At 48.5% G+C, this 70,360-nt stretch overlaps 1 protein-coding gene across 3 annotated transcripts; it reads left to right on the forward strand.

The window, feature by feature from the left end:
* The first annotated feature begins 1,022 nt into the window (after positions 1–1,022).
* On the forward strand, positions 1,023–29,195 carry CHMP4B (charged multivesicular body protein 4B). Of its 3 annotated transcripts, none has more exons than XM_074157194.1 (6): positions 1,067–1,455; positions 23,128–23,305; positions 24,031–24,145; positions 24,715–24,845; positions 24,936–24,946; positions 28,373–29,182. In XM_074157194.1, exons 1-6 carry the CDS (start codon positions 1,260–1,262, stop codon positions 28,426–28,428), a joined length of 687 nt encoding a protein of 228 aa, XP_074013295.1. In that variant the 5' UTR covers positions 1,067–1,259; the 3' UTR covers positions 28,429–29,182. The 3 variants fall into 3 exon arrangements, with proteins under 3 accessions (XP_074013297.1, XP_074013295.1, XP_074013296.1); XM_074157195.1 differs by lacking the exon at positions 24,936–24,946 and adding an exon at positions 27,179–27,181 and having other exon boundaries at positions 24,715–24,841; positions 28,361–29,182; XM_074157196.1 differs by lacking the exon at positions 24,936–24,946 and having other exon boundaries at positions 1,023–1,455; positions 24,715–24,841; positions 28,361–29,195.
* Positions 29,196–70,360: the final 41,165 nt, after the last annotated feature.

Genomic DNA, 70,360 nt, shown 5'->3' on the forward strand with positions numbered 1-70,360 from the left:
TGAAAGGCTCTTCTTGCCCAATAAGCAGCTGTTTGGTTCATTTTTCTTCTTTGCCATTTGGTGTTTTACAGAGCCCTGACTAGCCCAACCCTGCTCAAAAACAATGATTTATTTTCTTGGGTGATTTCCAGCAGTAAACACTATCATTGTCTAAGGCTGTTATTAATTAACGTGTTTTCACACCACCACTGTGAGAGGAGAGGGAGGCATTTATGACTTTTACAGGTGACAGAGGCCAAGCACAACGAAACGAAAGTAAAAAGTATCCAGTAAAGGTGGGTACCGGGCTGAGGCACTTTAAGCCTTGATTTCTTGGCCAGACTTTGGACTCTGTAGTCCAAAGTCGTACCGCATGGATCATGGCCAGACTGCTTCCACCAACCAGAATGTGTGACTCAGCTGTCCAGGAAGTAAGGAGGTCACAATTAGTCACTGCCAATTAAGCAACCACGACTCTGGATTTAAGCACTTGACCAGCACCGGGGCAGGAGGTGACTTTCCAGGACTCTCCCCCCAGGCCTGCTCCCAGCTCTGGCTGGCTCCCACGGGAATCTCCCCGTGGTCCCGTTTCTGCCAGGCCGCCTGCCTGGCCCTTGCTCCAGCCGCTGTTCCAGCTCCTCCTCCCTCACCGACTCACGCTCCTCTCGCCCCCGTGGGCCGCCATCCCGCCCCAGCAAGGCCCGTCCGTGGGGTCGGCAGAAGCAGCGGCCTCCTCCCGCCGGACCGCGGCCCAGGGAGGCGCCTCCCCCCGCCCCAAGGAAGCCGCCGAGGCGGTGGCCCTCCCCAGCTCCCGCCATCGCCCCGGCAGGGCCCAGCCGCAGCGCTGAGGGCCAGGCCTGCCATGGCGCCGGCTCCCCCTTCCCCCCGGAGCCCCTGACGCCGCTTCCGGGTTCCGCTCGGCTGACCGCACCTTCCCGTCGTGCCCCGCGCCTCCCTCCTGCTCAGACTACATCTCCCAGTAGCCCTCGCGGGCGGCCCCCACCCGCCGGCGCGGCGCGGCGCCGCGGGGCACGCCGGGAGCCGTAGGCGGTGTGGGGGCGACGGGGCGGCGGCGGGGCGCTGAAGCGGGCGGGGTGCGGGGAGTCCTGCGAGCGGACCGGGCGGTGCTGGCGGACAGGCGGCCGGTCGGGTGTGTGAGGGGAGAGCGGAGCGAGGGCGACACGGAGTGAGGGGAAGCGGGTACCGGCGCTCCACGGCCGTCCTCACCACCTTCCGCCTCACAGCGCGGCCTCGGCGGCCCGGCCCGGCCCAGCGCAACCATGTCGGGGCTCTTGGGGAAGCTGTTCGGGACGGGCGCCGGCGGGAAGGGCGCCGGCAAGGGCCCGTCCCCGCAGGAGGCGATCCAACGGCTCCGGGAGACGGAGGAGATGCTCAGCAAGAAGCAGGAGTTCCTGGAGAAGAAGATCGAGCAGGAGCTGGCAGCCGCCCGCAAACACGGCACCAAGAACAAGCGCGGTGAGCGGCCGGGCCGGGCCTCCCCTTCCCCCGGCAACAGGTCGGCCGGGCCCGGCTGCCCGGAGTGGGGGCGGGGGGGTGCCTTTGGGGGGGGCTGGCTGTGCTGTGCGTACAGCACAGACGTGTATGTGTAGCTGTATTTTATAGCTTGTCGCTCTTATGTTACAGGGCGCTGCCTGGGAGCAGCGGCAGCCCCCTCCTCAGGGCCTGGGGCCTTCCCCCCGCCGGGCAGGGCAGCCTTTCCCTGCTGGGGCTGTGTAACGTGGGTGCCGCGTCACTTCCGCGTGATAACTGTCACACCGTCGCTCGGCTCTTCTCTTGGCTTTCTGTTCCCTATGCCCATCAGTTCATGGGGGGAGTTTAGGAAAACCTCGCAAAGCAGTAGCCAGGGGTGTTGCTGGTTCCGCACAGGAGCAGCTGGGAAAGCGGTGCATCCACCTGGGATAAGGCCTGGCTTTACTGCGTTGTTGTTTTTTTTTTTTTTCCTTCTAACAAACAAAACTCTGTGCCCAAACCCCTGCTTACTTTGAGAATTTGGTTAAGTGTGTTTTTAATGTTGTCAGGGTGTCCTCAAGCTATAGGTGGCTCGTAAATGGATATTATAAACTGGTGTTCACCGGGTGGAACTCCCAGGGAAGTCTTGCTGTGTGTTTGCAAGCAGTGATTGATACACGTTAATGGTCTGTCAGCCTGAAGATAAGAAGGGGGTTGTCAGCTTATGTATTTCGGTGCTCTGGTCAGCTTCTTGCTTGTTTTACAACGGTCACGAAAAGTGGCGTTTTCAGGACAGCACGTTTAGATTTTGGTGTTGGCATTGCCCTCTCTGTGCTGGGTTACAGCCAGATGGCAGAGTTTGAAGCAGGAGGTGCGGCGCTCTCTGTGGCCAAGTAGCAAGGGTTCATTTACAGTAATTACCAAGAACAACTTCTGCTTCATATCACTCTTTTAGTCAGCATTTTAAGTCTCCTTTTGCGCTTCAGAACAGTGTTCCGCATCAGGGTTTCTCTCTTGTGCTGTGTTTGGGTGACAGAGGGACTTGCGAAGGCTGGGAAGTGGTTGCTGGGTGTGTGGGCAGTGGCCTCGCTTGCTGCCCTGGGTGTCTCCTGAAGGCTCTCAACAGAGCGTCACTTCAGGCTGAACTAAGTTTCTAAAGCAAATTTATTGCAGCAGTTTTAATAAGTCTGAGTTTGTTGTGCGGTTTTTTGGCCAAGTTTGGTAATGAGCTTAAAAGGAGAACTAAACCAATTTTTTTTCTAGCCTTCCCCGTCTTCTGCAGTTCCTGCATCCTCTGTCTTACTCTGCTCGTGTTTAACTTCTCCTAAACTTTCTTTTTCTGCCGCTGGTTGTTTAGGTCTTTGTCTTCCCCTACTGCAGTATCATCTCTCTCCGTGCCTTCCCTGTGCGTGTCAGTGTGCTCTGGAGCACTTTGGGGAGTGGAAGGATTAAATTTCTTCGGAGGTGGAGGAAGGAGAAAAACCTGCCCATGCACTAGCGGGATTCTGGGTCAGACTAATTGACGTCTCTCAGAAGGACAGGATCCTGATGAGTAATTAAGGAGCTGCGAAAAGGAGAAGGGCTAGGGATGGTTTTCTAGTGGAAAACAAAACCTCTTTTTATTTTTTTTCCAGAGGACTTCTGAAACTAAGAGGCCAACTTTTATTGCTGGGCCGCTAGGAAAGACAGCGGGTTATCTGCTAGATCACTGGGAAGGGAGTTCCCCTTGGGACAGGCTAAGGGACTGCTCATTTATTCTGGGTTCAAGATGTTACTTATCAGCCAGCTCCATCAAATTGCATTTTTTTTACTTATATGCAGTTGTTTGGATTTTTCCCTCTGTGGCTTCAGGCTGTTTTATAATCCAGGAATTATGTAATTGTGATGCAGGGTCACTTAAATCCATCATTTACGTGGAAATGAAAATTTGTTGGTTTTGTCTGTGAAAGTCTGTCTTTTTAATGGAAATACTTTGATATAGTTGAATATTTTAAGTAAAACTGAACAAAGGTAATTAACTAGGGATTTTTTTTTGTTGTTGTTGCATCGACTTTGAAAAAATACAACTTTAAGAATCCTTAAGCTTTCTTAGCTCTCCAAAAGTTAAGCATTTTTCTCTGAGGATTTCTGTTTATGCTTGCTATTTAGAGAGGAGCGTACCGTGGATGGTGCCTGTGCTCAGTGGGACAGTGACGCTGACATTGATGGATTTGTCACTGCTGTGATAAATAAAGGCGGAGGAGAGTATGTGTGTCTGCAGGAGTGGGGCAGGGAGCTTACCTGAAAGCTTAAAGCCACCGCGGATGATATTTTTGCCTTCCTAGAGGAAAGCCGGGCGTCGGGCGCGCTGGGGGTAACAAAAGGAAAGGTTCTGTGCTCTCAGCACACTGTGGGGATTGTTTGGGTGCCAAGGGAGCGGGGTTTCTAAAGGCTTATTGACTAATTCCTGCCGCGCTTCTGGAGTCTTAACGAAAGCACAGAAACTTAGAGACCTTCTGGTTCTTGTGCCCACCCCAAGCACATGCAGGTTTTTATTAATTTATAAACTTTACATGTATATTTTTCACAACCTGCATTTATGATATCCAGGCTATATAACTCCTGATGAAATTCTGCAGCTAAATTGAGTAACTAACTAGTATAAATTTCCTTAGTCTGTGTTATTTCTTAGCATGGGAGGCTTTCAACTTTTAATATAAAGCTTCTTTTTTCAGGGTCTTTCTGTTTTCCGACTGCACAGATGTGACTATTTTATGATCATTGTGCCTCCTGAAGGAACTCAAGCCATTTTAATAAGTAGTAATTTATTATTTTTTTTTCTGCCTTCACTCTACCAATTCCTTCTCATTAGTCCACAATATCAAAATAGCTCCTGGGGGAGGGAGAGGGCAACAGTCTTCAAGCGTCAGGTTGGTGCAAAGGCACGTACGCCGCTTCTGGAGCGTGTCGGGGAGACCAGCAGTTCTGGCGTTAATGTGCATGTCATTTTTTGTCTATGGGATGAAAACCTGCCGAGGAGAAGCTTGATCATCTTCCGAAGGGTGTTTTGAAAAGATGCTAGTTAATATTCCCTCTTCTGGCAAGAAAGAAGTTGGGTTATACTCATATTTTGTTTTGTGTTCTCTCATGGAAATGTTCAACCTATTCTTTTCAAAACAGCATGTGTTCTGCTGTTTATCTTTTTTATCTTTTTTTTTCCTTTTTTTTTTTTTTCTCAAGAAGCTCTTCACCACTTTTGCTCTCGCTCACAAGTAGTGGGTTTACTCCTCTCAGTGAAGTTAGCAGAAGCAGCAGTAGTACAGCATGGTTTGAACACCAGTCAGCCAGTCTGTTACTGGATTTTAAATCTGTCCTTAAAATAACTGTTGCTTTAACAAAAGAAGTGCGCAGCTGGGAGCTTGACAGTTTGGAAGTGCTGATGCTGCATCCTTTTATTCCACTCCAGTTTGTCGATACAGCGTGGTTGCATCCAATCCAGGATATTTTATCAGGCACTCAAAATTCTCAAAATTCATGAAACCAATCAAACTGCTAGATCCTGCCAGGGGTTACGAAGTTGTGGTGCTCGATATTCAGTTTCAGGAGAGCTCAAGCCGATCTTAATCGCTGCTGCTCCGGTTTTACTCCTTCCCTTGTGGCCTGATCCTACAGGAGCTGGCTCACAAAGCCAAGCTGCCAGAGAAATAACACGCACACCAAGAAAGCAATGGGTTAATTCCTTCATCTCTGACTCCTTCGGGTGTAAGGATCCCAGAATCTGTTCCTGTGTCGTCTTTTTCTGATGGAAACCCAAAGCTCAAGTTCTTTCTCAATGTGAAGATTACAGTAGGGAGAGAACCTGATGCTCTGCTGGGTGCCACTTTTGTAAGTAACTCCAGAGTTTAGATCCGGGGTGAATCTATGCAGTTATGTTCCTGCCTGCCACTAGACTTCACATTTTTGTTTATAAGCACTAGATTCACAAACACTGGAATGGGTGAAGGGCTAACATCCTGGAGGGACTCTTGGTCAGGGAGGGGAGCCATAGGACAAGGGGGAACAGTTTTAAACTGAAAGAGGGGAGATTGAGATGAGATCTCAGGAAGAAATTCTTTGCTGTGAGGGTGGTGAGACTCTGGCCCAGGTTGCCCGGAGAAGCTGTGGCTGCCCCATCCCTGGAGGGGTTCAAGGCCAGGTTGGAGGGGGCTTGGAGCAACCTGGTCTGGTGGGAGCTGTCCCTGCCCAGGGCAGGGGGTAGAACTAGATGGTCTTTAAGGTCCCTTCCAACCCAAACCGTCCTATGATTCTATAATATGCAGTGAAAATACTCAGGCTTTAGCAGGAGACTGACATTTCATGGATTTTCCTTCAACTCTGACTTCTGTTAGTTAGCATTTTTCTTCCCTGACGTCAAAGTTTCTCTTTCACTGTAAAATAAATATAATGCTGTTTTTTTCAGCACGGGTAACTGAGTACAAAATGGATGCAAAACCACTGCTGGGTTCCTGCTGTATAATTCAGGCTTTTCCTGGAAAGAGAACACCCCTAAGCTCCACCCCACCCATAAAAAAAACCCAACAAACAAGAAAGCTGGGTGTAGGCTGAAGCCAAAAGCTATAATTTTATGCCCACCTCCGGCTCACAATAGATCACAGCATGCCACAGGTAAGTCAGCTCAGCGGCTGATCTGAGGGAAAATTAACTATTTACCTGCCATTTCCCTCTGTGGTGTCACCCTGCTGATGTGATTTGCCTGTTGCTGGAGGGGAACCAGAGAGACAGCGCTGGAGTTGGAGCTTTTCAGCAGGATTTCAGCAGGAGCTCAGTGAACCGGGCTGAAAGATCCAACTGGTGCGTGCTGGTGTGGCTGGGGAGCTGGCACTGGTCTCCAGTGGTGTGGCTGCCAGAAGTGGTCATGCCTTGTCCAGCCTTCTTTCTCTCTGTGCTGGCGTTAGCATTTGTGTGGGCAGTGTGAGAGATGAATTAGTTTGCTGATCCAGCCAAAAACTAACTCTTAATAAAAAAATAGAAAATAAGTAAATTGTTTTCCTCACTTAACCGGTGAGATGCTAGAGCTGGCTGGAGAGGGATCAGGAATGTGACTGGAAGGAGGAGGGCAATTCTGCCTCTCCTGGCACCAGTCCCCTGCTTGGGCAGCTTTACATGTGATTGGTTGTGATAAAATCAGAGTGACGTGCGATCTCCCAGCAAGGGGGGCAGCTGATCCTTCCTGAGAAAACAGAAGCGAGCCTGCGTGTGGGCAGAGACTCCAATGAACTGTGACCGTGTGTGTCAGGTCTTAGACATTAATGCATTGTTTGCGATGGTGTTTTTAAGGTTCTGCTTGACATTTGGCAAGAGAAGTGATCTCTGCTCCTAGAATCAAATAACACGAGCCTGGTTTTGTTTCCATGAATGCAAGGAAAACAGGAGTCCTGCAGCAAACACTCTCCAGTCCTTCTTGTAGTACTTCAGTCTGCCTTTTCTGGGTTTTAAGTCATATTCTGATGTAAAATGCATCTTTGAGTTCCAGGTGCTTAACCCTAAACCATGGCTTCAGCGTAAGAGTGCTGATAGCAGTGCTGGCCTGGGTCCTTCATCTCCCCTGAGGCTGAGTTCAGCATTAACTACCTGGCTTGGTAAAAGTGTGATAATTACTCTCTTTAGATAGGTGTTTATAAACAAGGAAACGACTAGTTTCTAATTCTCTCCTACCTATGTTCAACAGAGGCTTTTGGGGACAGATTGCTGTAGTATAGAACAGTTTGGGAGGAATGGGGGGGTTTACAAACACCTTTTAAAACAGCTTTAGAAAGTGGCATAAAACCAAAAAACAAAAACTCTGTGGTTCTGCCAGAGGTGATTTGGTAACTGTATCTGCTGCAATACTTCCTTCCTGGGTTTCTCTTCTCTGTCAAGCCCTGTCGGAAGGGGAACCTGGCACGTTTGCAGCCATTGACGTTGTTTCTGTTAGTTTTTCTCTGCAATGTATTAGAAGTTGGATTCCAGTATCTCATTAAGCTGCAGCCCTGGTTACTAAATCCTGCTTAAGGGCTCCTAGTGCTACTTGAGAACTGTAATTTGCAGGTGATGCGAATTGTTAATTTGGTTTAACCCTCTTTTACTCAGACTTGTGCAGAAAACTGCCAGCTTGTTTCTCGCTGGCACAATTTGTGCTGAGTTGTGCCATGGTCTGTACTGGGATGTTGTTAGGGCTCCGCTCTTGTATCCTTCAGACTCTCTCAGTCCCCTCTTGCTTCTTCTGATTCGATTCTGATGAGAACCACGTGCTTGTGCTTGAACATCATCTGGGCCATGCAGCAGGACCTCCTGGGACGTTGGGGGTGGCCAGGTGCTGTGTGCTCAGCTACACTCCATGGTACAATCTTGGCACACACGTCAGCGTGGGAATGGTGCTGGACTGGGGCTTGGAAGTAAAAGTGGTCACTGCTCCTTGCCTGGCAATCTTCGTGCTTCCAGGTCTGAAGTGATGGTGAAGAACATGGCCATGCTTCATTACCAAGCAGGGGATTAATTTAAAATGGTGGAGGGATGGTGTCACATCGAGGAGTCTGCAGCCAGTGCTGTCCAAGAGGATCTTTTTGTTGCCCAAACTGTTTTGCAGTTACTCCTTGGCATTCATGAATGACGTAAGTTAGGAGGGTACCACCACCTCTAAGCTCTTCTAGGGCTCAGGCAGACCCATGTTGACTGTGCTACTGGACTGAGTGGACACCCTTGCCGTGGCTGTGTGCCCATGTGCCTCTGTGTCTTCTCTGGTAGCCCAGCCTCTCCTACCTGTGCACTATGGATCTCCTGCCTGCACTCCATGGGCCTCCTGCCTGCACACCGTGCTCTGTGCTGCTCCTGGGCACCTCTACTTGCTGGGAGCAGCAGCAGACTGGGGGATGTCACTCTCCAATTCTGGCTGGAAAAAGATGATTTTGGCAGTTTTTTGCTCTCCCCTGTGAAATCCCCATCTTTTTTGGAGAAAACCCAAAGCTTTTAACACTGTTCGTTCTGGTTTTTCAGGGTATTATGTGCTGCTTCTGCCAGAGGCCTTGCATGGGATGTGGTTTGAGTGGGAAAGGTGTGGCCTGACCTCCTGCAACCAGCAAGGCTCTGAAAGAGCGTGTGTGTTTGGGGAGTGGGGTGTCAAGTAGAATCTTACCGTTTATTCACGCCACTTAAAAATGGATGATTTTTGCAAAAGTAAAAGTTGGAGCAGCATACATGCTTTAAACGTGCTTCCTGTGAAGTTTGTAACTCGAACTCCTGGCACGAAGTGCCTGAAACAAAAAAGGATGCAGTTGGAGAATCCTAAACAGGCCATGCATGAGATGTTGATAGACCTTTGCCTGTCCCTCAGATGACCCAAGGCCGCAGCACGAAGCTGATGATAAGGAGGTTAGTTCTGCTCGTAATCATCCTGGTTGAGTCTTTGAGCAGGAAGCGGTGTTGCAGTTGCTGAAGATGTTGGCAGATGCTGGCAAATCTGCGAACGAGGATGTGGTCAGGTTGCAGGTGAGGAGCCTGGGGGCTCTGTTGACCTTTCCCGTGGCCAATGTCAAGGGCAGTGAAATGTCCCCACCGGTGGGAGATTGCTATGGCCATTGTAGGACAGAAGTTGATTAGGGGAGTAGAACATCTCTCTGATGAGGAAAGGCTGAGGGACTTGGATCGTTTTAGTCTGGAGAGGAGAAGACTGAGGGGGGATCTGACCAATGCTTATAAATGTTAAAGGGTGGGTGTCAGGACGATGAGGCCAGTTTTTTTTTCAGTGGTGCCCAGTGACAGGAGAAGAGGGAACAGGCACAAACTTGTACATAGGAAGTTCCATCTAAACATGAGGAGGAACTTCTTTCCTGTGAGGGTGGCAGAGCCCTTGAAGAGGCTGCCCAGAGAGGTGGTGGAGTCTCGGTCTCTGCATTCAAAACCCGCTTGGACACGTTCCTGTGCATCCTGCTCTGGGTGGGCCTGCTCTGGCAGGGGGTTGGATTAGATGATCTCCAGAGGTTCCTTCCAACCCCATAGCATTCTGTGAAGCTTCCCCTTGGTGAAGCTCTGCGACAAAGAAGTGTAATGTTCTTGCAGGTAGAATCCCAGTTGGGAAAGGTCTGCTTATGGCTTCCTCTGGGTTAATCATTTAAATGAAGCCTTGCCAATAATCGTTTTTATAGGGGCTAATGCAAATATAGGGTAATTATTAAGTAACTGTCACCTGACTGGCAGTGCACGATGGAAGTTTGGAGTTGTTCTGTTCCCGCTTGCAGGAAGATATCTGGAGTGATAACCAGGTAGTACCACCTTCCACCACAGCTGCTTTCCACGCAGAAATTGCTTCAAAACAGATTAAGAGATGAGCAGGTCTCTGTCCCCATGTCCCTCATCCAGTAGGTCTGATGTGTTGAAGGATTGGTTTAGGCACAAGGTAAACCATGAAACTTGGTAATGTGGTCACCATCCTGCTGACGTGGACCACTTGAGGTTATCCTGATGGTAAACGTTAGTGAATTTGGCCACGTAGCTGCATCTTGAGCTCGTTTGGTACCTGCTGCCGGGTTACTCCATGCATGCAAAGACTTGCAATGTCCTTCACTGTAAAACCTGTCTTTTTGGGGTCCCTCATTCTGATAAGGCTGTTTGTTACTGGTTGTTTCACTAATGTGGTGGCATGTTGTTACCAAACAACCATGCTGTGTGTGCTCTTCATGGCTTGGCAGGAGCTTTTTCAGGTTTATGGACGTCAGGTTTACTTCCAGGTGACTGCGTAGAGGTTGCTCGAATGGAGTGGAACTGGAAAGAAACATTAACGCCAGGGTGGCAGGAAGATCAACCAATGACACTCAGAAATTTGCAGGGGATTTTTGTTAGTTGTGAAATAAAACAGGTTGATATCAAGCAAACTTCACGATGGGTTAAACTAGGAACGTGCACAGTCGTTACGTCTCCCCGGAAGGTGGTACCTGACTAAAATGTCTTGACAGCATCCCCGTGGTGGGCTCAGCACGTGCAGAGTCCTGGGAGAAAAACCTCTTTTGGTAAGTGCTTCCCTGGCAGCACCATCGGCTTGTGCTGCGAGGGCTGCGGTAACGATGCTCATTGCTGAACCTGGCTCCTGGAGCTGGGAATCACTGCCAGAGTGTGGGAATGCCATTAAAGAAATGAAATTCAGCTCTGGCCTCAAGAGACGTACTGATGTGTTGCCAGTTAAATGTTTAGGGGCTGATTCAAGAAGTACAATCTTTTCCTTTGAAAATAAACGTGGTTTGTTTTATTTGCTTTATAACTTCTGGGTTGCTAAAGGTTTGTGTTTTCAACTTTTTTCCCGTTAGTTGTTAGTGTCGGAGTCTGAGCTTTCACAAAAAAAAGTTTAATTTTTCACATCTAAAAATAGCGTAACTGTACCAGATGAGATGTTAAGAGAAATGCTAAATATTATGACAGTCTCAACAAAATTCTCAGAGTTGGCAACATTCTAATAATAATTGTCCAAAGCTGGAAAATACACGACAGATTACCCAGGCAGCCACTCGATTCTTTCCCCAGGAAGAGGTGGTCTCAAAATGGGTCACTTAAGGGTAGGATTTTCTGAGTTTTGTGACTTAATCACAAAAATCTTGTTAAGCGTAGGGAATTTGGTTGTTTGGGTTTTGGTTTTTTTTTTCCCCCTATGAGAAAAGAACATTTTGAGATACTGAAGAAGAGCTAGTTCTGTTCTTGTAAAGCTGAACCTCAAACTGATGCGTTTCTGGCAGGGACTCAGAGGAAGGTTATAGTTTTTCACTGGAATTCTCCTTAACAAGGCATCTTCAACAATCACAAACTAAAGAAGAAACCCCATAAAGAGTATTTGCAGGCTGTGAGAATCCCAAGGACTCCTTAAGGAACATACTTTTCTCATGCTAAAATTTTGAATATTTGTTGAATTCTGAATAATTATCTCCTTTTATATACATATAAATCTTTCATGTGAATTAAGGGGCAGATTTTTAACAGCAAAGTTGTTGGCTGGTTTAAAAGGGTAAAGGAGGATCATTTACCTGAGCAGCTTTAGAAAATGGGTAGTTTTATTTGGAAAGAAGAAATGTGATTTGGGTAAATCAGTTTTAGAGATGCCTTGCAATCCCCTGCCACCATCCAGTGACATGCAGGACCTCAGGAAGTGAAACACTGGAAATTGGGAAATACAGTATATGTTTTCCTCCCAGAGGGTGGATCAGATTTAATGTGATGGTTGGAAGCATTAGCTGGGATGATCTTGGCCGGGCTGGTGTTTCTTAGGCTCATTCTAGCTCCTGGGTGGAACAAACCCATTGGCTACTTCTCTGTAGTTGGGATCTGTCTTTCCCGATTCTCTCATTTGGGCTGCAAACCTCGCTGTAGTTGACATTGTCTGTCCTTTTTTTTTTTTTTTTTTGGACAAAACTGTCCCACACTCACCTAGAGATTATTTTCCAGAGGATTATTGCCCAGAGCGTCATTGCCTTGATGTTCAAAGGGCAGCGGGATCATCTCCAAGGCTGAAGGCCGGTTTGCTTTCTGGGCTAGGAGGAGGTTACTCACCTTGCCGATTCTGCACCCACAACTGCAGTACGTTCCCATCTCTAACTTCCAGCCTGAGCGAATTATTTGCTGTTTCAGGGAAAAATAGCACTGTAATTGTGGATTCGGACCTTTGCAAACACTTCCTGCTCTCTCTATGAAAATGACAGCTTGTGACGAATTTCTAATAAGGAAGTGTGAGGGGGAAGTGTGTTACGCTTCAGGTGTCGCTGCCTTGCGCCTCGGCCATGGGCTGTGGAATGACGTGGATGTTCCATGATGTGGGACAACATCAACAGTTGCTGGTGTGGAGGTTGGATGGATGCTGGATGCTGATGGGAGCACTGGGCAGCACCGCAGGCTGTAGGGTGGTGGTTCCTCTATTGTTTGGGTAATGCATGTATCAAAGCTTTGATTGCTGTTGTGCAGGATGCTTTTTTCTTTATCTTTCTTTTTTTTTGGCCTTTGTGTATTTATACATTTTTAGACCAGGAATGCTTATTTTTTAGTTTGATCTCTTGCACCATAGACTAAATATTCTGGCACTATGTTGCTCGAGAGGAAGTTGTAATCTTGTTGTTTTAAAAACAGATAGGACAGAAACCTTGTATTCTCTGCCTGGGTTTGGATGCTTTATTGGAGTAGTTTTAATCGGTCACTTCAGCTCTGAGCTGGGAATAGTTGCCTGTCTTTGAGGAGAGGGTTCGGGAACTTTTTAGATGTTTAGTGGACAGACACAGAAGGATAAGTGGAGGATGAAGACTGAACTCCGCACATGGTTCCCTACTGAAAGCGCAGCATCTCCTGGCAGAAAGATGCAGGAGGAGGCTGCCGCCTGCTCTTGCAGCTCACTGGGACCCTGTGGGTGACATTAGACCCTGGCAGTGGGGGGAAAACATGTGATAATGGCTTCAGATGTTCAGCATAAAGTGACTTTTAGGCCTGTGTATATCCTGTAGACATGATAGATCTCAGCAGGTGATTCTCATGGGAAAGAAAATGCTGCTTTGCACTCTATTAGCCTTGGAGTTGATGGGAATGTATTTTTAACCGTGCTTTGGTACCTCTGTCTCCCGCACGCTTTCATACCACAATGTTTGAAATCAAACCTGAGTTCTTGAAGCTCAGACATATCATGCTGTGCCATCAGTGTAATCAGGTACTTAATGGGACACCAGTTAGGAATATGCTTATGTGTCAGCTTGGTGGCTGGGTTTGCTTTCTTCCTCTTCAGTCCTTTTGAGGCCTGTATCTTACTGTCTCTGAAAAGCTTTGTGTTTATTTCCACATAGAGAAATCTCACTGACCTACAGGACGTGGGCGATGCTCCGCTGGAACACAGGAGGGGCAGGAGGTGTTCCCTGACGCAGCACCAAAGCGAAAATGCTGAGGTGGGGAGCGTGCAAGGCAATGGTGCTCTCTGGCTGTTACATCTCGAGTAGTTACACGGTTTTGGAAATACCCCGAAAGGTTTTGGAAATACCCCGAAAGGTTTTGGAAATACCCCGAAAAGGTCTGACCTCGAGGACCCTGAATAGAGAATTAAGAATCAGCAGCTTCTGCGTCTTGTAAGAATCACCTGGTCTGGGACGAGTGTTCCTTGGTGTGTGCTGTGGGTCTGTTGTGGCAAGATACTGCCTGGATCTGTTTGTTCTGGGTTAAGTTTGAGCCAACATGACTATTTTTCAGCTGGGTAACGGTTTCTTGAGCCAGCACATCCCTGCAGAAGGCATGAACTCAAAAGGGGTGAGACTGTAGTGGGATTTATCACTATTGGATTTATATCTACCTTTTTATCTGTTTGTAGTGTTGGAGGATATTTTGTGAATTGCTCTAAATTAGCTTTTTTCAGGAATTTCTTTTAGGATATTGTAGGCAGTTTGCTAATTCTCAATAGAATGAGATAAGCAATTGCAACCTGAGATTAAGCTACTCTGCTGTAGCCAAGGCAGCCAATTGCTTCTTAAACCTACTGGTGCCTCTTGTTTGTCCCATTTCAAGGACAGCGAGGATGTTGTTGGTGATTAAATTTACTGCTGAGCCAAGTGCCAGGAAAATGGAATGGCATTTCCAGAAGCAGCAAAAATAATGACACTTCTTTCTGAGCAAATTAGAGATGGATACTCAATACAACGTTCAGGACCGTCACCCGGTATGAAGTTGATAATCTCAATTATCTCTAGGGTCTGGGCTTTCTGCTGGAAGGGCCAAGAGCCCCCGGTTTGAGCAGCTCCTCTGCAGCTATTTTGCACTATTTATTTTCGGCATAACTGTCATTTGGGGTACATTATTTTTGAGGCTGCTGTGGAACTGTTTCATCCCATATTAATACATCTGGTGACCTTTTGCAGTGGTATCTCTGCTGCTGCCGTTTCTGATCTCGTTTGCCAGAGAGAATGTAAGAATTAGATGTGAGATTACTCCAGTTGAGGGGAAAAATAATTTAATCAGAGGTATTAACCCATGTGTCAGCCTCTGGATGAGAAGCCTCTCTGTTTTAGGTGTAAGTAATTTTTTTTAGCAGATTTTTGTAGAGGCAGGAGTTGGATGGGCAGGAAACACACACGTTGGTGGGACCAATTCCTCGGGTTCACAAATGTGTGGGTTTGAATTCAGGGAGACTCTTGAATTACAGTCATGAAATCACGGAATTGTCAGAGTTGGAAGGGACCTCTAGAGATCATCTAGTCCAACTCCCCTGCTAAAGCAGGGTTGCCCAGAGCACATCACTCAGGACTGCATCCAGGTGGGTCTTGAAAATCTCCAGAGAAGGGGACTCCACACCCTCCCTGGGCAGCCTGTTCCAGGGCTCTGTCGCCCTCACCAGAAAGAAGTTTCTCCTCATATTTAAATGGAACTTTCCATGTTCCAGCTTGTGCCCATTGCCCCTTGTCCTATCACTGGGAACCACTGAAAAGAGTCCGGCTCCATCCTCCTTCAACCCACCCTTTAGGTACTTGTGTTTGAAGTAGCCGTTGCTCCTGCTTTTCTCAAGTTGAGATGTAGTTTTGCCAGTAAAATTTGGAGTTGCAAGTATGTAGAAAAAGAAGTCTTAGGTTCTTCGTTATTTTTTATCTACTAATCTATACTTTTCTACTAATGATATTTAAAAGCATTAATTTGATAGACTTGCTGTATGTATAAATATCCCATTAGCACTACTTGTCCTACAAGTATTTATTTGCAGGAGGGCTCTCGATTTTTAACTAAATCACTGACACATCATCCATAGGCAATTCTTCCTCTCTAAATGCTGTTCTGTGTAGCAAAACTGTATTTTTATTATCCTGCTGACGTTTTTCTTGTTTCACTAACAAACTGCTGGAAAGATTGCAAGGCAAATCGTAAGACTTACACCGGCTCTGTTAATAAATTGCTTATATACAGGTTGAAGTACTTTAAAATATGTAAAATGAAATTCTTACAGAGAGCATTTCTCAAGAACAAAGGGAAATTATTTGGGTGAGCAGTGATGCTTCTCCGGCTGTGAGTGCTGCCAGGGGAGGATAGTCTGGGTAAATAACTCCGCTCTTTTCACTTCTTAGTGTTCATTAGTCAGAAGAATTAGCGACTGAAACCCGAACAGGAGTTCCCGTTTATCAGCGGTGTCAGAGGGCTGGGTGCTGCCCTGGCAGGCGTAATAATGAAACCTGGGGCTGCTCAAATCGTAAGTGTAAAGATTTCAACTGGAATTTCTAGGGGGAAAGTGTCACAGAAATTCAAATAAATAAGAAATTAAAAATAGCATTTTGCAGCTCATCAATTGAAGACTGGAACTCAAACAAACCAACCCCCCAAAACCAAAGGAAGGAGTGGCTTTTTATGTATTAAAAGTTTGATTTTTTTTTTTTTTTTAAAAGCTGTAAAATTTTCTACTTCTATACAAGTTTTTACATTCAAGTGATTGCTTCAGTCAGTCCAGATGTAATTATTTTTGACTCAGCCGCTGTTTTACCAGACTCACCTTCCTCTCTGGGATCTAACTCTTTGTGAGTACTTCTGTGCAAAAATAAACTTCAGAGACTAGAGGCCAATGCTCATTAACACTGAGACATTTTATTTTGCTTATGCCAGGAGGTCATAAACTATTTATATTGGTTTTAACTGGTCAGGACTCTGTGGTGAAACCTTTATGAATAAAAATTCGCTCCCTCGCCCCATAATGATAATAAAGGCAATGAATATATCAAAATGTCATATGGAGAAGATAATTTAGAGTCTGCTCACCATTCCTAGTGGATGGCAGGAGTCACCCAGTTAATTTTAAGTGTATTACCTTTAATTTAATTATAATAATATATATAACTGCTTTTTCCCCAGTGCATACTACTTTATGTAATCTGCTGAAAACTTTACTAAAATTCAAATAAAGTACAACTAAGTTTTTTCAATATGCTGTAACTTTTTAGAGGGTGTTTTAAGTGCCTGCAATTCATCGTGCACATTGGACTTTACAAAGTAAAACACACCCTGCGCTTGTTAAGGATAAGGTACGGGTTGTAAAGGTTGTCTAAAATACTCTTTATTGGCAGGTTCTTGCTGTTGTCTCGTGAAAGCTTAACTTCCCGTGTAAAGATCAAATAGTTTTGCTGTCACTGGGTCTGCATTGATTCATTAAGTGAAGGTTATCTTAAATGTTAAGTTTTGGTGGTTTTTTTTTTTATAATGATAAGTTCTAAGTCTCTCAATAGCTTTCTCACATCGGTTTATTTAATCCATGGCTCTTCAGGAGGATAATCTATCATCTGCCCCTTTGTTCTTGGAAAATGGCTCAGCCTCTACTGTCTTCTCCTAACGTGTAACCGATGGGATATTGGAGCCAAAAAAAAAAGGGGGAAAGAAAAAAAAAAGAAGGGGGGGGGAGGCAAGAAAAAAAATCCCCTCCTAAACCAACCAGTGATTTGAACAGGTCCTGCTGGTTTTCTAGGGAATAGGGGTATTTCAGGAGTGAGTTAAGGCAAGATGCTCCAGGAGGAGAAACTTAGGGTGTTATTGAGCGACTTCAGTGGAAAATCACAGCTCACGGAGGGAGGGCTGCTCATGGGGACTCACTCAGTGAGTGCTGATCAAGGACACTGCGTGGCATTTTTCCATCCCTATTCTGTCATCCTTCGTTGTGAGTCCCGTCCCGAGGAGCTTTTTTTGTACGGAGCTGTTTCCTTTAGCTCCGTGCAAGACGAGCACCAGGCTGAGGGATCTTGCTAGAGCTGCACCTTGCTCCCTACCCACCGCCTGCAACACACTGGCCTTTCCAGGCTTTTTTTACCGGGCTCAAGTAATCAGTAACAAGTAAAAATCATAGGCAGGATCTTTCTGTGCTTTATTCTGTATAAAGGCAAGTATTTCCATAAGAAATACACAGCCACAACATGGTGAGAGTGGAAAAATATACTGGTGATCTCTCTAGCAATAGGTTCTGGGTTGTCAGCGAAGTCTGGCTTTGTAAGAGAAGAAATGCCTTAAAATGAATATATGGTTACAGGTCCTGCTGAAGCAGTTCCACAGCAATTAAAGCAGGGTATTAATTTACATTGCCTGCCTATGTAATTACTATCTTGGAAGCAGTAAAGGCATAATTAGGGGTGTGGGTCCCGAGGACTGCCTCCTCCATGGCTGCCTAACGTGATAGCAGTCTTCATGCAGAGCAGAGATGGGCTGTGATACACTTTGACTTCAAAGGCACATCCGTTCTTTGCATGTGTATAAAATAATGTGATGCTAGAGGACATATTTCTAGCCTGCTGTCTCTTTTTCATACTTATTTCAAATTATGGAAACTGATATTTTTATTTTTTTTTCCTTTTTGGAGGAAAAAGAGCCAATGTCCTTCCCTACAGATTAGTATTCATAGCTTCGACTTCAATGAAAACTTAATAAAAATGTATTACTCTGGCAGTACATAAGATTTCAGTAGGTATTTATGCAGATGGGAAAGACTGTTGGGGGAGTGGGGGGGGGAAATACCAGAACTGCTCATCACTTTTCAGAAATCGGTGCCTAAATAGGAGAGTAGAGGTAAAGCAGCTGAGGATGGGAACAGAATCACCCCCTTGGATCTATACCTCTTTTGGGTACCACCGCTCTGCCAAGTATGTAAAGTGTGGTACGACAACTGGAGAATTTGCAGACCCTTTATTTGCGTTAACAGAGACTGTCGCTGGTCCTGCATTGGAAGGAAGAATTTGTGGCTCCCCCCACCGCCTGTGCCCGGCTGCGTAATCCGGGATCTTGGCCTTTTTTTCTCCAAAGGGACCTTTACTCTAGAAATTCCCTGTGACCTCTGAGCTGTGGGGATTGATGCTCCTCCTGAAATAACTGAACATTGAGAAATGGCTCCTGAGAGATGGAAAACCAACTTGGCTGTAACGGTCTTAAACAAGCAAATGTGATTTTAAGTATTTCTCTTGAAGAAAAGGATCAGCTGGTGATCTGGTTTTGTAGCTGCGACTGATGGAGCGTGGAAAGGTCTGCCCCGGACCCTGGCACAGTCTCTGCCAAGCTGTGTGGAGGGCAGATGTGCGGGAAGGTGGCACCCAGCCCTCTCCCAGTGGTGTTTGTGTCCAGAAGTGGGCATCTCTGTGGAAGGGGCACTGATAATTACAACAAAGGGCTGCGCCACTAATTGCCACAAGGAGAATCCTGATTATAAAGTGCAAATCCTCTTCTTGGGAGGGGAGGAATGTGGGAAATGAATTGCCAAAGTTTGCAGGATGAAATGAATAAAAGTGACTTACATTCACGTGTTATTTTCTTATTTTTTCAGCTTAATAAAATCTTCTAGCTATAAATGAGGACTTTACATGAAAAGATAGTTAGCAAGGAAACACAGATGAAAATAAATTGCAGGAAATTGTGATCATCTAATTTGAGGTACCGAATACCTCATTCTACATTTCTTACTGCTGCTAGCTGCAAAAAAATTGCAATCTATTGTGCAAGGTTTTCTTCATTGCAGGAACTCATTTATCACATTGATGTTAATCAACTTGTGCTGAATATTTATGCTGAACTGCCCTGGCACAGGAGCTTTGTGCCTGGGTCCTGTGTTTGTGAGGACTGATACACGGTCCCAGCCGTTCCTTTCAGGCTCCTGAAACAGGAATTTCTACCCGTCAGTCTTCAAGTGGTAGAGACGGGCACTGGGGCCTGGGAAACTCTGTCCTTGCCTTGGCCTTACTGGAGAGAGGGGAAAACATGAATATCTTCCTTGGCCGCTCTTGGTCCGAAGGAGTTGGAAACGTTTCTAGAAAATACCACAAATCCATTTTGAGTTTTCACTTGACACAAGACAAGTTTTAAATGAACATATTAAGGTGCTGGAGCGTGTCCGGAGAAGGGCAATGGAGCTGGTGAGGGATCTGGAGCACAAGTCTTGTGAGGAGCAGCTGAGGGAGCTGGGGGTGTTCAGCCTGGAGAAAAGGAGGCTGAGGGGAGACCTTCTTGCTCTCTACAACTCCCTGAAAGGAGGGTGTAGCTGGGGCGGGTCGGTCTCTTCTCCCGAGTCACAGGCGATAGGACAAGAGGAAATGGCCTCAAATTGCGCCAGGGGAGGTTCAGGTTGGGTATTAGGAAAAATTTTTACTCTGAAAGGGTTATTAAGCATTGGACCAGGCTGCCCAGGGAAGTGGTGGAGTCACCGTCCCTGAAGGTGTTTAAAAGCCAGGCAGCTGTGGTGCTGAGGGATGTGGGTTAGTGATGGTTTGTGTCAGTGTTGGGTTGATAGTTGGACTTGATGATCTGAAATGTCCCTTCCAACCCAGGCGATTCTATGATTCTATATTTCTATTCCCATCCCAGGCAGGGATGTGTGTGCCAGGCGGATCCGAGTGCGTCGGAGCGTGGCTGAGAGCCCGTTGGGAATTTGAGGAGGTTCAGGAGGAGCTCAGCAAGTAGCAGTGCTGGGAGATGTGTGTGCCATCTTCCAGGGCTTGTGGGGGATCCCTGCTCAGTTTGGCAGGCTAGAAGATTATGTACTTTGCTTTTGTAAATGCGGGAGCCTTGATTTGTGTATACAAGTGAGGGATTAATCAAGGAAAGGATTAATAAACCAGAGGTAAGGGAGTGCAGCTCTGGTACAGTGAGCTGGCGGGCGTGGGAGCGGGAGGGGTAGGGTTGCCCAACAGCCCTGATAAAAACCCTGATCATGAGATCTTTTACAGTGATGCTTGTGATGGTTGGTGTCTGAGCAGCTTGTTTAAAAAGTACATAAGCAGAAAAATAGATAAACTGTGGCTGTTCTCGGAGAAAGTGTAGTGGGGAACCATACGGAAATTGTAGCACTTGGGTTTGTGTAACGGTTATAAAATCTCTTGTTTTGCCATTAATTCTCCATGATGCACAAAATCCTTAATAAAGGATGTCCTGTCACTGTCTGACACTTTCGCGGCATCTGTCACTATATAAACACAGCCTATTAACGGTTTTATCTTTCTGAGTGAGAAAACTTTATATATTCTTAATTAAACCACTAGCACAAAATTAACCAGACTAAATATACCAGTAACGTGTTGCTCGTCACTTTATGATCTGGCATAAAGCTGGAATGTTTCAGGTGATATTTATGATGTGCTTGATGCTGCAGAGGAAATATTGTCAGCAAAACCCCAGCCCTGTTCCTGCTCCTCTCAAACGAGAATGGATGTTGGACTGGCCCCAAAGGAGATTTACTGGTCCTTGGACTGAAAAAGGGGCTCATTGTGGGTCTTTGGCTTGTGTTGGAACAGTCGAGGTGACCTGTGCTTTTTTTGGTCACTGCTGCTAAATCAAGCCATGCTACTTTGGGTGCTTGGCAACCTTAGCTGTCCTTTCCCAAAGGAACTTTTTTTTTATTTATTCTATACTACATTAGTGTCATTTGAAAATAATCAAATACAGCCTATTCGTAACGAGGTGTGGAACTGAAGGTATGTGTAGGGCTTCCGGATACCAGGACGTTATCTTGCAGAACTGTCAGACTTCTCAAGATGGCATCTGACAAAATACGCAGGGTGACTGCAGGCTTAATCCGCTTTTAGGAGAGGAGCTGTTTCGCTTGTGTTGCAGGAAGATGCTCATCATGTCACAGAGTTATCGCCCCTCTAGTAGGGAGATAAGGGAAGCTGTCTGCTGGCAGCATTTCCTACTCCTTGTCCCCCACATCCCCCCACCCCCCAGTCTCCTGTGGAATATGTGAATTCGTCTGCACAGGATTGAAATAACATCTTAAAGATTTAAAGCCTTTCTTTGCCTCTGTTCCTGGTGCATGGACTGATGTGCTGGGAGGCGCAGGGCATTGGTTTTTAGCAGAGTGCACTTGTACTGGAAGAGCTCATCATGGATCATGTTAACAGCTTTCTGCTGTGAGTTTCATGGAGGTTAGAGGATTGAAGAACAGAAGTGTGCACGTGGCTGAGTTCAGAAACGGAGAGTAGAGCTGTTAGGACAGCAGCGTGTGGCCAAGCTGAGGTTTTAGAGTAGGTGGGTGTATTATATATGGCCAAATCTGTCCATCTCAGGAGGGGAAGAGGAATGCCATGAAGGGAGGCTCTAGTCATATGTCTTACTCTGTGTGATACCTGGCGTTTATTCGTCAGCCAACGGTGCTCAGGGCTTGGTAGGTTATTACAGAATGGTTTGGGTTGGAAGGGACCTTAAAGACCATCCAGTTCTAACCCCCTGCCCTGGGCAGGGACACCTCCCACCAGACCAGGTTGCTCAAAGCCCCCTCCAACCTGGCCTTGAACCCCTCCAGGGATGGGGCAGCCACAGCTTCTCTGGGCAACCTGGGCCAGGGTCTTGCCATCCTGAGTGAAAAATTTCTTCCTGAAGAGTTTTGCCCGCACCGCAGCCAAAACTTTTAGCCACATACAGGCAAGATTTATGTACAATCTGGTCTGTATTCACAGTCAGTGTTTTGGGAACAAACGCCCACGTGGCTGTTGTCCGTCCAGGTGTCTTGGGAAGAGCTGGCTGTTGATGGTTGTCACCAGTTGGGTGCATTCCTGTCTGGGTGGGGTGGAGCTGAGCAATGCAGAAGGAGCTGGAGAAGCTCAGCTGTGCAGCAAGTTGGACCAGTCCTCCCGCACGGGGTGTGGAGCTCCCTGTGGGTGCTGTCATGGGCTCCTCTTGCAATGAGCAGGCATTGGACAAGTGCTTACGAGCAGCTGATTGCTCAAACCAATTTAGACTCATAGAATGGTTTGGGTTGGAAGGAACCTTAAAGACCATCTCATTCCCACCCCCCCCGCCCTGGGCAGGGACACCTCCCACCAGACCAGGTGGCTCAAAGCCCCATCCAACCTGGCCTTGAACCCCTCCAGGGATGGGGCAGCCACAGCTTCTCTGGGCAACCTGGGCCAGGGTCTCACCACCCTCACAGCAAAGAATTTCTTCCCCAGATCTCATCTCAATCTCCCCTCTTTCAGTGTAAAAACATTCCCCTTTGTCCTGTGACTCCCCTCCCTGATCAAGAGTCCCCTCCCCAGCTTTCCTGGAGCCCCTTGAGAGACTGGAAGGGGCTTCAAGGTCTCCCCGGAGCCTTCTCTTCTCCAGGCTGACCCCCCCCAACTCTTTCAGCTTGTCCTCACAGCAGGGGGGCTCCAGCCCTCGGAACAGCTAATTTAGGTGATGGCATCTCTCTTCTCATGTCTATCAGAGACTGTTGTGCTGACAGTACCCTGTCGTAGGAGTAATTGTATTTGAAGGAGCTGCTTCTCCCAGCAGAGGAGTTGAGCTGGTTGGTAGGGACCCTGCAGCAGCATTGTCACCTCATCTGCCAGGAGCTACACAAACAACTGTGCCTTGATGTGTTAGGGGTGACGGTGATCAAAGGTGGTTTCAAGAGGATCAGCTTGAATATTGAAGCCTGCTGTTCATTGTAGCATAGTCTCTGGTTTGTGGTGTGTTAACGAGCAACTGGACTTCTGATCCTCAAGTCGCCTCTTGGCTTGCATCCCTCATGTGGCAGGGGTTGGACAGCAGGCATCTGAGCACCTTTAAAAAATTTGGTTGAAGGCGGACAACAAAAGAATTGGGCAACTTAGTTTATCTAGGAAGAAAAGTGGACGACAACGAAAGGTGCTAAATATTTCTCTGCACTGAGTGGCACTTGGTACAAAATGAATGGCTGTTTCAGGCACAAATCTCACAAATCCTGCTTTTTTCTTTGTTGTTCAGCTGCTCTTCAGGCCCTGAAGCGTAAGAAGAGGTACGAGAAGCAGCTTGCACAGATAGATGGCACGTTATCAACGATTGAATTTCAGAGGGAAGCCCTGGAGAATGCCAACACTAACACTGAAGTGCTTAAGAACATGGGGTTTGCTGCTAAAGCGATGAAGGCTGCTCATGACAACATGTAAGTTATTCCTTTCTGCATCTTTCCGTAGGACCTTTAGTTTGTCATTAGTTTGATCTGCTAAACACTAGGTGTTTCATATAACCAAAGGTAGAGCTAGGGTAGCAAAATCTTCTTTTAAAAGGCTGTAACTTAAATTAAAACACTGGATACACTTTCATATTGAGAAAAATGTGCAAGTATTGATGCTTTCTCACTTTGCCACCACCGCTGACTTTGTCCCAAAGAAGGCTGACACCAGTGTGGTCTAAGGCAAATGGGAGGGTGCACCAGTTCCAGTAAGAATTTTAAGCCTCGAGGGGAGACTTAAACTTCTTTCTGTGCAGTGGGGTTTGTGTATGCAGCGATAATTAAAGGTAAACTGCATTATGGGAATGTTGTACTTGCTCTGAAAGCAAATATTGTAGATGTAATGTAATAATGCTGGATCGGGGAACAGAGCAAATTGTTATTAACGCTAGTAATGTAGAACAAAACCTCTTCATATGAAGACTCTGTACAGAACTGGCGTGAGCTAAGCTTTTAGGGAAGAAGAAAAAATACATGTATAATTTTGTTGAGACAAAGGGGATAAAATTCAGACTTGAATGCAAAGGATGTTTTGGAAAAGGACCTTGTAAAATGTCACTGTGGTGTGGCATTTCTGCAGAGACCAAGAAATAACAGTCTTAATCACTGATTGGGAAAGTGCCTGATTATACTGAACTCTTTCCTTTCTTTTACAGGGATATTGATAAAGTAGATGAATTAATGCAGGACATTGCAGAACAGCAAGAGCTGGCAGATGAGATTTCAACAGCCATCTCAAAGCCAGTAGGATTTGGGGAAGAATTTGATGAGGTAGGCTTTAAATTTGCCACTCTTTATGTCATAAAATCATTTAATCATTTCGGTTGGACTCAATGATCTTAAGGGTCTTTTCCAACCGTTAACCTGACACTACAAAGTCCACACCTAAGCCGTGTCCCTAAATGCCATGTCTACGTGTCTTTTAAATCCCTCCAGGGGTGCTGACTCATATGAGATCTCTTTTACGATCTGCATATTGCACGTGTCTGGTGCAGTACCAGGATATAAAACCTGTCCTAGAAGTTGTTAGTAGCTGTTCCTGCCAGTGCAGGCAGCAGCTGAGACCCTGACTTTATGCTGAGAATGGTCTGGGCGGCCTGATCCGAGAATGCTTGGACTTAGATTTTTCTCTTCACTGCTTTCCCCGCCTTCCTCACCCTCCAAGAGATCACAGACAGGAATTCAGATGAAGATTTAGACTCGTCATCTCCCCAGTTTGCTCTGACCCTATGCCTTTAAGCTATTTTCTTTAATAATATGACTAGCTCAATCTACTTGCTAATAAGTATGACTTAAAGTATCTTTTTTTCTTTTTTTTTTTTCTCCTTTAAAAAAAACAGGATGAACTCATGGCAGAACTAGAGGAACTAGAACAAGAAGAACTAGACAAAAACTTGCTGGAAATAAGTGGTCCCGAGACAGTACCACTACCAAACGTGCCCTCAATATCAATACCGTCAAAGCCAGGTATGTACAGACCTTTACCAGAAACATCTTGGATTGTTAAAAAAGTATATTTATTTAACTGTGAGCTCCTTGGATTTGAGAGATCTCGCTGCAGGCAGCGCAGACGTCTCCTTGAAATTGCTTCATGAATCACGAATTACATCTAGTGCTGTTTCTCTGTAGGGGTAACCTGCCTTTCATAAGAACCCCCAAAATTAATAGCTATCGCAGGACCAGTTATTATCTGTTCTAGCGCTACCAGTTTATCTCCAGGATGGATAACACTCCGGGGAGAGTGGAGATGTGGAGAAATGTAGAAGCCTTTCACCAGTTGCTACTGGCCCAACGAGGGAGTGATCTTGACAAACGTACCAAAAAGGGAGAATAAATTACCTCTTGGAATCAGTCCCAGGCTGGTTCAGATGCCCCTGTTGAACCATGTTTCCTTGTTGCCACTTTGGCTTTTAATTTGATCCCTGCTTTTCTGGCTTTTGGGAGGAACTAACCTCAGTGTCCCCTCTTTGGGGGACAGCTGTTGCCTCCTTTGAGGTTTGCATGTACTCAGGGCAGACGGTACCAAATTCTGGGGCATCCCAGTCTTGGAGCACATATATCTCAGAAATTTCAGTGAGTGGGATGATTTTATGTGGAAAATGGGCAAGAAATGTTCCTATTTACACAGTTCAAAGCTGCTGTTAAATCTGAACCGATCACTCTTCAATGAACTAGAAGCGATACCTCTTGAAATACAGTTGAGTTGGAATACTTCTGGTGTGCATTAATGAAGCTTTCCTAGCCTAATTTGCTGAATCTGCCTTAATGCAGTATGAACAAATTGTAGACTTTGCGGCTCTGTTTCATGTGCTTACTTAGGCAGGAAAGGACCAAAAAAAGAGGGTGAAAATAGTCCCAGTTGGTCATTGTATCTGTAATTATCTTGCTGCCCTTTCCAGGCTTGAAAGGACCTGGGAAGCAGCAGATGCTGCCAAACAAGAAGGTTCTGCTTTGGGTGGCACAAAATGAAGTTTGATCCTTGTGCATTATAGTTCTTTTATTTTAACATAATTGATTTGGGGGTTTTCTAGTCCTGTTTTGCTGGGCAGAATTGCTGAGTGTTGATGAGAGGAGAGCGAGTTATATAAAAATATTTTCAATCTGAGACTTTATCTAGATTCAGATCCAACAGCAGGAGAAATAATTGAAGTAATGGTGTGCATTACCTTTTTATTTCCTAGCTGGCTTAATGGGGTTTGTTCTTTAAATATTCTTTAGGTATGGACTTTAAAACATACTGACCTGAACCCAAATATACTTTCTGCATTATATTAGGTAGTAGTGACTGCAGACTAGTAAGAGGCATCGTAATTATGCACATATTTAAGTTAACTATACAGCATGAGACCTATGTAGACATAGCACTTCATAAAATAATAAAAATGAAAATTACGAACGCTTTTTGTAGTAAAAACTATGAGTCTAAAACTCAGGGGTTTATAGGATTTATGTTAAGCTGCTTCTGGATGGAAAATAGAATTCCATTAATGTATTTAAATGGCACACTACTTAAATAGAACTGCCTCCAAGAGCGGCATTTGGGAAACCTGGGGATTCTGGGGTGGTGGTGGGTGGGCATTTTGTGTGGTTTTCTTAACCTAAATTGTTTTTCACTTAAAATTGACTTAATATACACTGGGATTAAAAAAGTTTACTTCTGGTCATCCTGGGTGGGAATTTCAAAGGGACTGCTTTACCTTACACCGCAAGTACACGCTCAGTGTGTCTTTTGGAAATAATTAATGTCTCTCCTGCGGTAGAGCTGACTCTTATTACCTCCTTTTTATTCAATGAATGGAAAATGAGCATGAATTTTCCGGCTTTGCCAGTTCTCAGGAGCTGTCTGGATTTTGACTTAAGATTTGAGTCCGAATGAGAAATTTGGAGTTGTTGCCTGTCAGCTGAATTGATGTCAGAAGAAATTCAGGCAAAAGCTGGTTTTAATGGAGACTGGAAGAGCTTCAGTTAGGAAAACAAATTCCAAACTTTTACCAATGCATGGGTCTTAAGTTTGACTTAAAGCTGACTCAATTCTCTCTTACGTAAATGGTTCTTTTGGAATGACACAAACCATTTGACTATGAATTATTTGACTCTTTTTTTGTTTTCCCCTTTTAGAGCGAAAACGCTGTCTGAGGAAATGACATCTTGGCTTTTGCTATTTTCCAAAATTATTGCAGCTATTTCTGGGCTAAAGCCTTTTTGCTGAGTTAATGGTTTTCCTCTCCAGAAATGGCACTTGCCACGTTATGACAAATAGCAGCATTTGCTCCCCTGGAAGGACCAAAAATGATGTTGGGGCAGCGTGTAGGTCTCCAAATACACACACAGTAGCTTCATTTGTTGCACTTTGAGGACTTAATGATGGAATAAGGAATTGATATTTTATAGGGGAGAGACTGTAATACTGGAGATGTCAGACAAAAAGCTGAAAACTCAGGGTCTTCTGCTTGGAGGCTTGGGAAACGATACGAACCCCTGATGTACACATCTTAGCCTTCGTGCACATTTGCATTCTTCCTGTGAGAGCTATTGTCTCTTTCCACTGAAAAGTGGCAAAATCAGGAAGTTTAGCCCATTCTGGCTTTTTCAGAAGGCACCTTTTACTTCAGTTCAAAAAGGTCTTCATAGAGTCAGAGAATGGTTTGGGTTGGAAGGGACCTTAAAGAGCATCCAGTCCCACCCCCTGCCCTGGGCAGGGACACCTCCCACCAGACCAGGTTGCTCAAAGCCCCATCCAGCCTGGCCTTGAACCCCTCCAGGGATGGGGCAGCCACAGCTTCTCTGGGCAACCTGGGCCAGGGTCTCACCACCCTCACAGCAAAGAATTTCTTCCTTGTTTCTAGTCTAAATCTCCCCTCTTTCAGTGTAAAACCGTTCCCCTTGGGAGCCCCTGTGGCTCCCCTCCCTGATCAAGAGTCCCTCCCCATCTCTCCTGGAGCCCCTTGAGGGACTGGAAGGGGCTCTAAGGTCTCCCTAGAGCCTTCTCTTCTCCAGGCTGAACCCTCCCAACTCTCTCAGACTGTCCTCACAGCAGAGGGGCTCCAGCCCTCGGAGCATCTTCCATGGCCTCCTCTGGCCCTACTCCAACAGGTCCATGTCCTTCCTGTGCTGAGGACTCCAGAGCTGGAGGCAGGACTCCAGGTGGGGTCTCCCCAGAGCGGGGCAGAGGGGCAGAATCTCCCCCCTCGCCCTGCTGGCCACATTCTTCTCATGCAGCCCAGGATGTGGGGTAATCTGTGGGCTGCAAGTGCATGTTGCCAGCTCACGTTGAGCTTCTTGTCCACCAACACCCCCAAGTCCTTCTCCTCAGGGCTCCTCTCCAGCCATTCTCCAATGTAATCTTCTGTATTTGTTTTGCTCTACTGGTGTTTGGTGCTTCATTTATTGGTTAGGTCAGCAGCAAAGAGGCTTCTGTCCTGCAAAGAATGGAGACAAGATTCTGTTAAGATTCCCACTCATTTGTTTTCTTTTGATATTTTGCAGCCAAGAAGAAAGAGGAAGAAGAGGATGATGACATGAAAGAGCTGGAAGCTTGGGCAGGAACCATGTAACCACAGCAGTAACCGGCTGGAAAAAGACTTTGATTACCTATTCTGGGTGCAAATGTGTTGTGTTGAGAAGAAAGCATAAACAAAATGTCTTTATCTTTAATTTTAACCCAAAGCAGTGGGAACTGCATTGCTGTTTTCTGCATAGCATGGTCTGCCCAAAGGAAGGAAGGGGGAGCAGGGGGAATTGCCTGCAGTTTGTATGGTTGAATTTCTGTAAAAAAAGTATTTGCAAAATCAAACATTCAGCTTTTGGACTGTGCTGCTGCCACTGCTGGATCTTCATCTTCAAAAGTTTGGGCCATATTGAATTGAAATAAGCTGAAAAAAACACTCTGTAATTTTAAGTCAAGTTTTAGTGTGTCTAGAAGTCTTGTAAGGCATTTAAAACCAGGACAAGTCGTTAAAGCCACCATCGGCTTCTTATTGTGTTTAGGTGCAAGAATGCTTTAGGTTTTTAGTTCTTTGCAAGTTTCTATTTATATCCCTGGACTGATGTGTGGCCAGCCTTGTGTTTGTCACCGCAGCCGTGTAGTCACCATTCCCATTTTAATTGGTGATAATGATTTGCAATTGACAAATGCTGTTTCTTGGAAATAGGGAAGATTTAAATTTTCAGTTGTACATTTTTCTACATAGCACTACAATGTTTATTGCTTTTTTTTTGGTGATAATTGATAACCCATTCAGATACATGCACACAATTATTTTAATTAAGAAACTACTATGGATTGCACTGTATTAAATATCTTGATTAATTTTCATCTGTGGCTGCTGGTGTGGATTCTTTGTGATGTTTAAGTAACCTGACTATAACTTAGGGGCAGTTTGGCCTCTTTCTACACGAGTCACATACGCTCTTTAAATCTAGTGGAACTTTGGTTGAATGGCTGTAGCCGAGTTGTATAAAACTACGATTTCAGCTGAGCAAAGTTACCGGAGGGATGTTATAGCTGTTTTCTCCTTGTAATAATATTCTGGTTCACCCTGTCAAAATCCTGAGTTAATAGTAGAAGCAACAGGTTCAGGGACAGAGCTGAGAGACCTGGCTTTATATTTTTTGTCATAGGAACGATACCTGTCGTGCACTGTGCTGACAAATGTTGTCTTTTAAAGCAGTGATACTAAAGGAGTTCTGGGTGAGCATCCCAAGCGTGGCGAAGTCTCTTAACAGAAGTGTTCAGGTGTAGCTGGGAGAGGAAGAAGAAATCCCTTAAGCACCGTTAATGCTTTTAAGGTTAGTGATGGAGAGGCTCAGAATGGAAGTGGCAGAGGCAGCACCTGCCAGCCCAGCTATGTCCTGGGTTGTGTTTCCTTTCCTGTTCATTTACCCAATTGCTTTAACTAAAAGAAGAAATTAGTCTGCGCAGCAAGAGGAAAATGCCACAGTGAGTGTGTGTCATGATTCCTGTTTACTTTTAGCCAGACAGCTAGTACAGCCTTATTTCTTATAACCTAATTTGTCTTGATTGTTTTCATAAATGATGGGGTGATTTCTTAATTCTACAATTTATCAGTATGTCTGAGGACTGGTCACCTTTCTGCTTTGGATGTCTTTGAATTCCTTGATATTTTGCATAATTCCTCGATATTTTAGCTAAAATCCTTTTAAAAACATTTTTCAGGCTCATTCTGTGGGCAGAACTGACGTGAGGGAGCACTGAGATGCAGTGGGAAAGGGAACAGCTCTCAACTGCTGGGCTTTTTGTAGCTGAGCACTCGCTGCCCAGGATTTCCCCTGGGAAGGGCAGTCTAGTTCCTGGTGGGAAACTGTTCTCAATTAACTTGCCCTCACTGGGCAACTGAATTTGCAGCTGCATTGTTTTCCTGCAGAGCTGCTGTTGGGGGTTAGAGGAGGCCAGCGGAAACCGGGGATGCAGGTATTACTGCTTTGTGGCTAATCTTCATTTTTCCCTTTAGGGAAGGTGAAAAGCGCTGCCGATGTTCCATGCATGTCTGAGACCGACACATTTAAAGCAGGGCAAAAATACAGTCCGGGCTGATGCACCTCGTTAGTGCTTGTCCCTGGTGGTCCTCCCAGCCTTTGGCAGTGGGGATGGCTGTCATCTTTGCTCACAGGTGGAGAAACCAGGACGTCATCACATTTGTGCTTTGGCCTCCTCCCCCGGGGCTGGAGACCACTGGCAGGCGGGGGCTCTGCCCCCCAGCAGTAATGGAAATCCCTAGCTCTGGCCCGTACTGCTTTGTATGAAATCCATCTCCAGTGTCGTTGGATCTTTTCCTTTCCATATGTGTAAATGGCTTTTCTGTGTGACTTCCCTGGTCTCCTCTCCCAACAGGTGCTCTTTCTGGGACTGTTTTAAGATACAGAAGTTTAACTGCAGAAACCTTTGTTGTAAAGTTAAATAGGCAGGAAATAAGAGGAGCTCTGTTAGCAACTGGTGGCAAATCACTCTCCAGTTCCTGAACTGATGAGTTGTACGCAAGTGTGCTTGTTAATTAATGGATGTCAGTGACAGGCTCTGGGGGGCAGGTGGGTACGGAGCACCCCAGGAGCCATCTTCGGATGCTGTGGGGAACAATATGCTCACTAGAATGTACAGTCTGCTTGCTGGTGCTGGAAGTGTTTGAGAGGAAGTGTGACTTCTCCAGAAAATGTTGTCAGACCCTGGTCTTTGCTTGGCCTGCAGGGAGCCATAGGACGAGGGGGAGCGTTTTTACACTGAAAGAGGGGAGATTTAGACTAGAAACAAGGAAGAAATTCTTTGCTGTGAGGGTGGTGAGACCCTGGCCCAGGTTGCCCAGAGAAGCTGTGGCTGCCCCATCCCTGGAGGGGTTCAAGGCCAGGCTGGATGGGGCTTTGAGCAACCTGGTCTGGTGGGAGGTGTCCCTGCCCAGGGCAGGGGGTGGGACTGGATGCTCTTTAAGGTCCCTTCCAACCCAAACCATTCTGTGGTCCAAAGGCTTTGCTGCTGGACGTGTCATGCCTGTTCTTGCCTTCATGAGCCTGCTCTTACTGCTCATGGCCAATAGCTGACTTGGTGTCAGCGAGGAGAATGGCTCCTGGGCTGAGAGAAGGATGAGCTGTTTGTCTCCTCCACAATCCCAGCATTTCGCATCCAGCAGGGATGAAGCACTGCGTGTGGGCTGGCAGAGCTGTCCCCGGAGATGTCCCCTGCTGTGCATGGCCACCGTCCCTTCCGGTGGGGTCAGATGTGACTTCAGCGCCAGCTGCAGGAGCAGGAAAGGGGATTGTAGCTCTGGGGAGAGAGAGTTTTGGGAGCTTGTTGCTGGGGCTGTGCCAGCTCTGGCTCTGCCTGTGGGCAGCAAGTGGAGGTTGGTGGCCAAGTGGCCAGACGTGACTGTCACAGTTCTCTGTCACAGCGTGCGGCAGGCTGGACCTGCTCTGGGCTGGCAGTCCCTTAGCATGGTTGCCTCAGGGATGGATGGAGATGTGACTGCTCCCTACAGGCATGGACAACCTGTGCCCTCAGCCCAGGAAGGTTAGTATGGATGTGGTGAGAGGCAGGAGGCCTTTTTTTAAGGGACTGAGGTGCTGTCACAGCCATGGCTCTGGGTGCTGTGGTGGGAAGGGAGCGGGAATGCTCTTTCCTGGCTCTCCTCGAGAGCTGCCACACTCTGCACATGCGCAGGGCATGGCATCTCATTTAGGAGTGAGAGCTTGTGCCTGTCACTTGGTGGCACAAATCAGCTGCCGTGCTTGCCCTGGGGACATCCTTCCCCTGTCTGGTTGCCGCCCCACCTCTGTCACTCGCCCCCATCCCCTGGCATCTTACCTGTGCTTCGGGACCTCATCCTGATCTGGGGGACAGCTGACCTTATTCCCCTGCCGAATAAGCCCTAATTCCTCTCTCATAGTCATGTTACAGCTCCCTGGCCCTATTTTACTCCCCCACCCCGTTGTCTGAAGCCAGTTACTCACCCAGTTGCTTCTCCCCTAGTTTTCCCAGCCCTAACCTGACCCTCAAGCCCTGGACTTGGACTGTGTCCCACTGCTGGGCTTTCTTTCAGGACAGGGGGGGTGCCACCAGGTTGGGAACCCTCAGGAGCCCTGGAGGTCACAGCCTGGGCTAAGCTGCTTGTGCTTCTCCTTTCTTCTTCCTCTTCTCTAGCTTGGACCTGCCTGTGTCCTCTGTTAAACCCCACCAGAGAAACCCATCAGATGCTCCTGAGATGCTGCAGCTCCCCTGTTCCCTGGCACAACCCCTACAGCACATCACCTCCCAGGGTCCCCAGGCCACCTCCGTCCTCCTGGGCATCGCTGGTGCCAGGTGAGTGTTTAAGGGGACATCCAAAAAGCGGAGGGGGCTGGAGAAGCCCCCCAAAGGCACCAGGTCTGCAAAGCTGCCCGGCCACGGGGTCTCCCCCCAGGCAGCCTGTCCCTCCGCTGCTCCCCTGGTATGGTGGCACCTTGGGGACCCCCGTGGGCTTCTCCACGCCTCCCCGGGTACCCCAGCCTGTGACAGCCTCTGGGTTACTATGGCGATGTGGCTTCCTCCCTGGAGATGCCATCACCAGTTGCAACTCTCTCTAATCCCTTCACAGACATATATTTAAATCTCAACCCTTTCATTAAAACTGATCAGCTTGTTGAAGCCTCTGAATGCGGGCTATTTATGAAATTAGCCCGCCTGGAAGAATGAGTTTCTTCTCACTCGAGAGGTGTAATACTGCTAATCGATACAATAGGTTAAGCCCTTTTATTATGGCTCTGCTGAGAGGATCTGGAGGTTGACATTTGTATGCTGCGCTCCCTTTCTCCCCTGCTAGTTATTTTTATCATTATTTTGGTTCTTATGACAAAATTGCACTCTGCTCATCTGGAAAGCTCTTCCCCCTCTAAATCCTGCTCGCGTTCGGCTTGCGCTCAGCCCTGTGGCAAATAAAAGAGCTCTCTCGACTTAATTTTCAAACATCAAGGTCCATTAAATCAAAGTGATGCTTTTCAGATCTTGTGGCTCTCGGCAGCGCGTCCCTGTCCCCGTCCCTCCCTCCCCTGGCTCCAGGTGTTTCAGCTCTGCTGGACATCTCTGAAGCTGGTCAGCTGGCAGGATTTTGAGGCCATGTTTTTGGGTGTTATTGGAGGTTTCCCCTTGTCTTGCCTGCGCTCTGGGAACCCGGTGACATCCTCCTACGTGTCATCTCGGAGCTGTGGTGAAGAGCATCCTGTGTTGACTGTCCCATGGGGGCAAAGGAGGGGTGGTTGGCTGGATGCAGCTGGGTCTGGGGCCAGCTTGTGGTACCCTTCTGGCCTGCTTGTGTCACCCTGCTACTGTCCTTGGGTTTCTCCTGTCCCTTGCTATTTGCTTAGCTGTTACCCAGCACTCGGGCTACTGTGCTCGTTACCTGCTTTGCTAACGGGGCAAAGATCCCCATCCTCCTCCATGACCAGCTCCGTTTGGGTGGTGTGAGGAAGTTTTGGGGTGTGAGGAGGTTTTGCGGAGGATGGTCATCAGGGAGGGGGGACACAACACGTGGGGCCAGACGGCTCGGACAGATCTTCCCCATCTGTGGTGGAAGCCACCTCTTCAGCTCCCGTCCCCGTCACGGGTCAGCCAGTCCCAGGGACTCTCCTGTGAGCACGAGGGAGAAGGTGGCTTTGGGGTTAGGTGGAACTGAGACTTCTAGGGCTTTTTGGGGTCCCTGGTAGGCAGCATCCCAGCTTGAGGATCCCAAATATTCCAGGCACCAGTGGGGCTTAGACTGGGCTATCAAGCAGAGAGGCACAACCCAAAAGCTTGACCTGGGTTGTCCCATCCTTCCTGCTGTGCTGGCACATGCACACACACACACTCACACACACATATGCGTGTGCACACACGTGTCCCCCTTCTCCATGCCCATTCAGCCTGCAGCAGGGACCCGGCAAACCTGAGTTAGGAGCTGTTCTGTGCCGTGCAGGATGAGATGGCCGTGCAATCTCCTGCTTGAACGCTTGGAGGCAAAACTGCATTTCTGGACAGACAGATGTTCTGCAGCACAAATCCACGTCTCTGGACAGAGGTGGTGACACCACCACGCACTCTGCGGCCATTGCTCGGGGCCGGGGCTGCCCACCCTTCTCCCCAGGCACCCCCCCTGCCCTGGGAAGTGTCTCCCGATGAGGTTTGCAACCCTAAAATAATTTCTCTGTCTCTCTCCTGAACCGTGTTAAACTTCTGTAAATTAGAGGCCAATATTTTAGTGCTGTGACATTACTGGCTGCCAACTGTTAATGAAAACCATTTTTTCCCCCACTTCAATTTTCAGCTCCCTGTTTCCCCAAGGGTGAAGCCCGACTCCTGGAGGGCTCCAGTCCCCTTTTCCAGTCGCTCAGCTGCTTTCCTGGACGCACAGCAGCCTGCCAGAGCCTTCCTCACCGAGTGCCACCAGTTGAGGCCAGTGGTGCTGCTGGGATTTGGCCCTGGGGGGTGCTATGGGTGCCCAGGTGAGCAGCCAGTGGCTCGGAGTTGCTCCCCTGGGTATTTTGGGGAGACGCGGTGGGGAAAAGGCATATTTGGGAGAGACACCAGCAGAGGGCAATGCTGTGATGGATTTCCATCTCTGCGCAGTTCAGCAGATGTTAAACCAGAGCTGGTCCAGCATGGGAGGGGGGAAGGAGATAGGTGCCGAGACCACGGTCTCCCTGGTCCTTTCAAACCACCACAGCCCTCGTGACATTTCCCTGAGCAGGCAAGAACAGGCAGGAGGGCACCTCCTTGCTGGGACAGGCAGCTCATGGGTGCCCAGCACCTCCCTGACCCACCGGTGAGGGGTGGAGGTGATGGCCGGGAGCTGCCTCTTGTTGTGGGCAGCTCTGGGGAAGCGGCTGCGGGATCAGAGCATCCCAGATCAGGGTGGGCCAAATCCTGGGTGATGCTGCGTGTTTGGACTGCTCTCAAGGAGCTCTTGTGTTCACGCAGGCGGGCTGTGCGTGGGGCTGGTCACTGGTCAACGTGGCAGGGGAAGGGGAAAATCAGATTGCAAGTGGCAAAGTGCAATGGGGTGACACCAAATACACGTGTTGTAGAGCACAGAAGAGCATCCTCTTTGGCACAGAAGAGCCTAAAAAGCAGGAGCTGCAGGTGATAGGCTGAAAGTAGGGACTCGGGGACTAGAAAATCACTACAATAACCAGAAAAACCTCACTGTGCCCAGGTGGTCACGTGGCACATTCTCGTGGCTCAGTGGAGGGGCAGTGACGTGGCAGCTTGGCCCTGCAGGGATGCATTGGGTCCTGCGGAAAAGGTAAATGCTCTTTTTCAAGTACCTCTGCGCCCACAGCGCGATGACTGTCCCTTGCTCTGCCTGGACCGCAGTGTCCTCTGCCCTCCCCGTCTCCCCCCCCAAGGTGTGCTGGAAAAGCAACTTATGTTTTCCTGCTCTGGCCACCCTGGAGGTGACAGACGTCACATTCAGCAACAGCAGCATCAGGTTTGGGGAACACGAACGCCTTCCTCTACTGGACTGGTAACTTTTTGGCAGCAGAAAAGCACTGGATCTCTGTGCCGGGGTCCAGACCCAGCTCCTGGGCGCTGGGCTCCCTTCTCCTGCCCCACAGCACCCAGCCAGAGGAGCAGCCCAGGGGCCGGGGATGCTGGAGTCCTCACTTTGCCTTGCTCTGTTATTTCACTAAGCAGCACCACAGGATGGTCTCGTTAGTCTCTATTAATGAAGAAGTGCTGAGTGGAGCTGCTGAAGAGCGATGCTGCTCCGGACGCTGCAGAGACGCTCCTCATCCTACGGCTGGTCCCTGCAGAATCAGGGATCAGCTCAGCTTTTATTCCACCCTCCAGGAAAGCTGCTGCCTTAAGCACAGCCCTGTCCCCAAACCCAGGAGACCCTGGCTTGGCTGCTGCTCTGCATTTTCCAAGATCGCACTTTTTTGGCTTCCATGGAAGAAGTTTGCCTCCTTCCAGAACAAGGAGGCCAGTTATGTCATAAATAAAATATAACCCATCTTCATTATTAAGGGTAAGCCCACTCCAGCATCAATTATGGAGAAAGAGTGTTCCTGGCTGGGGTCTCTGGGGTTTGGCACATCCTCTCCCAGCTCTTGTGCTCATCCCTGCCAGATGGTTGTGGCTGTGCTGGGGCTTTCTGCAGCCCCACGAGACACGTAACCATTTTTTCCTCTCTGTTGTCCCAAACAGTCCTTCTGCTGGGTCTGAGTCCCACCAGCAGGTCCATCCCTGTCCTCACTCGGGTCTGCTCCTCCCTGACCTCAGAGGTGCAGAACAGAAACACTTGGAGCCTACAGGAGAGCCGGAGAGGGGCTCTTTGTCAGGAAGTGTAGTGACAGGACAAGGGGTAATGGTTTTAAATTGGAAGAGGGGAGATTTAGATTAGATATTAGGAGGAAATTCTTTGCTGTGAGGGTAGTGAGACACTGGCCCAGGTTGCCCAGGGAAGTTGTGGATGCCCCATCCCTGGAGGGGTTCAAGGCCAGGCTGGATGGGGCTTTGAGCAACCTGGTCTAGTGGAGGTGTCCCTGCCCATGGCAGGCGGGTTGGAACTCGATGATCTTTAAGGTCCCTTCCAACTCTAACAATTCTATGATTCTATGATTTTTGGGCAGGGGGAGGAAACAGAAACCTCCCCACCCCAGGCCAGAGGTGCATGGAGGCAGGGTTCCATGGCCATAGCCTGTCTGCAAGGAGAGCAGGAGCATCCAGGACATGCTCTTTTCCCAGCCTTTCCCTTAACAGCTTGCTGCCCGAGGGCACCAGCCAGGGAGCCGGTGCTAAAGCTCCACGATGGGACACACGTTCCCAGCAGAAAACGCTGACACGTGTCCCACTGACCGAGGAGGTGCTTGTGAGAGGATGTGTGGCGCGGGGAGGGGGGGGGGCGCAGAGCCATCTGTCACTGCCTTCTAATTAACGCTGGGTTTGATATGATAATTAAGTGACTTTTGCATTAATTTTTTTTTTTGCTAATTATTTACCAAAAAAAAAAAAATGTTTCGGATAAAAACATCATGTTGTGCAAAAAGTGGGACCCAGTGGCCAGCTGGTGGGCGTGATGATGGGCAGGAGGCTGAAGCTGATGGGGACCAGGTGGCCCCAGGTCCCCGGGGCCACCGCGTCACCGGGGGCTTTTTGGGAAGCTCCACATCCCGCAGTGCTGGGATATGGGGGATCGGGGCCAACTTGGGGGGGTTGGCAGCAGCAGGTCCTTCACTGCATCTGCTGGTTGGGGATGGAGGACCCATGGGTGTCCACCGTGGGGTATTCCAGCCTCTGGTGATGGTCCGAGGGGTCTGGGGGTGCATCCTGGGGTTGGCCCAGGCTGTGCCCCAGGTGAGGGGGGGCAGCAGGATGGTTCCCGCTCTGCTGGAGTTTAATGGATGACCTGACTTTGAGCATCCATTGATGAGCACAAGGGGCTGCTCCCACCGAAATGCCACAGCTCCAGCTGCGTCCGTGGGAGCTCCAGAGACTTGTCCCCTTGGGAAGCCAAACCTGTGGCCATGCTCGGTGGTGTCACTGGGTGCTGTGGCCCCAGTTGCTCATGCAGGTAGTCCCGGTGGCGACACGGACATCCCTGTTTGGAGGATGCTGCTCAGGCATGCTCTTCCCATAGCGGGTCCTGGACCCAGAGAGAAAAGCAACCCCAGGGCAGCAGCCTCGTGGGTTGGGAGGAGAACAGTGCTGGAAAATGGGGGAGGGTTGTGCAATGCCAGCCTCGATGGGAGGCAGCGTCTGCCTCATCCTGGGGGTGCCCTGGAGCAGCCGTGCCAGGCGCTGCCCAAATGTCACCTGCAGCGGAGCTTCTGGCATTTCATAGCACTGCTGTTTGAAGAAGCTGAAGAACCAGAGACGGTGCCAATGGGGAGGCTGGGGAGCCAGGGGGGGCTGAGGGACACGGATGGATGCTCCAGCACTCCTAGGCAGCAGAGAGGGACCGTCGAGGACTGTGACAGCACTTTTGGGGTCTCTGCAGCCTTCTTGGTGTTACGCACAAGCTGCTCAGCGCAGGTTCAGCCCTGGGACTCCCTCTTTGTCCATCATGAGCATGGGGCTGGGGTCTCCAGGGGCTGTAAATGCCAACCAGCCTCTGCGTAGAGGCTCTATTTTCCCCTTTATCATGGAAAATGGGGTTTGTGGGACTTCTCTGGCCCTGCTGTGCCACTCACACTCTCTGTGTCACCAAACCCTGTCCTCTTGTGTGCTGGCACCGCAGGGACAATGTCAGTGAAGCCCATTCCCACCGCATCAGTCCAGGAGCACTGTGTTGGGGTTGTCTTTCCCCAGGAAGGACCTGAACTGGTTCAGCCTCCTCCCACTGCGGAGGGAAGCACTGCAGGAGGCTGCCCGGCAGCTCCGTGGAAGGACGTGCCACCACTTATTTTATTTTCACGGGCATCTGCATTGAAACCTGCCAGACTCCACAGCGAGCAGCTCTGCGTCGCGCGTAAGGCTGGGGTCTCACCGTGGTCTCCCAGCCCTGCAGAAGCACCGGTGCCTTCCCAGCACGTCCTCCTGCATTTCGCCAGCTCCACCAGCCCTCGGGTGGTACCAAGGGTCTGACTTTGCTCTCCCTGGTGAGGTTTTGGTGAGTGAGGAGCCATGGCTGTGCCGGACCCCTGCAGGGCCAGCCTCGGTGAGCCTTGGCCACTGCTGGTTTCTCCTCCCTTGCACAAGGGGAACATCTCAAACCCAGCTGTTAAAAGCTGTGCGGAGCAGCTGTGGCAGATGTTTTAAGTAAGTTTTCCTCAACCCTGGGCAAATTTGGGGTGGGGGGGAAGAGATGTTTAGATGTTAAATCTGCGGTTCTCACTTGCTGCTTTTGTGGCTCATCTGACCCTTTCCCTGCTGCTGGAGAGGAGCTGGGTGGGACTGAGCTGCCGAGGTCGGTGCCGGGGCGAGACTGGGGGGAGCAGGGGGGTTCCCGGCGGCGAGTGGGACCCCGTACCCAGCTCTCAGGGTGCAGGATGGGGTGCATGAGCTGCAGCCCCCAGCGCCCTTGGTTCCGGCTGTTGCTTTTCGCTCCGTTAGCGGGAAGCCCACGTGCGGATTAGCTCACCCCGCTGAGCATGTTACAGGCTGCTGGTTCTCTGCAGCGGTCGGCTCTGTGGCTGTACAATGCGTAGCTCACAATCCATTTACTTAAAATGCAAAAAGAAAAAGGGGGAGAAAAAGAAGAAAAAGGGCCGTTTCACTTCAACAGCTGGGGGTGCCTCAATAGCCACCACTGTGGGTGACAACGGCACTTCCCAGCCCCAGTATCTGACATATTATTTCTTAGCCTCACTTCGTTCCGTTTCACCTCAATCCTGAGCAAATATTGACGAATCTCATATAATCCCGCTGGTACAGGATGAGAGAACTTTATTCTGTTGGCAGCGCACTTGGTACCATCTCTGTCCCCTGGACGGGAGCCAAGGGACACGAGCACAGAGTTAAATGGGAAGAGCAAAAGGACGGGAGAGCAAAGAGGCTGTGTGTGTAGGGGGGTTGCTGGCAACACTTTTTTAGGGACCGGGGCTGCTCCTTCCCATGTGTCTGCCCATCCCCGGGCTGTCAGGGCTGGGTGGCTGCGGGTGTATCCCCTCATGGGCATCCCCCTGCGCCCAGGGGCTCTGCTCCCCCGGTCTCACTGCAAAATCTATGACCTCATCCTCGATAGAACGAGGGTGAGCGGTTTGACACTAAAAGAGGGGAGATTGAGATGAGATCTGGGGAAGAAATTCTTTGCTGTGAGGGTGGTGAGACCCTGGCCCAGGTTGCCCAGAGAAGCTGTGGCTGCCCCATCCCTGGAGGGGTTCAAGGCCAGGCTGGATGGGGCTTTGAGCCACCTGGTCTGGTGGGAGGTGTCCCTGCCCAGGGCAGGGGGTGGGACTGGATGGTCCCTTCCAACCCAAACCATTCTATGATTCTATAAGAGGAACACTTCTCCCTATAATGTTTCCAGGGACACAGGTGTTGTATGCAGGGGAGACCCCACACATGGGGACAAGCCACGGCTCACAGACCCCAGCCCAGAAGGGATGTCCCATGGCTGAATCTGGCAGGGGCTGAGCAGTGCTGGGCAAAGCCCGATGAGAGGAAGCATCGCTCACAGGGTCGAGCGGGGAGAGTTTTGATTTGATATTCCTGCCGGGACAGTTTCTAGTGTTCGCTTTCGGAGAGTGTGACAAATCTTCCCGCACCCATCGCTTTCATCACTCACCTGCAGTTTATTGTCTCCTCCACCAAACCATCTCTAAGCTGGGCCGGGAGGTGCTAAATCAGCTCCTTCTAGCACTGTGGCTCACGTTATTGCTTGGAAGGTTTGGGGCGCTTTTGTTTTACCAATCCATCAAAAACCAATTCCGGGTCGGGGAGAGTGATGGGTGCGTCGGGATAAAGACCCAGCAACTGCTGCAGTTTCTCCTGGACACGTGCTGTCAGGGTCCCCATCAACTCCTGCGGTGGCTGGCGAGGAGCTGGGGACGGTCCTTGCTGTGGCTCTGGGGCTTGATGAGCAGAGTGATGTCTTAGGAATGAACTGGCTCAACTCTGTTGCCTTGAACTTGAGCCAAAGGTTTTGGATGAGGTGGGGGGAAGGTCTTCTCCATCTTCTGCTTGCCCCCATGGAGGTGGCAATGGGTGCTCATGGTTCAGCAAAGCTTATGGCAAAACAGCATTCAGACTGCGCTGCTTCTCCCTGGGGCACACGGGGTGCCATGAATGGCTGAGTCCTTTTTGGGGATCTCTCACCCCAACAGGCTGTACCCGATGGGCAGAGCCGGGCCAGCGTGTGAATCCTGGAGGTAAAATCCCAGTACTTGACTGGAAAAGACCTGCCCCAGCTCTGCTTATAGGAAATCTGGAGTCTGCTGGGTGCCATGGCGAAGCTGGGGTCCCTGGGGTGCCACAGCAAAGCTGGGGTCCCCTGGGTCCCATGGCAAAGCTGGTCCCCAGGGTGCCACAGCAAAGCTGCAAGAAAAGGGACCTTTTTTCTCGGGGTGGCTGCTGTGGTGTCACCCACTGCTCCCCTCCCCGGTGCAGGTGAGTATTTGCAACCCCCCCAATTCTGGGTGCAATCTCCCATCCCACGCTGCTGTCACTCTGGCCCAGCATGTCCGACCATGGCCAAAGGTGACCATGCCGTGGCTGGAGCTGCCATTGCAGCCACATGGCTCCTCAGGGGCTGCAACAGGGCAGAAACTGCGCCCAGACATCCCTGTCCCCACTTTGGGACCTCAGCTGTGATTTTGTCCCCTGGGCTGTGAATTCTCTGATCAGCTCATCGTACCCTTGCCCAGCACAGGAGCTCCTCGGTCCCTGGGCTGGATGGGGCTGGGCTTTGTGGCCAGTGCTGGGCTGGCACACAGAGGGGAAGTGCTGCTGATGCCATCACAGAAGGGAAGCAGAGTCAGGGCAGGATGATCCCCTTCCAGGAAGAGCCATGGGGGGAACAGTGAGATTTGGGGGACCGCAGTGCCCCAGCCTGACCCCCACCAGATCCCAGCCAGGGCTTTTCCTCTGTCAGCGTTATGAATGCTAAAAAAGCCCGTCTCTATCAAAAAAAAAAAGTGCTTTTTATGCATCCAGGCAACTGAATTTTTCACCTACATCATCCGCAGCATCCTTGTCCTACCCAAATCCTGCTGCAACACGGAGCCGAGGGAACGGCGCCGGGGCACGGGAGATGGATGTGCGGAGCCAGGAGTGATGGATGGACGGGCGGCTGGCAGGAGGATGGTGGTGGAAGAGAAAGCTGATTTCAATCGACTGGTTAATGACTTCATAAAGTCAGGGACTTGTTGGCAGTGCCTGGCAGTTCATTTTTAACAGCAGGACTCCAGCGCTCAGCCCCAAAAGCCAGCTGCCTCGGAAATTCGAAACTCAATAAGCAGCTCCGGAGATGAAAAAAAAGCTCAGTTTGAATCAAATTGATCTCTTCCCTGCACCCCGTCCCCCCTTGGCGTGCTGCATCCCCGCTGGCCCCCGTTCCTGATGGAGGAATCACGCTCTTCCACTCGGTATCAATCGTAAGCCGGGAGCTAGAATAACCTGTTCGACAGTAAGAGTGGTCAGACACTGGAACAGGCTGCCCAGGGAGAGGGTTGAGTCACCATCCTTGGATGAGTTTAAGAGTCGTTTAGATGTGGTGTTGGGGGATATGGTGTAGGGAAGAACTTTGTAGAGTAGGGTAGATGGTTGGACTTGATGATCCCAAGGGTCTTTTCCAACCTAGATGATTCTGTGATTCTATGATCCAAAAGACCTGGGGACAAATGGCATCTGTGGTATGACCTGGACATGGCATTCATTTTCTTTCTGGATTTGTGCCCTTTTACACTCTGCTCGCCCTCAGCATTGGTGGGGAGGCAGCAGCAGGCGCCGTCTCGGCCTCGGTTATTCCCTCCCCATCCTTGTGTCCCCTCCCCTGGATTAAGATGGATCATTTCTCTCATGGCTTATCTATGGCACATGCCTTGAAACACTCATAAGGTAATTTAATCTTTTTCAAGTCCCAGGGTGTTGCTTGGCGAAATGCTGGGTATTACGGCTAATCTTCCTCATCTCTGCTCATTTAATTATCTTACTCCACGCTTCGCCCCTGCCGTCTCCCACCCCTGGATCCACAATCCGTGGTGGCTTCTCAGCATGGGGCAGAAAAGCTGACCCTGCAGCTGGGGCTTCATCTCCATCTGTATGCTGACTTTAAGGTCTCATTTGAAATCTTCACCTTAAATACCTTTAAGGACTCCCTTCAACCTGCCTGTGACCTGCTCCCCACCTTTCTATGTTGACACCCCCCCTGCTCCTGCACCCCACAAAGCTTCTCCCCCAGGTGAGGCTCACTCCTGGCGAGGTCCAAAAAACCAGGAAAAAACGGGAAGAAGGGCATCCTGCTTTGCACTGACTTTATAACTTATTTATGGGCACACGTGCAAGAAGCATTTCTGTATTTAATCAGCTCGCTGCCAGCAGCCCGATGGCCATGGGCGGCCATATTTCAGCAGCTTGGGTTCACGGTGTTGGGAATGGGGGGTTAGAGCCATGGTGAGGAGCTGGCCGTGGAAGAAAAGTCGCTTCAGCGCGGCTGTGTGTGGTAATACATACTAATTAAGACAAATGTAATTACCCAGGCTGCAACTCATGCTTAACGAATTAGAACCAAAACATGGCAAACATGAAGAGAGAGGGAAAACAGGCTCGGGGCTTTGAAAAGTGCAGGGGTCGGGCGGGAGCTTGGGCATCGTCTCAAGTTGGCAACTCTCCGAGAGTTCATCCAGGGCACGGGGGAGGGATGAATTCTCAGCTTCCTCCACTGCTGAAAAGTCACTGCTGCAAAGCAAAGGGGCCAAAAATAAAAAGAAAAAATATTAAAGGGGCAAAAAAAAAAGGAAAAAAAAATGTTTATTTCTGCGAGAACTTGGAGTGAAGAAATAAACCAGGTGTCCTCGGATCCTTTGCAAAGAACGAAGGACAGGGACAACAAATACGCATTTTTATTAGCTGTGAAGCCCCTGTGTTTCCTTCCTGAGAAGCCACAGCTGGGGACAGCCTGTGCTGGGGACACCAGCACTGGGGGCTCCCAGGGCTGGTTTGGCTGCTGCAGCATCACGGGGGGTTCCGTGACCTGCTGCACTTCTTGTCTCCTGCTCCTTTCCTTGGATGGCCTCCACGATGACACCACTGCTCGCCGGGGCAAGTCATCGATGGAGTTTAATGCAGCCGGCATTAAAAATCTCACTGTCTTTATGCATAGCTATAAACCAATCAAGCTCTTAGTAAAAATCCTGGGCTGGATCGCATTAGGCTTCAGATTTTAATTTTTATCAGGCTTTACTTTTTATCATATCATCTGATTTTTAGCCAATAAATCAGGCTTTAATTTTTATCAGAAAGGAGCTGCTGGTGAAAGCTTAATGCACTGATCATAGTGGGCACTAGTGAGGATGGCGGGACTGAGCTGCCAAGGTTTTTCTCATGGGGACATGACTGTCACCAACGTGGTGCATGAGGATGCCTGGGCCAAACTTGGTGCCCTGCCTGGGCATCGACGAGCTGAGCACTGGTCCCTTTTGGGTGTCTTGATTGATTCCCTGGCTCAGACAAGCTGCTGTTGGTCTATAGCCTGGTCTGCTGCAAGTGTCCCGAGCCAGAATCCTGCTGGGAGGAGAAGGGGTTGTGGGAAATTCAATGAGACATTTCCATGCTTGGGAAGCATGGACTCTTCCATGTTGGGAAGAGATGCTGAGTATTTCCCACTCCCCTGGAAGTGCCAAAAGAGGCTTTTGAGCATGGACCTGAGAATGAGCAAACCAGCTGGAGAGGTGGTCACTGCTCAGAAGTGGACATCGCCCAGAGGTGGATGTTGCCCAGAAGTGGATGTCAACCAGCAGTGGATGTTGACCAGAAGTGGACGTTGACCAGAAGTGGACATTGACCAGCAGCAGACATTGCCCAGAAGTGGGTGTTGACCAGAAGTGGACATTGCCCATCGAGGCAGGTCAGGACTGTGCCCTCCCACCCTTGCACGCTGTGAAAAAATGCGGGTGGCTGTGCTGACCCTCCGTAAAGACTTCTCTGGGTTCTCCGGGGCTGCTCTGCTTGGAGCCCACCCGACTCGGCTGCGCTTGGCACGGGGTGGGGGCTGCATTCGCCCTCTTGCGGTTTCCCCCCCCCCCGAGGGGTGCTTGTGAGAGGATGTTAGAAAGCAGATTAATGAGCAAGATATTAAGAATTAAACCAATAAAAAGCTGCACAGTGGGTAGACCTGCTGTCAAATGGTGTTCCTAAGGGAGATAATACCCCCCCCCTTAATTTCTTAGTAAATCCATTATGATTAATGCTATTACAGAGGAAACACTATTATTACAAATACATTGATGATGGTAGAACTGGAGAAATAATAACACTGGGTGTTACTTAACTAATTAGCTGCTGTTTTCAATAGGACCATTATTCAGATGCATTAAGCTGAGCCTTACATTGCATTGTTCTTTGGGCTGCCTTTGCTGCAAGGAGATGAAATGAGAAGTATCTCCTCCTTTCTGGCCAAAAGCCATCTTCCTGTGGCACTGTCATTCAGCTGAGCTGCCTGCTGGCTGGTAGAATCTGTGGAAGGCCCAGGAAGCTGGTAGTGGAGAGTCTTGTGGTGTCAGAGACCAGCAGCAGCTGAAGGAGGAAGTGGAACCATGACCTGGCATCTCCAGGTGGTCCTCAGCCCTCCAGGGCTGCCCATGCAGGGGACCCGAGAGGTCCCAAGAGGAACTTGCTCATCCCTCCTTGCAGCCTCATGGCTTCAGGGCTCCTCTGAAGGATTTTTCTAACACCTTATTTTTGCTGCTTTTCCCATCTACTGCAGAAATGCAACTAGCAGGAGACTTCCATAGCTGGGGTTTGCTTTGTCCATTGCTGATTGGCACTTCCACACTGGGAAATCTGGATAACTGGCTGTGTGCCGAGCTTCACCAAGAGGGTGATACCTGCTTAGTGGACAAACTGGGCTTGAACAGGAGCTGGAAGAAGACAGGTCGGTTGAAAGTGTTCAACACAGTGATGTTGTGCAGGTCAACAGGATCTTGGAGACCGTTTACTCACCTTGGGAAAGCCATCTCCTGGTGTCAGGTAGACCTGGGAGATGTGGGCAGCCTTAATGGTTATCCAGGGCATCCCATTTCAAATTGGAGCAAATCAGTGGGGGTGAGGCCATCACCTGCTGTAGCAGGAAGAGTCTCAAACAGTCCATGCCACTGTCACATCAATGGTCGTGTCCTGCTCAGCACCATTGGGCAACTTCTTGGCAATTGCTGCATAATGGCCAGGAACTGGGCTGACACCACCTCTGCCAGTTCTGCCCCTGGTCCCCAGGGAGCAGGTCCCTCCTCTGCCCCCATTGCTGTCCCTGGGTGATGGAGTGGGCTCTTCCCCTCCTCCATCCTCCATCCCCATCCCCTGCTCCTCCTGACGCAAACAGATCCTGACGCCGCCGGAGGGCTCCTTTCAGTGCCTTCAAATTAACACCTACTTAAAATTCAAATGCAAATAAATTTTTAATTTCCTTAATTAAAATTATTTCCTCATTAGATCTGAATAATGGGATTTGAAGAAGAGAAGGAAGGGGACGTGCCTGGCTGTGTCGGAGGGGACCGAGGCACTGGCGAGCAGAGCGAGAGCCCAGGAGCGGTGGGACCATGTCCCACGTGTTTGGGGAGCCAGACCTCAGCACCTCCAATAAGTAAAATTCACGCAAGTGAAAAAATATCACATCAGCCCTTGATTTTGCAGAGGTTGAAGGTGATGGATTGCCCCCATGGCCTCACCAGCCCAAAGCAAGGTCCAAAGTGGGTGCTGGAGCTGCTGGGGCGGGGGGGGGCTGATCCGCTCTCATTTGCACTGTGGGGGACATGGGAATTGCAGTGCTGAGCTGTGGGAGAACCTGGATCGAGATCATCCCTGGACGGAACAGCTGCAGCCTGTGGGTGGATGGGGTGAGCTCCCTCCCCGTGTTCCGCTTTGCCTCAGAAATAACTCTGGTTTTCTGTTCTGCAGCCTGTTTTTTTCAGCTTGGCCATTGTGCTGATGGGATGCAGGAGACCCGTGTACTGGGGCTCTGGTGTACATGTGACTGGGGAAAAAAAGGGAAAATACACGATAAAAAATAAATTTAATCAGCTCTTGCTGCCCATACACACCCCAGTGCCTGGACTCCTGGAGAGGAGGTGCTGTAGTAAAGAGGCAGATTAGATCCACTCTGATCTGAGTGAAAGCACAGATATTCGGACTTTGAATCTGAAAAATCCCTGCTGCTCTCTCTGCTGGTCCCCTGCCTGCTCCCAGTCTCTCCCTGGCTTCGTGCTGTCTTTGGAAGCTTTTAATGTGTTTCTTTAAATTAATAATAATTTAGCCATTAAAATGCCACGGATCAATGAGTTATTCTTGAACGAGGTGAAGAGCCTCGCGTGCACGGCTTGGGAGAATTTATCAGCTTGTGTATTTGCACCTCTTCTTGCAGCGTGCTTGTTAGATGCTGTCCGTGAAATGATTTATACAGATCACTGCCACTTGTACCAATCCAGCCTAGAATAATTCAAAAGCAATTGCATAAATCATTTATTAATTATTACTGAGGTACTTGTGCAGCCAAGGGGTGCCTTCATTTGAATTGTCACCTTTTTTTTTTTACCAGGATTTGCTGCATCGACAAAAAAATTTGTGTCTGGTGTGTCTCTCCATTTGGCGAACAGGAGGAGCCGAATGCAGGAGGGGCTGGACCTTGGCAGCCCCTCTGTGCCCAGCCGAGGTTTGGGATCGCAGCCCCACACCACATCTACAGGCTCCCTCAAACACCGAGCAGGTATTCCTAATTAATCCTCATTTCCAGCAGCAGCCGAAATGAGCTCCACGATGAACACAATGCCAGTTGATGCAGATGAACTGTGCTTTGGTGGGAATTCAATTACACAATTTTTCCTCGCTGAACATAATGCATTTTGACGATACAGTAGTTTCACCGCTAATGAGATGCATTTTAACTGCTGGGAAGACTGTATTTCTCCCTGCACTTAGTACACAGGATCCACATTAATTACAGTTCCAGTGGAGAAAAACCCACAGAGTTACTACCTACATTTTACTCCTGGTAATAGCAGTTTCCTTGCATTGCCAGGAACATTATGGATTCACTTTTAAGCCACATTTTATACCAAACAACTTGATTGTGATAGCAGGGAGAAAACAACTCTGCTTTCCTTCCACTGCTCAGTCTGTGCTGAAAAAGGGTCATTTATAGCGGGGAGATGAATCAGATGCATTCGAGTCAGAACATCCTCAGAATAAAAGCATTTATGGAAGTTGGTTTAAGAGGTTGTGGTTTTTTTTGGACAAATTAAAACAGCAGCTTGTGGGCCCACACAAAGACACGTGTCCCTTCGCCCTGGAGTGCATCCCTGTGGGGCAACACCCGGCCCCTGCAGCCACCATGGAAAGATCACAATCGTTTTATCCCAAGGAAGAAGCACCTTTGCTCTTCGATTTCTTTTTGAGAGTTTTTGAACTCTCAAGCCTGGCAGCGTGGAGTTCCCCTGCTATTTCTCCCACAGGAGTCGTGCATTGCAGGAGGTTCCATTGCTTGCCGTAAACCACGGTGAAAAAAACACATTTTGGCCTCAGATTTTGTCTCGTTAGTTATATTACACTGTTTGCCTGCATCTCTGGTGCAGGGTGGTGGGAGAGCAGCAGGCAGCAGAGCAGGCAGCAGTTCCCACGGGTGGGAGAAGCTGCTGGTTGGGATGCGTCGTCGTCCAGGAGCCGCTGGGCTGCATCCTGCATCCCTGTTGGGCCTTGGATTGTCTTGGGAGTTTGCAGCCTACTTCTTTACAGCCATTTCCCTTTCTCCAGGCTGCGGTCTGGGCTGAGAGACCGAAGCAGGCGGCTTGGAAAAGCTGAGCAGTTGTAAGCTGCCTGAAGCACGTGTTTGATGAGGGGTTAGCAGTCAAAAGTACTGCAGAGGTTTTAATAAAAGATAGATCAAATGCATTGTAGCACATTGTATAAATCACTCTGCGACCTTCTTTTAACGCTGTTACTATGCTTAAAAGCCTCATCTGTTAAGAGCTGGAAATCATTTGTAGCCTTCTATAATGCATCTCGGCAATTGTCGTGGAAAAAAATAAAAACAATTATTTCTGTTAATCATTCATGTCTTTATTCAAGTATTTATACATCTCCCTTTGCTTATAGTCCTGCCCCTCCCCTCTCAGTGCAGGGGAGAGCCCGAGCCCACCCGCGCCACTGAGCGCCGGGCTGTGAACCGGCACTAAGGCAGGTGACAAATAAACAAGCCGTTCATCAGCCCAGCCAGGCAATTAGGGTCTCGCTTTGGTGGCTGGGGGACACGGCTGAGCAGGCAAAGAGGTATCTGCTGTTGAAGCCCCTTGAATATCGGATATGGTTAAAAATGTGTTACTGAGCACAAAGTCTTACGTGGCTTCCCCGAGGAGCAGATGCGCAGGAGATGCTGGTCCATGGCTGGTGGGGTGGGCACGGGCAGCAGAGGGTCATTTGAAAAGGGGTTTGCCTGGAGAACTGGGGAGAGAGACACTTGGTCTCTACACCAAGTGGAGTGAATTTTGGGAAAAAGCAGCGAGAAGGATCTCATCCTGCTTTTTCCTTCATTCCTTTGGAAAGTAATGCTTCCTTTCCCTTTCCCTTTCCCTTTCCCTTTCCCTTTCCCTTTCCCTTTCCCTTTCCCTTTCCCTTTCCCTTTCCCTTTCCCTTTCCCTTTCCCTTTCCCTTTCCCTTTCCTTTTCCCTTTCCCCTTTCATTCCTTTTTTTCCCCCCTTTCGATACTGCTGGTGAAGACAGAAGCAGGAGCTCACGGCTCTGTAGTGCTCATGGTGCAGGCTCCCTCTTTGCTGACAGCTCACAGCAAGGGGTTGTTTAAGGGGAAACGATCTTTTTTTTTCTAGAGTCCTCAGTGTCTCTGTCGTGATGGATGCTTTCTGAAGACAATCGGGCAGGTGCCGAGACCTTGGAAATCTGCATCCTTCTGAAGAAGCAGAGCTGTGTCTCAAGCAGCCATGCCCCGATGCCGGGCTCTGCTCTACATTTATAGGGGTGGAGGTGGCAGCACTGATGGGCTGCACAGGCTTTTGCAGCGTGGGCAGCCCCAAGTACTTTCAGGTTGTCGCAGGCAGAGTGATTAACTTCACTCGTAGTGAAATATTTATTAAGGTGAAACAATGATTTAACAAAATCAGTAGTAAATGCGATAAAACCAGTAGTAAATGCGATAGTGTTTTATGAGATTCGATGTCAAGGTACACTCTCTTATTTACTGCATAGAGGACAGGGTCCCACGACCTGTCAGAGAGACCCTCCCATTGAGTCACGAGGTTCAGAAGGGACGCCCTTGTTTTCTAAACTCCTTCTCAGAGAGGAGTCTAGGTGCAGCTGGATCCCATCCTAGTCCCAGATTTGGTCAATGCTTTATGTCTAAAGGATTATATATGCACAATCGACCCTTTCTATCACTTAGCTAAGATTTCAAAGTTTAGCATGCTATTAGTCACCGAGAATCTGTTGTGGCAAGGAATCTCACAACCTCGAGGAGTAGCGTAACCTTAAGCGAGCATCCTCACAAAAGGGGAGATCCTGACATGCAGCTGCTGCCGTACAGAAGAGCTCAAAGGGTTCTTGGGCTGTCCACTATTTATAGAGTAAGATAATTGACCTATAGTCATATTCTCATGGGAGCAAAACATCTAGGTCCCCACTCCAGACAGTGTTTTGGCTATGTTGCCAGCCATCCCGCAAAGTCCAGGTGCAAGTTATCGCAACTGATGTTGTGATGGCCATGGTGGCCATGGCCCGAGCAGGAGCTGGGGTGGGGTGTGGGAAGAAGAGGGTGAAAAACAGGGAGAGCACACCGCCACACAGGTGGAAAAACAATGAGAGGATTTAAAAAAATAGAGGCTCACTGTCCTTGTACTTCCTCTCTGGCTGCGAATACACTTGAATTGTGTTTTTATGGTGTCTTCTGCAGCAGCAACAGCTGAAAAAGCACTGGTTTTGAGAACCCTAAAGCATGACCTCACCTGCAGTGCTGTGTCCAGCTCTGGGGACATCCCAAGGACATGGACCTGTTGGAGCGGGGCCAGAGGAGGCCACGGAGATGCTGGGAGGGCTGGAGCCCCTCTGCTGTGAGGACAGGCTGAGAGCGTTGGGGGGGTTCAGCCTGGAGAAGAGGAGGCTCCAGGGAGACCTTAGAGTCCCTTCCAGTCCCTAAAGGAGCTCCAGGAAAGCTGGGGAGGGACTTGTGATCAGGGAGGGGAGCCATAGGATGAGGGGTAAGTTTTAAACTGAAAGAGGGGAGATTTAGACTAGAAACAAGGAAGAAATTCTTTGGTGTGAGGGTGGTGAGACCCTGGCCCAGGTTGCCCAGAGAAGCTGTGGCTGCCCCATCCCTGGAGGGGTTCAAGGCCAGGTTGGAGGGGGCTTTGAGCAAGCTGGTGTGGTGGGAGGTGTCCCTGCCCAGGGCAGGGGGGTGGAACGAGACGATCTTTAAAGTCCCTTCCAACCCAAACCATTCTATGGTTTTATGAGTCTCTAGGAATCCCAGGACTCCAGAAGCCAGGACTTCCCAAAATGCGGAGACAAGGATGAAACCTGGGTGCTGGCCATGTCCCGGGTGCACTAGATGGAGCTACAGGACAGCTGGCTGCCCTCAGCTGCCCGCCTGCCGGCTTGCAGCCCAGAGAAGGAGGGTGGCTGGACACAGGGAGCTGACGTCCAGCATGGGGACATAGTGGCCACCCTGTTCATCCTGGCAAAACCCCCAAGATGCCTAAGCCTGGTCTCATTTGGTGCCTGCTCACTGGTTTTGCTTTCTGCAAAGAAAAATCTCAAAAATGTGGAAATAATTTTGCAGGTACAGGCCTTTTTTTTTTTCTGGGAAAGTATGGCTGTTCCCACTTTTCCAGCTGGGACTCAGAGAGGTCAGTGTTAGCACTTTGCTCTCACAGAAGGTGAGGCTGGCCAGTGCCTTCACCCCAAGACCACTCGCTGCCCACATGCTCCATTAACCGCTCTTATCTTATCCCACTGTCTTGGTGAAACACTGCTGGATGAGTCAAGGAACGTTTTCCAGGCCAGAAATGCTTTCTAAAATGCCAGCCCTCACTTCCTTCTTCTACCACCAACCACCTCTTTGGTCAGCCCTGTATCAGAGCATGTTGTGCTCTGTGGTCTCCAGACAGGGAAGTGCTGGTAGATCTTGCCTTCAGCTTATCTGCTGCTGGCATCATCTGTGTCTTTGAGAATGGGATATTCGAGCATCTGTCTTTCCAACTGCATGGGACCAGTCATGGCTGCTGAAGAGGTTTTGCAGATCAAAGATTAAAATTGAATGAAGGGCAGCTCACTTCAGATATAAAAATATGGAAACACCTGGAAGTCGTGGGGGAAACGCAGTGAAAAATGAATCTGGAGTTTACTTGAGGGTAGAGATTTCGCTGTTTCTTTCAATAAAACTCACAAGCAAGTTTGAGTAGTTCAAATTCTCCTTAGGTCTCTGGGTTGGTAGACACCTGTGAAGGTTTAATGGTAGCTAATAGGAAGTACTGGGCCTCATAATTAAGGGGAAAGGAATAAAAATGCATCAGGTGAATGGTCATGGTGGAGCTTTTCAACATTTCTGAAGTTCTTGGATGCTCAGTGAGCTCCTGCTTTCCAGGCAGGTATATACACACAAAGAGCTTTGCTTAAAAATTTATTTACAAACGGGACTAAAGCCCCTGGAAAGCAGGGGGAAAGGCTCCAAAAAAGAGGCTCTTCTTTAATGAGGAAAGTGACTCTACTGGTCAGGTTCTGGCTGGCTCTTGGTGCTTGTGTGGCTGAGCCTATGTGTTGATGAACCAAACTCAATTGCGGAGCTGTGTTTGTGTGGCCTTCACTTCTGTCTCATCCCAGGCTCTGCTTCCAGGTAAGGCTCAAGGTCATAAATTTCCAAGTGGTTTTTTTTTTTTGCATGAAACATTGACAATCTTTGGCTGTTGCCATGGGCCATTGAAAACTCTTATGGGAATGTGTCAGCTGGTGAAACCTTTAAAAGGGGAGATGCCCTGGCCAAGGGTGGGGGAAGTTGGCTCCTTTGGTTAGAGGTTGGCTTGTATCTGGTGCCTAGTTCTGAACAGGGTTGGGGCAGCCCCACTGTGTGGTCTCCCTTTGGACGCTGATGGGTAGAAGCCACCAGGGTTTGTTAGTTTGGGTAAAGAGCTGGTTGCCTATGGCTTGGTTGGGAGCTTGGCTGAGGTCCTACTGCAGGTGGAGAGAAGGATAAAGAGCAGTTTCTCATCTGTAGATGCTTCTGCTTTTAGTGATTATTGAGCTTTTGCAAGGAAGTGGTGTGAAGGTCTATGACATCAAGTCCTGCCCTGTGTCTAAGTCATCCCACGCTGCTCTACTCCCTTCCACCTTCCTCCCCGCAAACACAGGTCTACTTCAGGGTCTTTGTTGCAGAGAAAAGGCAGCCATCTGTTCAGCCTGCATGAATTTTTATGTTAATTCTCATTTCTATGTTTTCTGCAACAATGATCTCATTTGGGAAGAGAGAGTACCTTGCAAATGCCGTGTGCCCGGAGTTGTTCCATTGTAGTTTCCCAGAAGCACTAAAATCTCATAAGCAACCCGGTTTAATGTGGTTACCAGCCCAGCTTCATTCATCAAAGGGGAATGGATAGTTTTCATGTATTTCAGAGAAGCAGCCGTGATTTTGATACTTTTTGTGAGATTAATTGAACCATGACAAGTTTGCTGGTTCACCAGCTCCAGAGGTCTGGCTGTGGAAATTCTTCCTCTTCTGCTAGTTGAAAGCAGATGGCAATTTTTTCTGTAGTCATGTTGGAATAATGTGTGTTTCTATGCCTCTGTATGTGGATGGTCAAAAGGGAGCAGTCTATCTGCATGTAATTTTAAATATCTTGGAGGATCCAAAAGTACAACCCTGCGCTTGGGGCCTTCATGTAGATTTGTGACCCTCTTTAGAGAAGCTGAGGTCATAAAATAGTGACTGGGATTCAGGGGCACATAAATATCATATTTTCATCTGTGGCAGCTATAACCTGTTTTGGCTATTGTTCATGTTATTTAGAGAGAATATGGACCCATTTGGCTTATTTAATCAATCCAAAAGTTGCAAGATGGGATAGAGGAAATAGTTCTGATAATGGAATAAACTGTGCACAGGATTTGGAAAAGCAGCTGAATGTCCTGATAGAAAAAAAAAAAAAAACAGCAAGTTATTTTTAGGCCTTTCTAGTGGTTTATTTATGGAGGGGTGGGTGCTCCTGCACTCTGGAACAGACATGGGCTGGTGGGAAGAGCATCTCTTTGCCTTCATCAGAAAGTGGGGTGTCATGTTTTAGTGGATTTTTACTGAAATGAACTGGAAGCCCCTCTGAAGCATCAGGGAGCAGTGATCTCCACAGACAGGATAATAACTGTGGTGTTTGGAAGGTCTCTAAGCTGGAGCATGGATCTGGAGAACCTCAGCTGTGCTGCCACCCAACAAAGTGCCCCATGCATGGTCTCAGCAAGGACATTCGGGGACTATAGGCTCACGCTGGCCCTACAAGAATGGCCATAGGTATGGACTGTTCAATTTTGGGATTGTCTTGTGAGCGAAGGTCCCATTTTCCATAGTCCAGAGCTACCCCAGAGATGGTAGGCAGCAGATAAGGTCTCCTTAAGGTAGGCTTAAGATAGGTGCAGCACTAACACTTCTTCCCCCTCTCCAAGGTCAGCCATCCACTTTGGGTTTTTAGGGAGTCAAATCATATATATGAATAACTTTGTACAATAAGTTTTCAACTGTCAACAGAGTGATTTGTGAATAAATGTTTTCATTACTTGGCTGACTCTATGGATGGATGAATAATATCCATAAAATAAATTATTCATCTTTTTCTCTCCTTGCCATCATCAGATAAATTCTTTGTGATTTATATTTGTTCATTATTCATCTAGCTATGAGAAAGAGACATATTAGAGATGGGTTAAGAGCTAAATCTGCTTTATTGAAACCAACAACTAAGTTCTAGTTGATATTGGAGGCTGCAGCAACGCAAATTTCATCCCATGGAGTTCAAGTGCCCTCTGAGCAGTGATACTCAGAGCTGCTTCACGGGTGACAAGAGTCCCCAAGCGATGTGCTGAAGACAAAGCCAAGTTCTCCTGCTCTGATACCTGATCCCCAACTTCTTAACTTCCTCTGATGTGTCGGGGCTGCCTTGGGCTGCTTCTTGCCAGAAACCACGGGTTAGGGGTGCCACCCTGGATGCCTGATGAGTTGCGCCCTTTGGCCAGCTCATGGCTGCAGCAAAGAGACATGTCTGCTCTTAGAGGATGCAATTCCTCAAAGGCAGCTGGTGTATTAGAGTCCAGGGACAGTGGGAAGGAGGGGGACTGTCAGTCTTTATAGCAGTTTTTGCAGTATTTTACATAACATAGAGGTGTGAGACTGCAGTCCTCCCTTTCCCAGGCTCCCACTTTGCAGTTTCCTCAGGCCACTTTTGTCCCCAACAAAGCCATGCCATCAGGTTGGCCAGCCTCCTCCTCAAAACACTCCAGAGACAGGGATATGGGAAGACTTTCCAGAATGCCAGAGGAGGAAGGCAGAGGGAAATGGCTTCGTTTTGGCTCCTCTGCAGAAAGAAGCAAAGAAAACCATCACGGAGAAGCTGACTGAAGGGACAGACGTAGGAGGTATCTGCTGCTGCCACTCAGAAGCGACCTTTCATTTGTTCATCTGATTTGCAGGCATTATGTTGTTCCACAGACTGATGACTGAACCAGTTTCAGACTTTTGCTGGTTTTGCTTTATACCAGCTCTGAAAAGTGTGCCTAGAGTTATTTTCCTGTTAAACCTCTGGGAAAAGAATCTTTCAATTGTTCTCCCATGACTCAAAAAATGACAAAAATGTTCTTCAAACTCATTTCCTTCTCAAAAAGTTCAGGCAGAGAGAAAATACAGAAACCTTCACCTTTAAATAGTGAATAGCTGGGAGAGTTACCTGTACGTGGAAAGCGGAGGTAATAAGGGAAGCTTGTTTTGTAACGGAAGCTGGAGTGCGCTGTGCCAGGCACCTGCTTGTAATAACGGGCTGAGCTACGTGAGCTGGTTGCAGATAGTCAGAAAACACAGGGAAAGCTTTGATTCCTCATTCACGGCGTCTAACATGACACCCTCAGCTGAGTGATCAAATACAGACGTAAGCGTCAAGATTCAGCTGGAGAGAAGGAATGACAACTGAAGGAAAAAAACCCACAAAAAACAACCCACCCGTAACTGAGCGGATGAAAGGAAATGCCTCCTCCGGAGGCAGACGGCACAGGCAGAGGTTCGCTTAGTGCTTCTGAGCCCACCTTGGTCTGATGCTGGCTTGGCTCCTGAGCCATCCTGATCATCCAGACCCTGCAGGAGGACATGCCCCATGATGCCGAGCACCTGAACCCCCAGCTCCTGTCCCTGCCAGGGCACCCCACAGCGATGCCCTGCGTGGGCTTTGTGGCTGTCATGGGCAGGGTCCTCTTAAATGCCCACTCAGCTGCTGCAGTCCCTGCATGCCCTAAAGAAAGCGAATATTTCAGCAGGCAGGGGACCTTCATGTTTGAAGGACATATTGGACTATAATTTGTGGAGTGATTGATATATTTTTTTTTATATATATAATTTTTTCCTTCTCCTGCCAGCTGTCTGGTCCAGGGGATACATCAATCTCTGAGCCCTTTTAAACTCAGAAATGCATTTCAGCAGGAATCGTTGGTCTTGCCCACCTGTGTGGGATGGGTGGGAAGGGAGAGCAGCAGAGGTTTGCTCTGCAGAGCAGCGCTGGAGGGAGGTGTCTTCTGCTTGTTCTCTGTCTGCCTCTGGCCTGGGACCCAGGGTACCTGCTGCTCTCCTGGGTGTGCAGGAGCCCTCATCCAGCCCAAGAGCTGATCCATTAAAAGCTGGTACTTTAGCGGTTGTGAGAGCCTTTTTCACAAAACTAAGCCTGTTTCAGCCTCTTTTCAAAGCTCAGCAGGTCTTGAGAGCAACCATGAGGGACAAGGGTGTCCTGAGCCTCAGCCAAGGAGCTCACTTCTTGCTTGGGCCTCCTCAGGTTCTCAGGTTGGCTTTTCTGATGTGGATGAAGAAAATGGCTGGTTGGGGTTCTCGTTTGGTTTGGTTTTGTTTTTTTTAGCTTTTTCTCCCTCTAACAATGGCAAGGAAAGATCTTCACCACCATCAACTTGATGTTCTGTGTAGGGTTGATGGTTGAGGGTCATCAGGCTGGCATGTTCCAAGGAGGGTCTGTCCCACCAGCTGCAGCCAAGGCAGATCTGGGTGTTGAGTGGCTGGACTTTGGAGTCTGTTCAGGCTGCCTCTGTGAAGCCCAAGATGGGTTTAACACCCATGATTTGCTGAATTTTAGACACATCCCTGATCTTCCCTGAGGCCTACAGAGAGCAGAGGTGTGTTGGGAGGGATGGAGAGTGTAGGTGACATCAGTGCTGGGTCAGGTTTGGGGTATCCAATGCAAGAGGAGGCTGGTTGCAGCCTGGTAAAAGGCTGTAGCCTCCTGGGGATCATCTCTGCCAGGGGAGCTGCTGGCCAGGACTGTGGTACACCCTTTCTGCTGTCTTTCCTTGTGCACTGTCCCTGATGAGTCTGCCCTGACAAGCTCCGGCAGACATAAGTGAACGTGTACGTATGTTGGCTTAATCTGCTCTGATTAGTTTGCCCAACACAAATGCTCAAGGGAGAGGATGCAAACGTGGAGGGGAGCAGAGCTGTCAGTATCTGCTGAGCTGCAAAAGTTGTGTTGCCCCATGGCTTTGCACCGCCCAAGAGCTGGGTTTCATCACGTTTCGGCTGGATCCTGTGGGATGTAGCTGCTGAGCTGGGGCAAATGGGGTCAGCACACAGACCAGGAGCCTGAATCCTATTAAATCAATGGGACAAAGAAAAGATGATGAGACATCTCCCAAACCTGTGTAAGCAAGGAGTCTTCTCCTTCAGGTCAGGCTACCAGCATCTCAGGAGAAGATAAGCTTACAATGGCTGGGACCCGCCCGTGCATGAAATCATGTGTGAATAGCTTCCTTCTGTGTAACAAACCTTTTTGTTGTTGTTGAGAACTCCACATCCATCCCCACATCAGGGTTTCTGTTCTGTGTTAATAGCTGTTTGTCTGTCCGAAAACATGGAAAATTGCAACCTCCCATGAAGCTGGGAGAGGGCAGCCCTCATCCGACTTGTACAATATAGCTTAGAGCTGTCCTCAGTTTTAGCCTGAGGTTGTCTCTGTGGCCAACACAGGGAACTGCATCTTCAAGATTGTTCCCTGCACTGAGCATGTTCATTGGGTTACTTGGGCCTCTTGGGACATAGAGGTGATATTGAAAAGTTTTGGGCTAGGAAACTCACCATCTGCTCATCCTGCTCAAGATTCCCTGCAGTCTCAGTCTATTACTGGAATTTGCTGGGATATATTTTGATGAAGATCCTATTAGTCACTTCAAATTAAGCAGGAGACAGTTATATTCCTCTATTATTAGCTGCTCTGTCTCCTGCAAATGCTGGAAATAAGTACGACAAGTGCAGGCTGGGAGATGGGTGGCTTGGGAAGGTGAAGACTGGTGGGTCAACTGGTGTATATGTCCCTACTGATGAAGATTTGCTGACCTCTCTCTACCAGACAGCTGTGAGAGGTGCAGAAAAGTTCCTGAGAGATGGGCCCACACTCATGTTGGGGCTGGTGTTCAACAAGACAGTGCTTGTTGCTTCCAGAGTCCTTTAACTCGTGAGTGCTTTGTAGAAGTGTCACCTGCCCGCTGTTAGAATAGAAGGGATTATTATAGAGGAATATAACTGTCTCCTGCTTAATTTGAAGTGGTTATTCTCCACAGCTGAGAGGGCAACTGGTGTCTGGATGGACTATATGGCTTTGTAAAGGTGACCTGGCAAACTACTGAAGGAGGCCACCCAGATCCTCAGCCACAACTGCTGGGCTGTGCTTCGTGAATATCATTTGCACCACTGTGGAGGTCATTCATTCATCACTTTTTCATGGCCCAATTTTATGGAGGTTTACTTGAAGCCCTGGTCTCTGAGAAGAGCTCTTAGGGGAGCCCGTTATCACCTCACTGATGATACAGACCCAGAACTTCACTCAACCGTGGTTCTGGCATTGGGAACGGGTTAGAAAACCAGGTTGCTCCGTCAGCCCTGTCCCCTCTGTTTCACCATCTTCTCCTTGTTCCTTGGTGGCCTCCTAGGGAGGAGCTCCCCCACCTTCCTGCTTAGAGGCTTTGGGTGGCTGGGGTAGTGCTGCCACGAGGGGTTGAGGTTGGCAACTTTCTGCCATCGAGCCAGTATGGTGGATGGGCAACCCATGGAGATGTTTCTCATGAAGCTTTGCAGTGGCCTCTCTGCAGGGGCTGCTGGAGCTCACCTGCCCAGACACCGAGGGCTGCTTGCTCTGTCTCTAGAGTAGATTAGAAAATTTCTAGACTCTTCTTTTTTTTTCTTTCTTTTTTTTTTTTTTCCCCTCCTGCTGAGCAAGTGGCATGGGCTGGGCATAAGATTGCACTTGGGGATGTGGGGAGGCAGCTTTCCCGCAGGCAGACCTCAGGGCTGCTCATGAAAAAACATAATTTCCTTTCAGCTACAAAGAAACCTTTTGACATGGCTCCCCCATGGGTGCAGGGGCAGTTCTACCAGGGATGCTTTTTAATTCTTCTTCTGGTAGCAGGAACTCGAGGAGGCTTCTGCTGAGGCTTTCCACCTCGTGTGCAGCCCAGGTGTCTCTAGCTCAGCTGCTGGAGTTTCCAGTTTACTGGTAACAGCTTTCCCAGCACTCTCATTTTACCCAGAATATTCTCTAGCTGACTTAAAATTAAAAATGTAAGATATGGGTAAAATAAATTGTATTTAATTTCAGCCTTAAGTTGTCCAATAATACTGCATGGATGGTATTCCGGATTTTCATATTTTATTCAACAAACCCTTTGGTTTGTGATAATATATCTGAAAATGCAGCAGAACTTAGCAGCCTTGTATCAGCATTTACACCAGCCCCGCTGCAGAGTTGAAAGGGCTCGAGCTGTGCTCTCTGTTTTTTGGTTGTTATTTTTTCTTTTTTTTTGTGGGATCAGTTCTGCTCATGAGTGGGCAACAGTAAATAAGGAGATGCCCAACTGGACTCACAGGTAGGTGTAAAGTTGGCCGTTGGAAGACAACCTGACAGAGGCCAGAAGATAAGCAGCCTTATAAAGGTGAAGGAAAGACAAAAAGCCATATTCCTTGGAAACCAAGCAAGAACTCTTGCAGTTCCTGTGGGCAGGACAAGTGGTTGGCCAAGCAGATAACCTTTCCTCTCCAGCCACAGTTATTGTTGGTGTTGCTTTTTAAGTGAAGACCAGGTGGATGGATTCTGCTCTTTGAGGAGGTGTTGCCTTGGAGCTCAGGGCCACTGGGGGCCTCCAAGAGGAAATTCTGCCTCCCTTGGCTCTGGGGTCCTGAGATGAGCCTCAGCCCTGGCCCTGCCCCTGCCCCTCAGTTGCTCTCTATTTTCTTCACCCATTCTTCTTCATCCACCAATGACTATCCCTGAGGAGCTATCTATAAGGGTCAGTTTTACTGAAGAGCCCAAGCTAAGCCTCCTGCAAACACTGCAGCCAAATTACGGTGGGTGCAATTACTGAATCCACTGCTTTAGCCCATGGTTGGTATGGAGAAGCTGAGGACCATTGAGGAGCCCATGGCTGGGCTGCACCATGTCCCAGCTTCACTGGGACACCACTGAGTTTCCTGCCCCAGTCCTTCCAGCTACCCCTCACTGAAGTGGTCCTCCACTCTCCTGGCCCTGCCAGTTGTACCAGCTCCAGGGGCAACGGCAGACTATTTCAAAAATAATTTTGCTTTATTGAGCCAGCACCACCTTGATTTCAGGGCCTGGAAGGGCTGTTGCGGTGGCTTGAGCAGATCTCCCTGTGCCCAGCATATCCTTCCTGTGGCTTCTGCCTCCAGTTCAACATTTTGTCTTTGCATGACCTTCCAGACAATGGCCAACCTTGATCTGAAGACCCTGGATGTAATGAGGTCTCTGTACCCACAGGGAAGGTCTTCCAGTGCCAATTTCTGGTGAGAATGGGGTTGGCTGCCAAGCATTTCTCTGCGGTGTTGGAGAGTGCTTCTATTTTGGACAGGAAGATGCGAGTTGTGACTTCCACATGGGCAAAGTCACGGGCTAATTTGGGTCCAGAACAGGTAATGTTTGGACCATCCCATGTAAGAGCATGTGACGCTGCCTCCTGTCCTTGGTTGACAGTGTCCCTGACATCAGAAACAGAGTCTTGACTCCTGCAGGGCAGGACAGCTGTTAGACAGCAGGTCTTTGAGCCATGTTGGCCAGAGTCATGTCTCAGCCAGGCTCTGAGGCTCCCTCAAGATGGGTAGGGGACAGCCCAGGGTTTCACTTGCACAGAGCTGAGCCTGCTCCCCTGTGAGAATGAAACTCAGCTTCACTGTGGGTTTTCTCCTGCTGTGGGTACCTGGGTGTCACTCTGGAGAAAAGCAGATGGGCAAGTGCAAGTGTGTACATTTTGGGAAGTGTTGGACAACTGAAACAGCTAAATTCTGGTATGACTTTCCACGCTGATGCAGGGGAATGTTTTGCTCTGTGCTTTGCCACACGACATTGGGCTGTCCCCAAAGTGTCTGAGACATGGGGAGATGTAAAGCTGCTGGATGGGATGTATTCCAGAAAGAGCCCTTCAGCTGAAGGGATTGGTAAGAGGAAGCGCAGGAGACTGGGTAGAAAAGCGAACTTTGCTATCCCGGATAAAGCAGCTTGTGCATGGCTGGTTAGTCCTGGGAGACAGACAGGCTGCTCAGGTGGGTTTGGGCAGACTGAGGTTGGTGTCTCCTGCTGTTACATCTTGCCTGCAGCTGGGAATTGCCTCCCAAGGGGAGCAGCTGGGCTCCAGCCCTGCTCCAGCTGCAGCAAACCCTGTGTGAAACTGCGCTGGAGCCTTCCCGCACCACACAACACGTCACAGCCCTGGAGCTGTGATCTCCTGCTGATGGGTGGTAATTAGCAGCTCCTGGGGAAGAGTGAGGGGCACTCATTTCTGAACCTGTTCAGGTGTGATTTGCAGATGCCCATCTGTTCAAACCCTTAATTAATATCCTGCTGTGAGTCTGATGAGTACTTGGCAAAACTTAGAAGTTAACCAGAAGTGGCTCATGGCCCTGTTTGGATGGGTCCCTAAAGCTTAGACACGGTTAGGTATGTATTAAGGGATTCAGTGAGCAAAGTATTTCCAGAGTCCTCTAGACAGTACTGAATGTGACAAGCTAAGAGTCCGTTTTCATGGCTCAATTATCCTGTTCATGCCCTTTCTCTCCTCATTCTCAGTTGATTTTAATACTCCCAAGTTCTACTTTGAATTGTGGATCTTGTTCCAAAGGTACAAGGGGGAAAAAAGTGTTGCGGGGTTTTTTGTTTTGTCTTTTTTTTTAAGTTGAAATAACCTTATCTGACTGAGCACGTGACACCGTGGTTGTTTTGCACCAACCCAACTGAAGGTTCAGTTGACTGGAAAAATGAGAGCATGGACAACATCAGCCTCCAAAGAGCCCGTTTGTGCTGCTGTTGCTTTACACCCGCCCATTTCCTGAGCATGGGCTGATTGTGAGCGTGGTCTGCTCAGCCAGAGCAACTCAACATGTTCCACCTCAGATCTTGGGAGATGCCCACTCCTGCTGAGTGTCATGGGTCAGGACTGCAAGAAGACAGATGGTCTCGCTCAGGTTCATGAAGAAGAACAGAGAACCATCCGTGACCTTCTCAGGGGCACAGAGTGAGAGGCAAGAACAGGGATGAATACTCCATGGCAGGGAAACACCAGAGTAGTGTGATGCGTTGGGGGTAAAAGTAGAAGGAAGCTGGTGGTGTGAGCTGGGGCAAGGACTTGCACCCTCTAGGCCTGCTCCTCCTCAAGGCTGGACTGGCATCTGGGAGATAAGCACTGGGATTGTGATGCCAGAAAGGAGCTGTGGAAGTAACCCTCAAAATACATCTCTTCATGCACAAGACCATAACTCAACAGAGCTCCAGTTGTCCTGTCAGATCAATTCACGTGATCTTTTCTGTCTATGGACACCCCCTTTTGCTGCTGACCCCATCCCGTGGGACAAAATTTTTCTGTTTTCAGGGTCTGTTTAATTTGTATTTTTCATGGATGTTTCAACAGTAAAAGACCACCTTTTTGAGTGCAGTGGAGCGCTCGAAAGTCAGAAATGCCAGTGTTGCGTGTGTGTGTGTTTGTTAAGGTATTTTCTCTAATCACTACCTTCCTTTGCTGCTGCTGCAGACTCCTCTGTCCCTCTATCCCTCTATGATCACAAAAAAAGTGTCTCCCAACAACCTTGCAGAGCAAACAAGAATTAAGCTGTGCTTTGACTTTCCTTATTTGCAGACAGAGCCTGGTGCTCCCTCCTCCTTTCAACCGCTGTGAGTGGCAGAGAAAGGTCTGATGAATGCCCTGAAGCCATCGCTGCCATTGGAGGTTCAGGAGTGTTGAGTCTCTTCTAATACCTTCCTCAATGTATTGATCCATGAGCTACGAAGTGTATGTAGGAGCGAGATTTGGATGTAATCCTTGTTTAAACCCCCAGCAATGCTAACAGTCAAGCACTTCTTGTTGAGGGTTTTACAGATTTCGTCTGTCAAACCGAGGTCTGATCCTGTCCATGCCCAGTACCAGCTTGTTCCAAGCTGCAGACTTAACTGGGAACCTTTCCCTTGGCCAATTGCCCTCAGCTAACGAATCCCTGGGGTGCCTGGGTAGATTCAGCTCACCACTACTGGTCGTCTGAAGTTGAGGCATCTCATTAGAGGAAATTTTTTTTGGCTGAGGCAGTGGAGAGAAACAGTCATCCTGGAGGGAAGCTGATCTAATTTGGAGGTTGGTATCTAACGATAGCTATGCTGGATGGCTCTCGGGGTCTGTTCTCTCCACAGCCCCTAGAAGCTCATGGTGGCTGGGTGAAATTGATGCAGACCTCCCCTCTATGTCCATAGAATCATAGAATGGTTTGGCTTGGAAGGGACCTTGAAGATCCTCTAGTTCCAACCTCCCTGCCCTGGGCAGGGACACCTCCCACCACACCAGGTTGCACAAAGCCCCGTCCAACCTGGCCTTGAACCCCTCCAGGGATGGGGCAGCCACAGCTTCTCTGGGCAACCTGGGCCAGGGTCTCACCACAATCACAGTAAAGAAATTCTTACTAGTATCTAATCTAAATCTCCCCTCTTTCAGTTTAAAACCATTACCCCTTGTCCTATTGCTCCACTCCCCGATCAAGAGTCCCTCCCCAGCTTCCCTGGAGCCCCTTTAGGGACTGGAAGGGGTTCTAAGTTCTCCCCGGAGCCTTCTCTTCTCCAGGCTGAACACCGCTGACTCTCTCAGTCTGTCCTCGCAGCAGAGGGGCTCCAGCCCTCACATCATCTCCATGGCTTCCTCTGGCCCCGCTTCAACAGGTCTGTGTCCTTCTGATGTTGAGGACTCCAAAGCTAGACACAGTACTTCAGCTTCATGTGTCTCCAGGGCAAAGAGCTGTGTCCAAGTGAGTTATTCAGGCTTCCCTTGGAGCCGAGAGAGAGGAATAAATTCTTTAGTGTTATTCCCCTCCCTGGATTTAGATATCTGCAACAGGTGAGAACAGATGTCCTGGAGAAGCTAACTTTTTTTCAATATGAAACCTTCAAAAGGATTATCAGTGGTGGAGACATCTGAATGGTTAATATCTAAATTTGGGCAACTGTGTTTCTTCCCCGATTTTAACTCAACTTCCACCCTGCAACAGTAAGTGAGTTGTGTCCAGCTAGCTAAAGCAGACCCAAGTTCTCTGCTACTTTTGCCCTACTTTCCCCTAATCCCCACCTCCCCAACATGATGTGAAACACCATTTTAAAATGTTGTACTTTGTAAAACAACATATTGCACTGTTCTCTCTTCGCTTTCAATTTTATGCAACTTTCTTCACTGGAATGGGCTCAATGATCTCAGGAAATAATTGGTGAGCTTGTTAGACTAATGGGATTTTTATTTCCAAGGCTATAGATCAAACAAGTATGCCTGAAAATTCATTATACATGCAGTGTGCACTAAATAATTATTCCTGCCCATGAAAGTGCTTGCAGGAGAGACTATGACAAGGTATAGCTTTAAAAGAAAAAAAAAAAAAAAAAGCTGCTTGATTTATCATTTATAAAGCAAAGATCATATTAGATGCACTAGTTAAATATTCAGCAAATAGTAAGTCACTTGACTAGCCAGGGAGAGGGAGGAAAGCCTGGTGAGTGTGGTGCCTTTCCTTGTTTGGCTTTATTTTTGGTCTGGATCTGAACAAAGTGCCTCTCCCTGAGTTCAGCTCACCTTGTTAGCAGAGACAGCCCTTGATGTTGCTGGAAGCAGCTGAATTTCTCTTCCAAGCAGTGAAGGGGGATGGTTTCCTGCCTCCCTCTTCTCCAGGGGCTGGGTCTCCATCCTGCTTCCCCTCTGCTCTCATTTACACCTGGGCAAGCCAGAGCAAAGCTCAGTCTGCAGCCAGGAGGGAGGTGTTTTGCCCATCGTTGCATATCCATGGGACATCAGCACTGGAGGACCTGTCCCATAATAAAATGGTGAATATTAGTGACTCTCTGAGATTTTTCTCATTGTAGTCATTCTTGCAACTGTCCCTAATGGAGTGGAATGGTGACTGAATCTTACCTGCAGCGTATTTGCAGATTGTGACTTATTTTTCCAGCTTTGTTTGCAAACTAAGCTATCTTAAGGATATTCTCTGTGTCTGTGTGGGATGGACTCATCCACTCGTCATCATTTTTCTATCAAGTATTTAGTGTTTTCCATTTGTAGAGCTGGTGAAAGAATCATTCACTGAGAATTTCCATAGAAAAACCTTTAAAAAAAATAATCACAAGTGGATGCTGCTTTTGTGGGGAAAATTGACAAACATTTGGAATGTGATAGGAGAAAGGGGGAAAAAAAATGAAGAAATACAAAGAAAAGTCGTAAAATGAAGTTATGACATCTCTCAAATGAAAATACTTGCTATACCTTGGAAAAAATTGAAAACAAATCTCCAACATAACTTAAAAATAGTTACTCTTGTTTTGCAGGCAGAGAGACTAATTTGAAGTGACATCATTTAAGAATGTCACTTCCAGTCCGTTTCATTCACCCGGTATTTGCCTTCTGGGTCACCCATGGTGTGCTTGGGTGGGATTGCTTTGGGAACAGGAGGAATTTGGTTACCCCTCACTGGGGGCTGGTCTAGATGCCCCGACTCTTTCTGGGAGAGCAGCTCCTGACCTCCCTGGGCTCCTGGTGCTGGGGTTGCACACACAAATGCAGAGCAAGGGCTTGAACTCGGGTTTTTCCAAGCCTGTGGTCTGAACCATTGACCTATTTTCCACATGTGCTACTAGTTTAATAAATGATTTAATTGCTGTTCAGCCCCTGATAGGAAAAAATAGTGGTCTTGAGAGCTGTGCTTTTGCCAGTGGCCGTCTGGAAGCAGTCCATGCCCAGCCTGGATGCTTTGCTTGGAGTGGGGAGGGTTGCAGGCTGTCTTGATGGTGTTCCTTGTGGTGAAATGACCCTCAGCTGTCCTGCCCGATGGGACATCTTGTCCTGGGTTGAGCGACACAGGACTAACTTTTCTTCTAATGCTGGGGAAAACTGCACTTTTAGAAGACTCTGGTGTCTGAATTAATGAAAATATTTGCTTCATAGCCAGCTGGGCTCTGTGGGATTCAAGGTCTCAGGTGTTTTCGAGCCTCTCCAGGAGCAGGGATGAGGAGGAGCGAGACCAGGGCACTTGACCCAGGCTGCCAACAGGATTGTTTCATACCATGAATGCCACATTCAATACAAATTAGAAAGCTCGCTGCGTAGTTCTCTCTCCCTCGATGGTGGTGGGTCCAGAGAACTCCTTGTCCTGGTGCCGGAGCCCTCAGCCCTTCCCTTCCTCCCGAAGCCACAGAGCTCGCGGGGTCCCACATTTGCTGTCCCTGTTGGGAGTGCACAGCTTCCTGCTGGGGATGGTCCTTGGGTATTTTATATTGGTATCGGGATCAATAGTTATTATTTAGTGTTATTAATGTTAATTATTTAGTCTTACTCCATTAAATCTATTTGTATTTCAACCCTCATATTTCTTTGTTTTCCCTGATTCCCCTTTCTGGGTGAGGAGGGGTCATTAGGTGACAGAATAGTTGTCTAAACGACAATAAATTGTAATGGGTTTTCTCAAACCATAACACATCTCCCGGCTGAGTTGTGGTGAAGGCGATGTCACCATGAACATCCTGACCCGGGATGAATCTTCCTGCTGATTAATCTAGCATTCAGGGTGCTGCGGTTCATCAATCACGTTAACCATGGGAGTGCTGAGAGAGGGAGAAGGAGGGGGTTTGAATGATGAGCTGCGCATCATGGTGGACCCAGTAAGTGGATAACTAATGGGTGAGCGGTGCAGGTCTGGCTGGAGCGCGCCGGCTGGGATAGGGGGAGTGGCTGCATCCATCCATCCATCCCTCCCTTCAGGAAACACACTCAGAATCTCATGATTCTGCTAAATGTTTGCAAATAGCTCTCTGGGCAACTCATCCAGGGTGGTTTTTCAAAAGACCACGGCAGCACCTCTTAGAAATCCACCCCGCAGAGCACACTTTGTAACGAGATGCACACAATTACTCCGCATGCCTATGAGAAACAAGCAATCGAGCCTGCTAACGACCAGTGATGTTAATTACTGGCCATTTCCTTCTGGCAAGTTGCTTCTAACCTCTGGTCGCAGCTGCAAAACCAGTTCACATCGTGCAACAATTGTGTTTAGAGGCTCAGAACATCCCCAGCCTTTCATTTACTGTGTAAAAGTGGGAGGATAACGTGTAGCTCCACAGGGAAATGGCAAAGCTTAACTAACTAATCTACGAGTGACTGTGAAATCCTCAGCTGCAGTGTGCTGTGTGAGTGTGAAGTGCTGCTGGTAATGCTTTAAGACGGGTGTTGGTTTTATACGTGGTGCTTCATAAAGGAGTCAGTCTCACGTAGTTCCCTCTGAAGGTCCAATAATGAGAAACATCTCTGTAGCTCTGGCTGCTGATTTTCACCACTGGAATCCACAAACAAAACCCAGAAGAAATGGAGCTCCTAATCAGGCTGGCCAGGAGGAATGTTTCCTCTCCTGCTGCCAATTATTGGGCAAGTATTACAATGCAACATGTTAGCAGAATTAAATATCTATTTGAACTTCGTTTCTCATGTACTTATGGGTGACAAATTAATTTTAATATTATTTATTCTGTGACTTTCAATAATTCATTGGGATGTGTTCATACCAGTAATTAGAACATGTAAAGTAAGAAACAGAGCTCACATAAATTATTCCATGGCATTCATTATTTATTTGACCATTTATAGCTGTGCAAAATTTACTGAGAAAATATGTACATTAATTAACACGCACATTACGATTTCATTAGTCCTACTACACTTTTTCAACAGTAAAGATACTCAGATTTGGGTGTGTGAACAGCTAGAAAGGTTTTGCTTGTGTCTCTTAAATAATTTAAATTTAACAAGGAGCCCTGTGATTGGGGTCTGTGAAGAGCCGCTTGTGGGCAGCCTGTCTGCTGGCCTACATGAGCAGCGGGAAACCTCTTTTATGAAAAGCTGCTGAGATTCCTCAGCCAAAGAAAGAGACGGGTGTTTGGCTGTGTTGTACGATCACTGACGTTTCAGGTGGAGCAATGGACACCTGAAAGTCCAATACTTAGGACGCTCTGATCTAATCTCCTGTGGTGGAAGGGACTATAGTGGAGGGCAGTTGGCATGGTGGTCCCCTTGCTTGGGACCAGGTGCTTGGCTAGTGTATGCCTGGCGGCAGAGGCCCAGGACAAGGTCCTGGAGAAGACTGTCAGAGGAGGCCTGGGTGCATCACTGACCCCTTCTACCAGCCCCACAGACCTCGCTCGGGGCTGTAAAGTCACTCCAGTTCCAATAGTGTGTTTTTTGAAAAGAGTCAGGTGCATCAGCACTGATACAGCTCAAACGCTGAGGAATTTGTTTATGCCAAGTGGATTTAAAAAAACCAAACAAACAAACAACAAACACCCCACAAATTCTTTTGTAGTCTGGAAGGGAAGAGAAACATTTTTAATCAATGCCATAAAACTGATGGCTGCTCACCTCTTTTTACATCATTAATGAGTCCACTGGAGGATGCACTGGGAAATTTCCACATGAGTAAACTCCACCCAGTGTAAAAATCCTTACATCCACCTCTGTAATTTAATGGTTCAGCTCACACATGAAAGCTGTTATTTGGGGTTTTAATTATTAGAGTACAAATTGAATTTCAGCTTTTGGAGCACAGAGCTCCCTCCCTCTGCAGATTCCACCTGAGGGCTTCCTCCCTGGGGAATACTGGAGAGGATTTCTGTATGTCCACTTAAAATAACAGCCACAGCATGTCCCATGGGATCCTCATGGCTAGGAGCGCATTCAGAAAGCGCTGTCTTGGATAGTGACTATGAACTATTCATGAGGCATAATTCATCTCAGGAATCCCAGGTGTATGTTTTTGTTTATGAATTACTAATAAAACTCATGGTGGAAGCTGGCTGTTAACTTTCTCATGGTTATTGCTGGTCAAGAAGCCCGTGAAGTTCCTGGCCAAAGAGCAGCTGGAATGAAAGAAATGCTCTGCTTCATGGTAGTGGTGGTTCTCCTTCCTCTGGCAGGAGCTCTGGCTGACTGTGACTTCTCGCGGGAAACAGTGGTGTTGCTGCGTGAAGACTTGTCCAGGTTGGTCACCAGCAGGTAAATGAAGAATGGCTTGTGAGAACAAAGACCCTTTCAAAACTCACCCTGTCTTTCCAACCAAACCCAACCCAACAAAATACACTTGTGTGCTTTCATAATTCTTGAATTAACAGCCACAAAACACTTTGAGGCATTTTGGGTCTGGCTCTGCGTGCGCTCAGTGGGTGGAGCACATGAAGGGATACCCAAAGGTGTTGGGAAGCAAACTAGGAAAAAACAACCATCTGCTTCCCGGAAGGCCTGCAGTGCGAAGAGGAAAGCTGCTTGATCTTCTTCTGCCTCACAGAGGCTGGCTGAGAGCCATGGGGCTCTGGGGCACCCTTCCCTGCACTGCCTGGGGTTGGGAGCTCCATGGTTCCGTCCTACAGAGAGACAAAACCCTCATAGCCTTCCCAAATGCCTGTATTCAGGGGTCTTACGAGCTTATCTCCCAACAAAGACCAAGGCAGGGCTGCGGTGTGGGGATTTGTTTTGTCTTTACAGCTCAGCTGCCACGATGCAAAAAATACATTGGTTTGGGTCGGCACAAAATGCATTTCTTCTCACTGCAGTGACACTCTGAACAAATTCCCATTTGACTCAAC

Source organism: Numenius arquata, chromosome 12, assembly GCF_964106895.1.
Source record: "Numenius arquata chromosome 12, bNumArq3.hap1.1, whole genome shotgun sequence".
Taxonomy (NCBI): domain Eukaryota; kingdom Metazoa; phylum Chordata; class Aves; order Charadriiformes; family Scolopacidae; genus Numenius; species Numenius arquata.

What these genes read in the sequence shown, in the direction of transcription:
- CHMP4B (XM_074157194.1), top strand. Translation starts at nt 1,260, where the DNA reads ATGTCGGGGCTCTTGGGGAAGCTGTTCGGGACGGGCGCCGGCGGGAAG. An exon ending in CGGCACCAAGAACAAGCGCG is followed by an intron (nt 1,456 to 23,127) that starts GTGAGCGGCCGG and finishes TTTGTTGTTCAG; the next exon opens with CTGCTCTTCAGGCCCTGAAG. An exon ending in TTGGGGAAGAATTTGATGAG is followed by an intron (nt 24,146 to 24,714) that starts GTAGGCTTTAAA and finishes TAAAAAAAACAG; the next exon opens with GATGAACTCATGGCAGAACT.